Below are 63,780 nucleotides of genomic sequence, written 5' to 3' on the forward strand. Positions count from 1 at the left end.
GGTAGTGATTTGACAGCTTCCATGTCTGAAACCTTGGAGAGCAGCTGCCCATCCGAGTAGACACTACTGAGCTAGTATAACTAGGTATAAAGCAGCTGCCAGTGTTCCTATATTTCTATATTCCTAATTGCATCAAGAGAAGATTGTCCTGCCCCCACGGCTGGATGCAAATACTTTTTAATGACTTTCCTCTTTATTCTGACATTATCAAGCTGGTTTCCTTCCACTCCCCTTCTCTTGTGTGTCTTATCCGTTAGTTTGTACACCCAGGAGCAGAGCCTGCATCTCATTCCGATTTGCGCACAGTGCTTCCAACAACATTGCATATTGCATTTTAATTATCATTTGTATTGAGTTTTAATTGCTCACGGGCCATGTTGGGAAACAGTTTTGGTTTGGAAACTTGCATACCAAATATCAAATAAATAAAGAACTAAGTGTATCATATGCTCAGTGCCCCCCATCACAATTAGCGTAATAGTGTGCCACGTTCCCCCATTCAAAAGCACAGCTATTTCTCTAATGCAGACCTGAATTATTACTCGGCACAGCAGACACAATTGGGTTAATTGTGTATTATCTTGAACATCCAGTAGCATAGTGTGAAGGCTCCTAGCCCATGTGTCTTTTGAAGTGAATGGTGAAAAGAAGAAGCTCACAACTGGCCCTCCTTGAGGCTGCCACCACATCTTGCACCAGCAAATTCCCGAAGGGAATGCACTCAAGAAACGTGGAAGATGAAACTGGCAGAGTGGGAGGCAACCTACATCTTGAACATGATTGGCACCCATCTTTATTGCCCCAGTACATGCACTTGCTTGCTACTGAAAATGGTTTCTGGTTTTCCTCTGGTGGCTGCGACCTGGGATTAAGATTCAAAGAGGTGCTTCTTTACATGGTTCATAGCTTAACTATAGAATCCACTCCCACAAGGTGCAAGAACATAAGAAGAGTCTGCTGCATCCAGCCATTGGCTCATCTAGTCCAGAATCCTGTTCTCACAGTGGCCAACCAAGTTGGTAGCCACCATAGCCTCGTGTGAGTAGCTTAACTATAAGGATTGGATAAATTCATGGAGGACAAAGCTACGTATGACTGCTAACCAGGGCTTTTTTCTCAGCCAAAACATGCTGGAAAGGTGTTCTAGCACCTCTCAGTTGGGCCCTGGAAGTGTGGGGAGATACCTGACCAACATCTGCAAAGCCGCTGTCTCATGAGGAGACACTCCCCAGAACCTGAAGGGGACATCCTCTATAGGCTCCAGGGAGGATTTCCTCACAAGCTGGAGGCACAGCAGAGCTTTGCTGAGGTTCTTCAGCCTCCCAGCTAACAGCTGACATATGGGAAAGCTGCGCCTCAGCTGAGCAAGCCCCCTCCCCACTGCTCCAACTCACATGAGCCAGCGAGGCAGTGGGTGGGGAGCTTGTTAAGATGCTCAACTGAGGCAGCCTCAACAAGCCTTGTAAAGAGACACTTCACACCCCAAGAGACCCCCTTTGGCCTCTGGGGTAGGTCTTCTGAAGGAGGTACATTCTGCAACCTTTTTGTCTAGAAAAAGAGCATTGGTACTAGCAATCATGACTATGTTTTAGAGGTCTCAGGAACTGGACATCGGAGAGGAATGCTGGAGACTGCCTCCCTCTTTTCCTGAACCTTCCCGAGAAGAGGAGGGTAGTATAGATTTACAATGGTGACTTGCAGAGGGTCACAGCTCAGAGATAGAAGAGCGGCAAAGCTGGGAAATAATGGGTGAAGCAGAGCAGGAACAGCTGGCTGACACATTATCACTAGAGAGCATTCCAGACCCCTCTTCTTCCACAACCCGGTGAGCATTGAAAGTAGGAGAGCAAAGAGTTAAGAGGCAATTGGCCTTAAGCAACCACCGCAAAGGGTGTGTGTGTGCTGTTGATGACTGAGAAGGGAAAAGGGTAGAGTTTACTCAGAGCCATGCTATTACTCCAAGATGCAGCATTTCTAAGCCTCTCTCTGTGAATATTGAATAAAAGACTTGGTAAGAGTTTCTTACCAGTAGTGATGTATGGAAGTGAGAGCTGGACCATAAAGAAGGCTGATCGCCGAAGAATTGATGCTTTTTAATTATGGTGCTGGAGGAGACACTTGAGAGTCCCATGGACTGCAAGAAGATCAAATCTCTCCATTCTGAAGGAAATCAGCCCTGAGTGCTCACTGGAAGGACAGATCCTGAAGCTGAGGCTCCAATACTTTGGCCACCTCATGAGAAGAGAAGACTCCCTGGAAAAGACCCTGATGTTGGGAAAGATGGAGGGCACAAAGAGAAGGGGATGACAGAGGACGAGATGGTTGGGGAGTGTTCTCGAAGCTACGAACATGAGTCTGACTAAACTGCGGGAGGCAGTGGAAGACAGGAGTGCCTGGCGTGCTCTGGTCCATGGGGTCACGAAGAGTCGAACACGGCTAAACAACTAAACAACAACAAAAGAGTTTCTTGTCCATTACTGGTAGCCTGCCGTGGGGGAAGTTTGATTCCCTGAAGTCTGACAGTTGCCCAGAATCACAAGTGGGAAGATTGTGGTTACACTCAGGTTCTGCTTGTGAACTTCCCATAGGCATCTAGTTGACCACTGTGAGCAGGGTTCTGGACTAGATAGTCCAGTGACCTGATCGAGCAAGACAGTTCCTATGTTCTTAAACTTGTAGGCAATCTTGGATTCAGCATTTCGAGTGAAAGTGAAAGAATTTTTAATTATTTTGAAACATTTTGCATTTGATGTGTTCTTATATTCCTCACCTTCATGGTACATCAGGCTATAATGGCCAAATGTATTAGCAAACAACTGTGGGATGAGATTTCTGTCACACCACAAATTCTCCCACCCATCACCAACACTTGTACAGAGATTTTTATCCACACAGGGACAAGCAGCACTTGAAATCTTGTCTGGCTTGCCCAGGATTAACCTGGATCTTTCCAAAAGTCTGAGACAAACAACTGAGCTAAGAATTTGTGTGGCTTGAGAGTCTTGGAAAGCTGAAGCTCTGATCAACCTGGAGCCATATCTCAGAGAATTGGTGTATTGAGTATTCTGGGAGATACATCATTATATACCAGGGAGGAAGGGAACAGACAGCTTCACTGCACAAAATACGCTGAGAATAACTCTTGCTTGAATTGGGATGGGAAGAAATTAATTTCAATTCAATTTTAATATGGTCCTATTTAATTCACACTTCTCAAAACAATACACAGAGAAATCCACTCGTCTCTGAATTTTGTGGTGCAGTTCTCCAAAAAAAGAAAAGGAAAAAAGTGTCTGTTTGGGGGAATTGTGCATAGAAACGCATGTGTTAGTGAAAGCACAATAATGCATGTTGAGGAAAATCATTTGCAAAGATGCGCATATTGGGCAAGGTGGAATACAAAAATATGCATATTGGGAGAAAATTGCACTAAAATGCTGGTGGATATTCGGGAAGAAGAAACAGGACCTGTGAAATAAGTTCTTGTTGCACTGTTGCCAGTGGGAGATGTAGTTTCATGGCTCTCACCCCCAAAGGAGGCAGTCTACCCTGGGGAAAGAGGAAGGACAGGTCAGTTTACTACCCCAGTTGCAGATCCTTAAATAAAGAAGACATGGCTCTCAGTTCCATCCATATTGAGTCTTGTGGGTGGCACTTCCACTAGCCCAATGACTTTGGGCTGCACAACAGAACTACTCTCCCCAGGTGCATGCCCTAAACGTGTTCTGGGTTCGTCCTCCATCCTCTGGAGCAGATCTGGGAAGGGTATGTGGGGAGGAGGAAATAGAGGGAAGTTTCATTGCACAGAAATTCTTACACTAATGGAACTGCTTCATTTGGATACCACCCCGTGTCTTCATTCTGGGGTGTGTGAGTGAAGAACAGGTGCTCTCAATGATGGGTAATACAGTCTCCATATAAAGAAGCAGTATATCTCTGAATACCGAATACTAGGGACCAAGCACGGGGGAAGGTGCTTTCCCCCCCGCCAGCCAAATGCTTTCGAGAAAAATCTAAGAGAGAAAACAACTTTCAGAGGAAGAATATATGGGCTCCCTCTTTTGCCAACCTCAGCTTGGCCGATTTCTTTTCTCGAAATATATATTAGCTGAATGAAGCAGTTTGCAGGGCAGCTGGAGGGTGAAAGGGAGAAGAAGAAAAAATATCCCTACCCTTTTGGAATATTCACTGCTTAATTGGAATGCTTCCTCACTCTAAAAAGTGGCATAAATGTCATATTTCTTGTATTTAATGTTCCTATTTATTTGCTACGTGTGCACACACATAATTTTGCTAATAAATCTGATCTATCTGTGAGTGCAGAGTGTAACTATTTCTAATTAGTTTGATCAAAGATTCCTGTGGTTGCTGCTGAGTAATGGAAATTAGGCTAATAAAAAAATTCTATGTCTTCTGATAGGGCGGGGTGGAGGGAGAATCACTGAGCACTTCCAGTCTATCCTGCGGCAATTTGCATGGAATACAGATATTTTTCTAAGTCCATATTAATGTCAAAAGTGCTGTCTGCTCTCTGTGGGATTGCAGGAATAGTTATCTATCTGACTCCATCAGGCTTCTGCAAGGATGTCTTCCTGGCTTCAAACTGTAGGGAATTTTAGCTGACGACTAAGATGAACTTGTCCTGGCAACAGTTAGCAAATTCCTCCTTTCTCTAAAGCAGCCGTTCTCAACCTGTGGGTCCCCAGGTGTTGTTGAACTACAACACCCATCACCCCTAGCTAGCAAGACCAGAGCTCAGGGATGATGGGAGTTGTAGTCCAACAACATCTGGGGACCCACAGGTTAAGAACCAAGGAACTCCATCCAGGGTACAGAAACTTGTTCCTCCTGAGGGCCACATTCCCTCCTGGGCAGCTTTCGAGGGTCCATATGCTGGTGGTGGGTGGAGCCAGAAGCAAAAGTGGGCGAAGGAATTAATGTGAACTCTGTCTTTGTACAGGAAGCGGGTTTCTGCACACATTCACACATCTCCCTCCATCTTCCATCCAGATAGACAACAGGCATCATCAGAGAAGTCGAGTTCAAGCAGCCACGGATAGCTATAGGTCAGGTTGGATGACACAGAGTTCTTGGCTGTCAAGCAGCACAGCATTAGGCAGGAAAGAGAGATGGGTAGGGCAAGAAAACCCCATGAAAAAGCCAAAACCTACCCTATGATCCATATAGTTAAAGCTGTGGTTTTCACAGTGGTGAAATATGGAAGTGAGAGCTGGACCATAAAGAAGGCTGATCGCCAAAGAATTGATGCTTTTGAATTATGGTGCTGGAAGAGACTCTTGAGAGTCCCATGGAATGCAAGAAGATCAAACCTATCCATTCTGAAGGAAATCAGCCCTGAGTGCTCACTGGAAGGACAGATCCTGAAGCTGAGGCTCCAATACTTTGGCCACCTCATGAGAAGAGAAGACTCCCTGGAAAAGACCCTGATGTTGGGAAAGATTGAGGGCACAAGGAGAAGGGAACGACAGAGGATGAGATGGTTGGACAGTGTTCTCAAAGCTACCAACATGAGTTTAACCAAACTACGGGAGGCAGTGGAAGACAGGAGTGCCTGGCGTGCTTTGGTCCATGGGGTCACGAAGAGTTGGACACGACTAAACAACAACACCCTATGATCACCATCAGCATTGTCCTGCTTGGTATCTCTCCCTACTCAGAATTGCTTTGTCCCCTCAACAGCTGATGAGGGGAAGGAGCAATCTTGCAGTGCAGGCAACATTTGAAAGCTGCTTATGCAGCCTCACCCAGACCCAGGACTACTGTTCCTGCACCACAACTGTTGAGAGGAGGAAGCAATTAGCTTACCTTTAGGAAAACTTTTTGAGAAACATCACCAACACACCAAGGTGGACCTGTGGGGAGGCATTCCTGGTCTCAGTTGGGAGTGGGGCAAGGGGGATGCAAAGTCTTCTTCCCACACCTGTGTCGCAGTTGTGTGTCAATTAGGTATATAAAACTTGTGAAATAATTAGTTTTTTTTAAATAATAAAAAAAATCAGCATGTAAACCCTGGAATCACAATGGGGGAGAGATACAAATAGTCTGAAAATGGGAAATAGCATATTTCTTTCTGTTTAAATATTATTAATAAGGTAAAGCATCACCTGAAGTTTTCAATTTGGGAAGAGCTGATGGGACCTGGGACTCAGAAGCACACTTTGGAGCTTGGAAATTGCTTCTCTCTCGCTCAGTCCACAGACCACCTGGGAAAGGTTCCTGCTCCCCAGTACATTAATAGATATGTCAGGCACTCACACTGATTCACCCCCTCCATCAGGTTCATCTTCCTTTCCCCTGCCTGGCCCTTGACTATGACGAGGATACCTTGGGGAACAGACCTTTCTATATTTTATGAGTCAGAGTTTATCAGACTTCCAACTGGCCATGACCGAAAAATAAATGTGATTGCAAGCGGAGCTCTGGGAATGGATTGCAAGCCCTGTTTTATATACACAGAAGACTGAAATGAAAGCAATATGGAAGGAAGCTGGGATGACAGGCCCAGAGCACGGTGGAGATGTTCCTTATAAGACTTTCAGTGTCTTATAGGACACAACATTTCCATTAAAGGCAGGGTGGGCTTGATGTCCTGCTAATTCATTATACACCATGTTCCATAAATCTTGAAGTTGGAGCCTTGAAATAACGATGAGTAGAGAGCTTAGGTTCTATGAGCACCTAAGCAAGGTTCTTCACTTTCTTGGTTCTGTAGTCAATACCCTTTCCTGACTTCCTAGGGTCAACTGAGGTTTAATGAACCCATGCAGCAATATTTGTAAAACCATATGCTCTGGTGGATTGAGTGAACAAGACCAATAGCAGATCATATGGTCAAGAAGGTGGTTACAGCTGGTACTGTAGGGGGAAATGAGGGGCAGGTGAGGCTCATCAACCTGGGAAGATAGCCCATCTAGAAGAAGGAAAACTCAGGTCCTGAACCTCCTCATAAATGAGAAAGGCTTCAGGTTTAAACCCTAAGGAAATATCCTTACTCACTGCCTTGTCAGACATATTCCTCTCCAAATGTATTACTCTGCTTTCCTTTGGACCACATCAATGAGGCAGAAAGGAGAGTCTTGTCATCTGGGCAGCCCAGGAGTTCCCATACACACCGCCCAGGCTTGCTCCCCAGAGAGATTACTTTGGTGCTGCTAATGCAGCAAAAACATTGCAGGAGGCATCAGTTGTGAGTTATTGGTCTCTGCAGCCACAGCAGGTGCTGTGATTCTCCAGCAGTTTGACCTCAACCCCAGAGGCACACTCCATTGTCCCTCAAGACAGACAGATGCCAATGGTGTATTATCAACCTCTTTCCTATTGATCCTCAACACCGAAGTCACCCTTTCCCTCCATTCAACTATTGCACACTGTCTTGACATATTCATTGAGTTACCCACCACAACCCAAAGGTCTTGTTCCTCTTCAGTCACAGCTTTTTCCAGACCCCCAGCTACATAGGTTGACCAACCTAGGGGAATGAATTGCTCCCTACCTGGAATTTCATAAACAGGCAGGCTACAATACAAGGTGATGTGCAGGGGATATAGTTGAAGGATCGCACATTCTGCAGGCCTGATATGATAGTGAGGGAAACTATTGTTTTGAAACTTCATTTAATCTTTCTATTCCTCTGCATCTATCTTAAAATCCAATTCCTTTTCACAACACTTTGACTAAGTGCTGTTCTTGAGTGCATCGGGGCATTTCCACAAGGCTCCAGCTGAGATAAAAAAGCAAGAAGAAACACTGCAACAAAACCTTTCACCTCCGGTCTACTGATTACTATTAGCACCATCTAAGTTGGCTTTCCAAAAGTTTAAGTGCTCCACTGGCCTAGATTTTGCATGGCGGCCATTCCTATCACAGGAAAGTGTGCCTTCCATCTCTGAAAAGGCAGCAGTCGTATGGAAACTGGAAGGGAGTAAAGGTTAGCTCACTTCATTAATTCAACGGAGTGTAAGCCATAGACAAATGGAGAAGCTCTGGTCAAATGATGGGCTTCCATACATTGTGGACTACAGCTCATCACAGAAGTGTTACTGTCACAGTCTGGATTATGGGTGGTCGAAGTCCTGGTGGAGGACGTCGGGAGCGGGGGCAAGATGGTGGGGTGGGAGCAGGAACGGGAGTCTGGAAGCCAAGGGTAAAAGGGTCAGAGAGCCAGGAGTCAAGAAGCCAAGGTCCAAGGATCAGGAAGCAAGAAGCCAAACGCAGCAAGGCAGAAAACGAGTGCTATGGTAAAAAGCCGAAGAGAAATGCTGACCTTATATCCCTTCCTGGCTCTTGCTACCAGGTGCAGTGAGTTACCAAGCGGCCTCACCTGTGCGGCCATGCCTTGCCTCTCCAGAACAAACTTAGGAAGGCCCCAGTCCTGCGAAGCCCTACTGGTCACAGGGCCCGGCTCCTGCACACACTCCTGATAGTAACCCACCATAAAGCATAACATAAGGAGGAGTAGATCAGGCCAGTGGCCCACCAAGTCTGGCAGTCTGTTCTCACAGTGGCCAGTCAGATGCCCATGGGAACTGCACAAGCAGAACCTGAGACCTCTCCCCACTTGTGATATGCAGCAATGGCCTTTAAAGCTGGAAGCAGAACATAGCCATCATCTAAGCAGAACTTAGCACCATCTTTTGCTCCATGAATTTGTCTAATCTTTTTTTTAAAGTCATCTAAGTTGGTGGCCACCATGGCTTCTTGTGGCAGCACTGTTTGAAAAAGCACATTGGTACCTCAGGTTACAGATGCTTCAGGTTACAGACTCTGATAACCCAGAAATAGTACCTTGGGTTAAGAACTTTGCTTCAGGATGAGAACAGAAATCGTGCGGTGGTGGCGGAGTAGAGGCGGGAGGCCCCATTAGCTAAAGTGGTACCTCAGGTTAAGAACAGTTTCAGGTTAAGAACGTACCTCCAGAACGAATTAAGTTATTAACCTGAGGTACCACTGTACTCTATTTTAGTCTTGTCTGGATCTTCCAGCATTCAGCTCCATTAGGTGACTCCAAGTTCTAGATTATATGGTGGTGGTGGGGAGAGAGGGAGAGAGACTCTTCTCTATCTATGTTCTCTACACTATGCATAATCTTAAACACCTCTATCTAATTCCCTGTCCTGTTTTCACAGTGGAGAGCTTGATGCCTATGGGAATCCCACATACAACATATGAAGAAGAAGAAGAGTTTGGATTTGATATCCCGCTTTCTCACTACCCAAAGGAGTCTCAAAGCGGCTAACATTCTCCTTTCCCTTCCTCCCCCACAAGAAACACTCTGTAAGGTGAGTGGGGCTGAGAGACTTCAGAGAAGTGTGACTGGCCCAAGGTCACCCAGCAGATGCATGTGGAGGAGTGGAGACACGAACCCAGTTCCCCAGATTACGAGTCTATCACTCTTAACCACTACACCACACTGGCTCTCAACAGTATTCTTGCAGCATTTGATACTGGGGTATGAGAATTCCCATGCCTATTCTAACCACCCCGTGATGTTTTCAAACATCACAATAGCTTTGTGGTCACTTCCTTCCTAAACTGACTTGAATGCAAATGTATACAGCATTGGCACTGCCACATCAGTGTTGCGACATTAACTCAAGCAAACAGCAGGTGCATGAGAATAGCTTTATGTCTATACAGCTTTAGGACTACAAATCCTATAGTGCATTGGAACTGCAGCTGAACTCAGATGTTCAAAAAAATAAAATAAAATCCAATGACATGGCAAGCAACTGAAGAAGGGAATAATGAAGTCAGGACATGACCCACATGGTAACACATTTAGTTAATACATTGGCAAGGGGGCACAATTTGCATGGGTCAGCAAAGCTTCTCCAGTGGGTTTTATGCATCTAGTGCGGCATTTATTCCCTTTCCACTCATCCCAGCCCTGAAAACTATACCTTCCTTCTCTGTGATATTTCAGAAAGCAAAAATTGCACTCAGAAAGACGGCAGGAAAACATTGTGATGACTCTAGTTTGGCTTCATGGTGCCATCACATAGCCCAGGCTGTTCTGCTATGTGGCACCATTGTGTTATTGTACAGACACTATATGCTTCATAATCACTAGCCAGCTAAAATAGAAGAAAATGAGGAAGAGACAAAGTTTTGGAAAGCAGAGAAAGGGAGGGAGGGAAGGAAGCAAATTTAGAAGGGGATATTTGAGTTGGTTTTGGGGAGGTACAGTTCCCTGTTTGCACCCAAAAAATTAGTCCATGGAAATTCACTTCACCCCACTCTTGTTTTCATCTTCCATGTAACTTTATTCTGATTCATTTGACTTTGTGTCACCTCTGAATTTGGCCCCAGATGTCTCCTGCCTTAACTACTGCATGTGCAGCTGTTTATATTTTGCATTCACACAGAATAAACATCTGCTCTCAGCTTGAAAGGATTTGATTTTAGGTTAATTAAAGGATGCAAAGACGATCAAGCTCCCATACCAGCCCAGAGCATGCATGTTTCCTGAAAAAAGAGCTGGTGGTGCAGTGCAGGGTTGGGGAGCATGAGATCTCAGCTCCAAAACTGTGCTCAGAATAGAGATGCCATCACTTAGTGAAAGTCTTAATTCCAAGTTTGGCTTTTCAGGTAGAAATGGGAGCAAAAGAGATGACTAGGGAGGGGCAAATATCTCAATTCCAGTTCCTCCCAGTTTCTTCTTTTCCCAATCTTCAATTCAGTTCCTAATCAATTGAAGTGGACCATAAAGAAGGCTGATCACCGAAGAATTGACGCTTTTGAATTATGGTGCTAGAGGAGACTCTTGAGAGCCCCATGGACTGCAAGAAGATCAAACACATCCATTCTTAAGGAAATCAGCCCTGAGTGCTCACTGTAAGGACAGATTGTAAAGCTGAGGCTCCAGTACTTTGGCCACCTCATGAGAAGAGAAGACTCACTGGAAAAGACCCTGATGTTGGGAAAGATGGAGGGCACAAGGAGAAGGGGACGACAGAGGACGAGATGGATGGACAGTGTTCTCGAAGCTACCAGCATGAGTTTGGCCAAACTGCGGGAGGCAGTGGAAGACAGGAGTGCCTGGCGTGCTCTGGTCCATGGGGTCACGAAGAGTCGGACACGACTGAATGACTAAACAACAACAATCAATTGAAGACTGAATCTGAGGTGGTGCTGATGGCACCCAGATGGGCCTTGGGCAGGTCAGTCTCATTGCCTCCCCATCCCCAGATCACAGCCATGGGGCAGATGTGGGGGCAGCAGCCATGCACAGCCAAAGCAAATATATCATTTTTTATTTCCCTTGGTTTCTTCCCCCCACCCCACTCTTAAGTTCAGCTCTCCACATTCCCACATCAGTTTGTGGTTATTATTATTTTAATTCCTGATAGTGGACCCAGCAGTCAAGAAGGTGGTTTCTGCACAAGCCATAGAGTGAGGGGCAGATGGGGCTCACCCCCCCTGGGAAGGTAGCCTATCGAGGAGAAGGAAAACTCTAATCCTAAAACTCTGCTGCCTTGTGTGATATCTTCAGGAGAAGAAAGGGCTAAGTAAACCCTACACAAATCCAGAGTGAAGTCCCCTAAGACAGCTGGGTGGCAAGTCCTTTTGGTAACTCCTGCAGCTAAGCTAGTGACTAACATACTGATGGAGCTTTATCACATTTGGCAGAGGACAACAGAACTAAGCTGTCTGCTGGTTGCACACAAACCCACATAGACTTAAGCTCACTGAAATCCATGAGTTTAAGCTCTTGCGAGTCTGCTCCAGTGGCCATTCTTTAACTCAGCAGAAAGAAATTATAATAATCATAATAAATCACTTTGTGTCTTAAATCTGGCTCATAAAAAGTCATCCTAAATCCCAGTTTAAAATCAGAATGAGAACTGCACACATCAGAGCATTATCAGCAAAAGACCCCAAAAAACAAACAAGCAAAACAAAACAAAACTATTACCAAGCAAGCACAAAAATGGGAAAATAAATGCACACTGTGAATGTCAAAACCAAGGTCTTCCAGCAGCAGTGCAAACTTTCCCCCCAAGTTCATGCTGCCGTCATCTTTAAATCACCCGGCCATCGCATTCACTAATAAAGCATTTCAGGCCAAAGTTACCACAAGAAAACATAATAAAATAAAATGTATGGGGTAGGGAGAGGACCGAATAGCTGGCGGGCTGTCTGGAGTCAACAGCCTTGAAATCGGGCTTGAAATATATTTCAAACACGAAACATGTATTGATTAGGAGCGATGCTGTATCTTTAAATTTCAAACACACAAAAGAGATTGGGTGTCCTCCAAGCTGGATTGATTTTTTTTTTTTTTTAAGCAACAGTCATTCTGCATGAGATATCTTCCCCCTCTGAAGGCAATGTCTGGGCTAGACTCCCTCTCTCTGTCTGTCTCTCTCTCTCTCTCTGAACACACTCACACGGTATGTGTGCCCTGAACCTTTTAAGACATAGATGGGGAACATGTTGGACTCCACAAGAAGGTGCCTTAAACTGAAGCAGATCCAATGGTCCATATTGCTCAGTATTGCCTACACTGACCAACAGCAGCTCTACAATGTTTCAGGTCCTGCTTGAAGATTCTGGGGACTGAACATGGTATCTTCTACAAACAAAGCAAGTGCGCTGTCACTGAGCTATGGAGCTTCCATGTAACATTGGTAGCCACCTTCTCCAAATGATGTCAGGCTGCAACTCCCATCATTCTTGGTCATTGGCCATTCGAGCTGAGAGCTGATGGGAGTCAGAGCCCACCCACATCCAGAGGGCTAGAGGTTTCCCATTCCTAAGAGTCATCTAGTCTAACCCCCTGCAATGCAGGAATCTTAAATAATGCCCCTGTTTACAAATCCTGGCCACAAGCTTCCAGAGGCTGCAACCAGCTAAACCACCGTTTCCCAAACTTGGGTCTCCAGCAGTTTTTGAACTACAATTCCTATCATCCCTGATAGCTAGGGATGATGGGAGCTGTGGTCCAAAAAACTGCTGGAGATCCAGGTTTGGGAAACACTGAGAACAGCTGCTGGCTGCTAACTCATCCCCCATCTCACTTTCTCATTCAGCCTGGCTTCCTCTCAGCAGTAGCCCATCTCCTTGGTCTAGCAGAGCACAGAGCCACACCCCCAAACAAACTCACAATCAAGCTTCCAAACAGCTCCAGACAACCAACCAGCCTTAATCCAAAAGGCACACACAGACTCTCCTCAATCTCCTCCACCAATCCCTCTCCAATGCCCCTATTTACAAGTCCTGGTCATTAGTTCCCAGAGGCTGCCATCAGCCAAAGAGAACTGCTGCTGGCTGCTAACTCCTCCCACCTGACCAGCTGACACGGCAGCACCGCCTAGCTGGCCCCCGCCACACGCCCTGTTGCTTTTACGTTCTCTTTCGCCAGCATATACTGTATTAATGTAGCAACTCCTTTAATTCTGTCACCTTTGCAGTGAGCGAGCAGCAGCAAAGGCGTTTTCCTCTCAATTTCACAAACAAGGCAGCTGCTAGCGCTGATTAGAAGGCACTTTTCCCAGAAGGCCTGAGACTGCATGGATTTGGAGAGGAAAGGCATAGGTGAGAAAATCTTTTCTGTTATCAAGGGTGGGGAGCCTCAGCTCTGGGGGCCCCTTCCTATGCAGCCCTCAGGATTGTCACAGACCATGGCCCTCCTCTGGCGTTAGGGCTGGTTCAGCTGTTGTTCAGCACAGAAACTCAGAGATGAGCAGTAAGGTTGATTCTTTAGTCAGAGAACCAAAATCTGACAGAGTACTCCACGGGCAGGACTAGCCCTGGTGAGGCAGTTGCCAGGACAGGATCTGAGCCTCCTACTTTCTCCTAAGGCTCCTCCCCAGCCAGCTGCCTTCCCAACAGCAGCATGCTCCATTGAGGAGGGGTTCTCTGTGTCTTTTGTTCTGCTACATGTAACGCCTTCCTTGTTCTTGGGGAAAGAGGAGGAGGGGAGAAGGAAACAGTGGAACTGGCAGGTGGCTTGGGATCTGTGACTTCAGCCTCTTCCTCAGCAGCCTCAGTCTCACTTAGTCCTGCTGCTTGCTCAGTTTCCAACCCATTCACACCCTCTTCTTCCTCTGTCTCCTGCATCCCACCACCATTGTCCTGGCTCAGAGCCTTCCTGTTCTGATGCTTCCCCCGGCTATAGCATCCCACCATCCCTCCTCATCTAGCCAGTCCCTGACATCAGGGACAATGTGACTTGCTTCTCAGATGTGGGTGGGTGAATATAAAAACCTCTGGGTTTTGAATGGGTGGGATCCACACTACTGTGCAAAGGTAACATTCGCCTGCATTGATCAATCAATCCACTTTGGCCTTTGGCACTTCCTAGTTTAACCTCTGGCAGCAGCCACAACTGGCACTGGACCACAGAAGGTCTTCCACGAGGAAAGGAAGCTTTCAGGTTGAAAAGTGGGACTTCACTCTAGCCTGGGGGTGAAAGATAAAACTGGATTCAGCGTGCATCACAAGGCAAGCTTTCTGAAACAAGGAGTGACCCAAAGCACTTGTGTGTGGACACACGTGCAGCTGATTTGTGGCCACACTTTGTAAATCCAGATTGATCCGAATTGAACAGCGGTGAGTGAGGAGGAAATAAAAACATTATTTAATATTAATAATATCAACTGTGGTTAGGAGGAGGAGACTTTTTTTGCACATAACAAATGTCTCTTCTACTTGTGGTACCTGCTCTGTAGGAAATTTAGCTTCAAGGTTAATCTACCTGTATTTAGAGCCAAACAGCAACTGCATGCCACATCTCCCCTTCTGCAAAAGCTCCCAGCTCATATTCGTGTACCTCATCAAGGTTACATTTTTGGTCTAATTTGCTTGGCTCCGTATACAGCATCTGGTGGTCCCATTTTCACAGCTCCACATGTGGCATGATTAAGAGAGAGGAGCCCATTCAAGACTTCTGTCCTCCTGGTATGACTGTTGCACTGGAAGACCTATCAGTGTAGATGAACACTTTAACACTTTCCCATTCCAATGTGGTTGACTCGCAAGAGAAAGGAAAATTAATGTTGGCGGAAGGCGAGGACTCCCACATCGACTCTTAAATCTCACATTACTTGCTATGCCGCTTCTGATTCTCCGAGCCGCTTAGATTCATTTTCTTCCCACCAGATGAGCAGTAACATCTGTCTATCAGCTGCACCCAAATTACACCCTTGTTTTTCAGGTATCGTTTTTTATTGGCTCAGTGTCCCGAGTTAATATGACAAGTGTATTATCGCTCCGAGTGCTGTAATGAATTGTATGAGGCCGGCTGCATTAGTTTGCAAACACTTTTTAAAAAAAAACTTTTTTTTTTTATGCCCAGCTTGCTCTCGCGTCATTTGCAAGTCAATAGGAAAAGAAATGTAGCAAGGAAACTAATGTGCTGTATGCTGTATGACTCCCTTTCATTAATGTCAGAAATTAATTGCAACATGAGCAAACGCAGCACAAGAAAGGGCCATTTAATCCATAAAGCTAGGAAATAATGGGATGCAATGCCTCTTGGCACATTATGTCTCTTGAGCAATCTAGGTCAGGCCAAGTGAAACTATGATCCCACCAAGCCACACTCACATTCAGGGTTGGGTTTACTATTTGGTGCATTAATGAGGTCAAAGGATAGGACCTCAAGAGGCTTGCTGCACCCACACTACTATGGAGAGTATCTCATCGTGGTGTTTTATTTATTCATTTCATTTGTATCACACTGTTCCTTCCAAAACGTTCAAGTTGGTGTACATGGTTCTCTGCCTCGTTGTTTTATCCTCACAACAACCCTGTGGAGTAGGTTTAGGCTGAAAGGCTGGCTGAGTTAAGATTTGAACCTTGCTCTCTCATGGTTCGAGTGCAGTGTTCTAACCACTAAGGTAAAAAGGCAGTGCTTTTTTTTCTGGGGGGACGCAGGAGTACGCATACCTCTAAACATTTTGTGAATCTTTGTACTTTTGTCAATTTACTGTATTTTATTTTTCCCAATTTGAACTCATTTTGATTTTCTTGAGTCAAATTGAGAGTACCCCTAAATATATATATATATATATATATATATATATATATATATATATATTTGGAGGGGGGAACACTGTAAAAAGATAAAGGACCCCTGGACGGTTAAGTCTAGTCAAAGGTGACTATAGGGTTGTAGCACACATCTCGCTTTCGGGCAGAAAGAGACGCCATTTGTCCACAGACAGCTTTCCGGGTCATGTGGTCAGCATGACTAAACTGCTTCTGGTGCAATGGAACACCATGACGAAAACCAGAGTGCACGGAAATGCCGTTTACCTTCCCGCTGCAGTGGTACTTATTTATCTACTTGCACTGGCGTGCTTTCGAACTGCTAGGTTGGCAGGAGCTGGACAAAGCAATGGGAGCTCAGCCCATTGCGGGGATTCAAATCACTGACCTTCAGATCAATAAGCCCAAGAGGTTCAGTGGTTTAGACCACAGTGCCACCCATGTCCCTGTCCTAACCACTACACAACACCAACTATCACACTGATTTTACTTATCTCAATGATTCAATAAAGCGTTGGAAAGTTAGTTGCAAATACAGTGGTACATCGGGTTACAGACACTTCAAGTTACAGACTCTGCTAACCCAGAAATAGTACCTCGGGTTAAGAACTTTGCTTCAGGATGAGAACAGAAATCATGTGGTGGCAGCGCAGCGGCAGCAGAAGGCCCCATTAGCTGAAGTGGTACCTCAGGTTAAGAACAGACCTCCAGAACAAATTAAGTTCTTAACCCGAGGAACCACTGTACTTTGTCAATTAAAGTTAGAAGGAAGTAGATTTCCCTGTTCTGTACCTTTATTGATCTATGAATTCATTCTGTGCTTTGCTGCACTGCATTGCGTGATTTTGCCAGCATACAGATATTTTGTTTTTTGTCTGGGTCTTCCTTTGGGTTAGTACCTATGAACATTTGAGAGAGCGCTGTTGTCTTGCTCGCTCGCTTCTTTTGAGATATCTGATTGGTCATTGTGAGAAGCAGGATGCAAGAAGAGAATGGCCTGATTCTGCAGAGAATTCCAATTTAAATGATACCAATCATTTCTAAAGTTGCACCTATACATGTGCATTAACATATGCAAACTGAATGCAAACTGGTATCCTTCTCAGATTATATGTAAGTGCTAACTCCATCCAGAGCTACTATTTGCCCTGTGAGGCAAAACATACAGGTACCACATGGGTATCTGTAAATTGTGCCCCATGGGGCCAAAACCAGCTCCAGGGACCTGGAAATACACATCCTTTTTGTTACTTTTTCTTGCAGATCTACAAAAAATGGGAGGGGGGTGCTAAAGTCTGTTTCTTTCCAGGCATCCCTTCTGGACCGGATGACAAACTAACCTCATATGGCAAGAGCAAGACACCGCTAATGAAGATCAGAACATTAAAATGCTTGGTAATTGTTATGGGTGCATTGAGCTTTCATAGACTTAGCTGTGATGGAAATGTGAAGCAATCAGGAAACATACTGTTAATAAAATCACAACAGTGTCCTAATGACCCTCAAACATCTGTCCTTTTGCCATGAATGCATATAAAATCCTCTGAGGGCTCCCTGTCTTTCTCTTTTTTCTTTCTCCCCCCCTTTTAGTGGTGTTTCTAAAAAATAACAGAGACGAAAGGCAGCCCATGCTGATATATTCACCTTCGTACTCACTAATACAATAACTTCAGAATTGTCATAGATTAATCTACAGTTATAGTTAGGTCACCTGTCTTGTTTCATTTCCTCTTAGACTGTGTTCACTAGACATCTCTTTATGTGCAAGCGGTTAAGATCTAGATCTAGATTTCATTATAGCAGCAAGAGTTCCTCTTATTGCAAGCCCTGGTTGATGGACAAAGGAGTTTGGCCACACTATATGCTTCTACACACTATGGCACTTGCAAAACAATGCACTTCTTACAAACATACCTATGTCTCCATGGAGGCCTAAGTCCCCAGTGACCCTCATTTACCTCATGACTTTCATTAAGGGCATGGGTACAATGACATCAATGTTTTCCAGGAAGGAGATAGGCTGAAAACATGATACACATGATAAATGAGGATAATTTCATGTGACTGAGAACAAGAGAACAAGGTTTCCTGTATTGCATACAGCAGGGGCGTAGTATGGGGGGTGCCAGGGGGCTTGGCCCCGGGTGCACATTTTTTGAGGGGGTGTGAACCATGCACCCCAGTGGGTCCTGGCCCAGTGCTCTCCTTCACTCGCCAAAGGCCATGATGGCCAACCTGGCTTCCCCCTGCATGGGCGGGTAGGCAGCTCAGTGTGGCCCCGCTTTGCTCCTGTGGGGGCATTCCAGTGGTTTGGACAGTGAGGATGGGCTGGTGCCCCCTGTCCGACATGCACACACATGCCCCGAGAGCCGACAACCAATGCTACACCACTGGCATACAGTGCCCTCATTGCAATTTCTCATACACTTCCAGACCCTTTTGTGCTGCCTGCTGCAAGTCAGTGGAAATATTCATGAAAATAAGGTTGTTTTTGCACAATACTAATAGAGTTCAAAGACTTCCAAATTACGTTTTGGCCGCTGACTCATTGTCTGGGGGGAAATGTCTTTGGCCATACGTATAACACAATGTAACATTTACCTCTGCATGGAGTGGAGCTGTGTCAGGTGATCAATTCTTATTTGTCTCCCAAGGGTGAGCCAAAGGTGTGCAACTGAGCCAAGTGTCATGGAGAAAAATGATTGCAATCACTGCTGCTTCACCTATGGAGCCACGAAGTGTGGGCAACAGTTAAAGTGTCCAGCTCCCATTGCTATTATTGTCATTCCCTGTATCGGAACCAATGTGACAATTGCAATTTTGCCCCTCTTGGTGATCATGGCTGTTATGCTCTCTCTTTGCACACTTAGGAGGATAAAATTATGACTTTCCAGACAGAAGATGGTCTAGGTGACACTCAACCTCTCTCCTTCCAAACCTGTATGTTTATGTAACCCAGCTCTGATAAAAAGTAGTGGGAGGTTTCCCAGTGTTCTTCTCATCCATAGTCCCACAGGCCAATCAATCTGCTTGTCCACCTTAGGCTTGCCATACGTCTGGAAAATTCTGGACAAATCTGGAAATTGGATGCTTAAAATGGTGTCTGGGAGGAATTTTTGAATTTTAAGAGATGTCCAGAGGTTCAGAGCTGACTGAGCGCGCATGGACGGGTGAGAGCGGCTGCATCCGGGGAAGGAAGTGAAGAATGCTCTCTGTCAGCTGGGGGGTGGCAGTCGCCGCTTTCTCTGAGCACTCTCTGCCCCTTTTCTCTTTCTTCCCTGGCCATGAAGTCAGGAGTTTCAATAGACTTTGTGTGTGTGTTGCGGGGGCGGGGAGGTTTTGACTCAACAGAGACCTCAACACATGAAAAATGTCGCTGCTGGTCTGTAGAGAACAGTCTACTGGTCTGCTGCTATCAGAGAATCAACGAAAGGTAGAGTTGGAAGAGTCATCTAGTCCATCCCTCTGCAATGCAAGAATCTCAGCCGAAGAATCCTTGACAGATGGCCATTCAACTCAAAAATCTCCAGAGAAGGAGAGGCCATCTAAATCTAGATCTAAATCTAAATCATAGTAGCCCATCTGTGCAGAATTGAAATATGCCTGCCGCCTGGCCACCTAAATGCCTTTGGGAAGTCTGCAAGGAGGACCTCAGTGCTACAACACTCTATCTGTGTGTGATTCCCAGCAAACTACTGTTCAGAGGCATACTCTTTCCACAATGCTGGTGGAAAATAGCCATTGCAGGAAATAGTCACCGGTAGTCTTATCCTCCATGCATTTATCTAATCCTCTTCTGAAGCCCTCTAAGTTGGTGGACATGTCTACATCTTGTGGAGGCAAAGTCTATAGTTTAATTATGCACTATGTGAAGCTGTACTTTTCTTTTGTCTGTCCCGAATCTCCCAACATTCAGCTTCACAGGGTGGTCCTATATTCCAGTATTCTAAAAGAGGAAGAAATTATTATTATTATTATTATTATTATTATTATTATTATTATTATATTCTGGGTGGCTTCCAACAAAATATTAAAATACAGTAATGCATCAGACATTAAAAGCTTCCCTAAAAAGGGCTGCCTTCAGATGTCTTCTAAAAGTCTGGTAGTTGTTTATTTCCTTGACATCTGGTGGGAGGGCGTTCCACAGGGCAGGTGCCACTACCAAAAAGGCCCTCTGCCTGGTTCCCTGTAACTTGACTTCTCGCAGTGAGGGAACCACCAGAAGGCCCTCAGAGCTGGACCTCAGTGTCCGGGCAGAACAATGGGGGTGGAGACGCTCCTTCAGGTATACAGGACCGAGGCTGTTTAGGGCTTTAAAGGTCAGCACCAACACTTTGAATTGTGCTCGGAAACGTACTGGGAGCCAATGTAGGTCTTTCAACATCTTCCTATCCATTTTCTCTAATCTATGCCTAACTTGATACACCTCTATCATGCCCCACCCAACCTGCTCAAGTTTTCCCTAATCTAAAAAGCCACAAATGTTTCTCATGGGGGAGTTGTTGCAAGCCCTTGATCATTTCAGTTGCCCTTTTAAGAAAATAGTAGCTAATAGCCCATGTCAGCCAGCATCCTTTTCGCACATTGGCCATCCAGATACATGTGGGAAAGAGGTAAGCAGGAGCTAAGCACCAGAACTCTCTCCTCTCCAGTGATTTCCAGCAACTGCTATTCAGAGGCATTATTGCCTTTCAGCATGGCAGTTTCCAAAAGAGCTTTGATCCCCTAGTGTTCAACACCTGCCATACTCAGAGTAGACTTGTGAACTTCCAATGGGTGCATAACTTTGGATAATACTATACATAAATATATTTCCATAGTATGGCCAAAAGTAAGCAATGTGGTTATTTCACCCATGTGCCCACCATTCGCTGGGCATTTCACTAATGACTCCTAATTAGGCTAAAACGTCGTGTTTTTCAATTTCAAAAGGCTTTGCAAACATTGATTAATTACCCTTAAGCAAGGCAGGTTGGTGATGTTTGCAATATTTATTTAAAGGATTATGCTGCTTTGCCTCCCACCCACTCCTTATGAGCTCCAACCCCCCCCCCAAAAAAAAACAGTCTAGCAATTAAAATAAAGTTTCCAATGCACTTTAATGATATAAAGAAAGAGAATAAATATTTTCCCAGCAATATGATTTAAGCAAGCATTTAATTAAGCCTTATTAAGGCACACCATATGCTCTGCATAGGAGAGATGCTTAAGTATGCACCTCCTCCTCCTCCAGAAGGAATGACTTGGGGAGAAAATTACACAACGTGAAATGGACAGCACAGTGTGCCGCTGATTCAAAATTACAGACGCAAGAAGTAATTATTATTAGAAAGATATTAACATTCTAATAAGTGTTTGGACAATTTAATGATGCTTAATGGCACACTGTAGCTGCTAGGTTGGGTAGCAGTTCCTCCTGATACGGGCAATACATTTAATGTCCACTGATTATACACCGGATGAGTTCCATATCTGCTGAAGAGTTCCCTTAAGCTCTGAGAATTGGAGCTGGATTTGTTTCCTTCTGCTTGGACCCAATGCTGTATCTGTTCTTGGGGTGCCAAGGGCGATCTGGGAGGGTGTGGAGTTTCAGGGTGGAACCAGTGTTGGATTGGCTAAATCTGTTGTCTCCCTGAATGAGGGGTTGGATCAGCTTCTTCCGTCCCTTAATTCCATTTTCAGTTTCACAGTAAAGCTTCTGGTGGAATATACACCTGCACACACAGTTCGCACAAGTGGAATACCAATATTTACAATGGTGAAAACCTAATGAAGTATGGTGGTTGTCTTTGGGGGGGGGGGTCCCCAGTTCAGAGGGCTCCAGCTCAAGGGGTGCCAGGAGCTTGTCCTACTCTCGAGTAGGACCCTGGCAGAGACACCTGCCCAACTGGCATGTTATCCCCTCCTGGTTGATCTTTCAGAAGCTTCAAAAGCTTTCTTCTGCCCAAACATCACAGCGACCGATGCCAACAGACATAGGCACACTTAGGGATCCTCAGATTCTTCGCAGCTTGCGTGACAGACCTCAGCAACTCAGCATTTTGGCTAATCTATGTTTATTTACATACAAACACACGCGGAGCACTGCAACATGGCTCCCTCTCTCTCTAGCATCAGACAGCAAAGAGAAAAAAAAGAACAAAGGACAATAGTCCCACTTCACGGAACACAGTAACACAAACATCCTGTCTCCATCACTTCCCACTCTGTGAAGTCAAAACATACACCGTCGTGTGATAGACAACAATCCCATGACTGCAATCATGGAGCAGGAATTCTAACAAGGGGATGCTAGCTGTGAGATTTCTGTTCAGGCTCTGGTTCAGACTCTCAGTTTCATTTCAGCAGTTCCACAGCTTGTACTACTACCCTTTCTGAGTCAATTGGCTCCTTCTCTATGTCAGAGTCCTGGTTGCTTCTTTGAGTTGGGGTGAAGTCTAGCAGAGCAATAGGTTTGCACACACGCACACACGAAGAAAGCAGTGGGCCAAGATGACAGAAAGCAGTGCAGAAAGAGGGAAACCGAAGACAGAATCCAAAACCTTGCTGTGGATTGATCAGAAGAAAAAACAGAAAGTTTATACATAAGTTTATACTTGTATGATCAGATGGGTATGTACAAAACCTTGCCATAACCATTTGATCAGAGGAAAAAGTGCGACAAAGATAAGGTAAAGGTAAAGGTACCACTGCCCGTACGGGCCAGTCTTGACAGACTCTAGGGTTGTGCGCCCATCTCACTCAAAGAGGGCAAGGGCCAGCGCTGTCCGAAGACACTTCCGGGTCACGTGGCCAGTGTGACATCGCTGCTCTGGCGAGCCAGAGCTGCACACGGAAACGCCGTTTACCTTCCTGCTAGTAAGCGGTCCCTATTTATCTACTTGCACCCAGGGGTGCTTTCGAACTGCTAGGTTGGCAGGCGCTGGGACCGAACAACGGGAGCGCACCCCGCCGCGGGGATTCGAACCGCCAACCTTTCGATCAGCAAGCCCTAGGCACTGAGGCTTTAACCCACAGCGCCACCCACGTCCTGCGACAAAGATACATTATCATATATCACCAGCCTAGTTCCAGCTTGGAGAACATCTTCCATCTAAATAATTATGATTCATTTAAAAATAAGAGTCTGAATCATTTTAAACTAGGAGTTTAACTAGGCTGTCAGTCGTGAAGCTTCTCTCCCTTTCTCTCCCTTCCCCTGCACATTTCTTTGGAAAAAAAGAGTTTAAATGCCTCAAAGTTTGTGCAGCTTGTGAGTAGTTAAGTTACTGCTGTCTGGGGAGCTTTTCCTGGTGTTGCTGAGTGATTCTCTCCCCCACTCAAGTTACTGTACGCAGAAGGGGAATGGGGACTAATGAGACCTAATGAATCACAGAAAAACACACTTTGCTCCGAACAAAAGGCTGATCTGACAGTTTGAGAAGAGGAAAAAATAAATACCTGCTGAGCATGTGCAAATAGGCTGTAAATTACCCAGAATTCTGCTAAATGAGACAGCTACTAGAGCATGAGATCTAAAGAAATCATTAGCTGAATTACTGCCCCTTCTAGGTGTTCATGTTTCTCTAATCCCTTTCCCATCAGGGCCCTCTTTTGAATGAGCATCCTTAAAACAAAACAAACAAACAAAATAAACCCACCCCATAATTAGTTCTCACTTGAGCCTCATATCCCTGATCATGTTTTTTATTCTACCATTTGGTCTTCCCATTTGCAGGATTCTGTCTATGAACGTAAGCACAGCCTTCTGGGTCAAACCAAAGACCTATCTAGTCCAAGCTTTGGGAATGGGAGAGGAGTTCAGGTTATCTGCATTTGAAGACAAATCTACCTAATTGGCACTTTCCCAGCACAACACATGAACCAAAAAGCTGGAATCTTTTGGAATTCATGCATCTCTGAATTTTGCAATTCAGTTCTGCAGCCAAGTACTGTGTACAAAAATGCATACATCAGGGTAAAGTGTGCATATATTCGTGAAAATAACATTTAAAAATGTGTTCTAGTAGGGAAAGTTCCCTTTGCAAAAATACATGTATTATGCAGAATTACATACAAAATTGTATAGACTGGGAAAAAATTGTATTAAACTGCTGATGAAGTTTAGGATAAAAAATAAGGTAAAGGACCCCTGACAGTTAAGTCCAGTCGCAAAAGACTCTGGGGTTGCGGCGCTCATCTTGTTTTACTGGCCGAGGGAGCCAACGTTTGTCTACAGGCAGTTTTTCCAGGTCATGTGGCCAGCATGACTAAGCAACTTCTGGTGAAACCAGAGCAGCGCATGGGAATGCCATTTACCTTCCCGCTGGAGTGGTACCTATTTATCTACTTGCACTTTGATGTGCTTTCAGACTGCTAGCTTGGCAGGACAAAGCAACGGGAGCTCACCCTGTTGTGGGGATTCAAACCGCCAACCTTCTGATCGGCAAGCCCTACGTTCTGTGGTTTAGACCACAGTGCCACCTGCGTCCCTTCACAAGGATACATACTGTGTTTTTCCATCTATAAGATGCCCCCATGTATAAGCCACCCCCTATTTTGGGGGACTCCGATTTAAGAAAATGGGTGGAGATGGTCTCCGTGTATAAGACGCCCCCACATTTGTAAGGAAAACAACCTAGTCTTGTACATGGAAAAATACGGTATATATCCACAAACTGATGTGGAAATTTGGAGAACTGAACTTGGGACAGGAAAAAGGGGAAACTGAGAGAAACTGAATGTCATGGGCCAGGAATCAGCTTCACCTGCTGAGCAGCAGCCTGAAGGAGCAGAAGGAGAAATGACTCCAACTGCTGCTGATCAGCCTTCTTGCTCCTGTTGAGAACCAGCCAGCTCCAGCTTTCTTAAGCAGGGTTTCCGGCCTCAAGTCAGTTGCTGCAAACAGCATTCATTGTTCCTGGCCAGACCTTGCGTCTTGTGACCCTGCACCCTCGGCTTTCTTGAACCCCAGATCGTCTGACTATGTGAACTGAGATATTTCTGGCCTTAGAACTGGACTGAATCTTGCATGTGGACTCTGTCTCCAGGCAAGTATCCTCTACGACTCAACTGGTTGATTGGCTGGCTGGCTTCTTCCTCCACTGAGCACTACCGTTGATCTTCACTGGGTATGGGTGTACCAGTTTTAAGCAATAACAGAGATGAGCTATTAAAACCGACAATGTTTGCTTATATGCATTCAAATTTGGGAAGGGCTGTAGCTCAGTGGTAGGCAATGCTATTTTTCTAGAAAAAAATAGGTGCCAGAGCTCACCATGAACTTTTCCATTGTTATCTTAGAATGGCAATGGTGCCCATCTGAGAGGTGCCAAAGTTGAGCTCCAGTAAGCTCCAGCTGAAAAACAAATCCCCGGTGATAGGTATCTGTTTTGCATATAGAAAGTTCCAAGTTCAATTCTTGGTATCTTCAAGTAGTGCTGGGGTGGTAAACCTTTTCAAAACCTATGCCAGTCTGTGTGGGCAATATGAACCCTGATGGACCATTGGTCTGACTTGGTATAAGGCAGCTTCTTTTGTCCCTCTATTCCATTCCCTGCAGTCTTTGTATCAGTCTCCTGTGGTCAACTCCCCTCGCCATTCTTATGTCATTAGTTGTGGCTGAAGTAGAAATAAATCTAAGTGAAAGCCCTCACATCAGCAGTATAGGAACTTTTAGGACAAATCACACAGCTGTCTGTTGCTCACATGGCTTAGCTCTTGTGCACAGTGTACATATTTAATGGATAAAATAAGAACTTCAATCAAAGGGTGTTATTCAACCAGACGCATACTGGCTCAGGGAGAGGTCCAGGGTGCCTATTTATGGGGCGATTATGGCCTTGCATTGAATAGGCTGTGATGAAAATGACCCATTTGGCCTTCCAAGCCTGGGCATGAAGGGCCAATTAACGCTGCTCCAGAGTTTCTGTTTTCATTGAGCAGAAATAGCCCTTGGTTACAATGTTCCTGGAACTCAAATGGCCGGGTGCCTTTGCAGTGCTTGAAACCATAGCAATCACACTTAATATATGTGTATGGTGAGACCATTTGCAGTTGTTGCTGCAGAGGAGTGGCTTTCAAACTGTGTTCCCGGGAACAGTGGGGTTCTTTGATGAGAAGATCAAAGATGGTGGTCCAACTGCTAGAGAAACTGATGGGACCTACCTCCTAGCTCTCCCCCTTTCATGGGCAGTGATAGGAGAACATAACTTCCAGTGTCTCATCAGCAACTGGGCATTCTGTGGTGCAATCACTGGGCTCATGAGGCTTGGGCACCACCTAAACAGAGAACACAGCTTAAGAACCTAAGGCAAACTCTGATGGACCAGGCTAATGGAGTGATCTAGTTCTCGCAGTGGCCAACTGGATGTCTATTCCACCAGAGTGGAATAGCACTCTCCCTGCTGGTGAATTTCAGCAACATGTGTGCTTTACTTCTCATGACCCTTAATCTTTTCTGGCGTATGTGAAGATGTTTCATGACTCCTTGTTTGCTGTGTTTGAACTACTATATAAGCTTTTGTTCTGAAGTGCCTCGGGGCAGATCTTCTCAACTGGCACGTTGAATTGAGCGAGCTCTGTCCTGTTGCAATAGCTACAATAAATACTGGGTCCCTTAATCTGGTTGCTGGACTTGGAAATAGTTTCCTTGGTTCTGTGGTTTACTCAAAAGGTGGTTGTTCATCACTTGGGTGATGAACCTCTACAACAGTGGTTCTCAACCTGTGGGTCCCCAGATGTTGTTGGACTACAACCCCCATCATCCCTGAACTCTGGCCTTTCTAGCTAGGGGGTGATGGGAGTTGTAGTTCAACAACATCTGGGGACCCACAGGTTGAGAAAGGCTGCTCTACAAAGTGGCGTAGAGGTGAGTTCTTACCACACTAGGGATCAAACTGGGACCTTCTGCATGCAATGTATCTTCTCTACTGCTGAGCTATCAATCTGCACAGCAGCCTGTCAGGCAAATAAATCTTGAGGCTAATGTTTTTAATGGCCACCACTTTAAAGTTAGTGTTGGAAGGGCCCTAACTCAGTGGTGGAGCATCTATTTTGCATGTGGGTTCTATCCCTGATACGTCTGGGCAGAGTCGGGAAAAACCTCTAGTTAACCACTCATTTATTTAAGAGCATTTCTCAAATCCTTAATATTTAATTTCTCAAATTTGCAGATGACACCAAACTGGGAGGGGTGGCTAACACCCCAGAGGACAGGATCACACTTCAAAATGACCTTGACAGATTAGAGAACTGGGCCAAAACAAACAAGATGAATTTTAACAGGGAGAAATGTAAAGTATTGCACTTGGGCAAAAAAAAAAAAACGAGAGGCACAAATACAAGATGGGTGACACCTGGCTTGAGAGCAGTACATGTGAAAAGGATCTAGGAGTCTTGGTTGACCACAAACTTGACATGAGCCAACAGTGTGACGCAGCAGCTAAAAAAGCTAATGCAATTCTGGGCTGCATCAATAGGAGTATAGCATCTAGGTCAAGGGAAGTAATAGTGCCACTGTATTCTGCTCTGGTCAGACCTCACCTGGAGTACTGTGTCCAGTTCTGGGCACCACAGTTCAAGAAGGACACTGACAAACTGGAACGTGCCCAGAGGAGGCCAACCAAAATGGTCAAAGGCCTGGAAACGATGCCTTATGAGGAACGGCTAAGGGAGCTGGGCATGTTTAGCCTGGAGAAAAGGAGGTTAAGGGGTGATATGATAGCCATGTTCAAATATATAAAAGGATGTCACATAGAGGAGGGAGAAAGGTTGTTTTCTGCTGCTCCAGAGAAGAGGACACGGAGCAATGGGTCCAAACTACAAGAAAGAAGATCCCACCTAAACATTAGGAAGAACTTCCTGACAGTAAGAGCTGTTCGACAGTGGAATTTGCTGCCAAGGAGTGTGGTGGAGTCTCCTTCTTTGGAGGTCTTTAAGCAGAGGCTTGACAGCCATATGTCAGGAGTGCTCTGATGGTGTTTCCTGCTTGGCAGGGGGTTGGACTCGATGGTCCTTGTGGTCTCTTCCAACTCTATGATTCTATGATTAAGCAACCCCCAAGTGGTATACAAAAATACGGCCTGAAAAAAAAAGAAGACAGCATTGTTAAAAGCAGATCTGGAACATACAAAGCAGCACTGTAGAAAGAGGAATTCAGTAATAAAATGGTGTGGTTTCAGGGGTGAGGGAAAATCTGGGCAAGAAGATCAGATGTCTGAAGCAACTGATGGGATGATTATTCCCAAATGGCAGAGGGAAGGGCATTCTAGAGTGAATGGCAGAAAATGCCCGTTTTCAATGCACAGCCCTGTGATATTTTGAAGTGAATGGCAAGTGTAAAATTTGCCCAGGTGATCTAAGCGATCTTATAGGTCCTTATATGAGCAGGTAGCCATCAAAACAGAAGCAGCCCTCTCCCCCAGATTGCCCCTAGCATTCATTTAAAGGTATATTGCACCTGCACATCGAGGCTCGCATTGATGATGTGCAAGTTTTCCAATCCAGCTGGAAGGCTCCAGTTTTCATCCCTCGCTTTGTTTTCATGCCGCTGGAAATATTTTAAGAGACAGCGACATGCCGTTGATTTAAATTATTTAGCAGCCAATAATTTAAATATCAATTATTTACCACTGTATTCTGCTCTGTTGTTGATACTTGACTGTGCACCATGACTGAGAGTGGCGTGCAGATAAATAGGGGAGGACACCAAGTCATCTCTCTTTGTATCTCAAGAGCTTTTTCACATACCGAAGACTTAATTGGCATTGACAAAGCTCTTTCCGAAGAGAAGCACAGGAATGTAGTGAACCAATGCATTGGAAAATTACAATGCTGAGCAGAAACTAGCTACTGGTTTTGCAAAGGGTTGGGCAGCTTCTTTGTCTTCTTGCAAAAGGGAAAAAAAAGTTTATGTATTTACTCAACTTATTATTTCAAACTTTTAATGGTGCATCCTACTCTTCCTCCAAGGAGCTCAAGGAAGCATTCATGGTCTTTTCCCCTGACCCATTTATTCTCACAGTGAGGATGGGGGAGAAACTGCTAAGTTCACATTTAAAGGCAAACTTATCTAATAAGCACTTTCTGAAACAAAATGTGAACCAAAACACAGCCATCCTTCAAAACGCATACTTCTCTAAATTTTGCAGTGCAGTTCTCCAGCCATGTTATTGGGGGGGGGGGGATGCATATACTAGGGCAAAGTGTGCATAAAAATGCATATATATTTTAAAAATAATATTTATTAGACGTTTAATAGTTACAGAAGGGGAAAAAAAGAAAAGAAAAAAGAACAATAAAAGATTTAACAAACAATACATCAAAAATAAAAAGAAAAACAAAAAATCATTACATCAAAACAACAAGAAAAACAAAGACATTTAAAAACACATCTAATATTTCCATACATTTATCTTTAATTTACTTGTTTCATCGACCTCCTCACATCTCCCTTTTTTGTATTCTAGTTCAATTAACTATTTCAGCAAATCCTTTCCATCTTTCTCAATTTTTGTTCTATACTTTATCTTAACACAATCTAACTTTATATATTCCACTTTGGCCCATTAACAATCAGTTTTTGCTTAATTCTTTATAACATTTCTGCTAAAACCATATAACTTCATTCCAGCATTCTACTAACATTCATTAATTTTGCAGTATTTCTGTTAATATACTTTAAACATAAAAATGCATATATTAGGAAAATTAACATACAAAAATATATTCTCTTAGGGAAACTGGGAAATAAATTTATTCCAAGTCAGGGCAAGGCTTACAGTTTCCCTTCTCATGCAATGGAGGGGAGGCTACTCCACATGACCCCTTTGAGCATGTGATGAGAGGATTACCTGAAGCCTCATTGGCTCCTGGGTTGTATGTGCTAAAGCTGAGAGTACAGACATAGACAAAAGTCCAACTACTGATAGGAACTCACCAAAAATGAATCTCTCCCTCCCTCTCCCTCCCTCCCTCCAGATCAGTTATTTCAGATACTCATTTTCCTCCATAGCAGCAACCTTGAACTTTGACATTTAAGTCCATTGTCCCTTCTACACAATCTGTTTTCTGTCCCTGCTGAAAGGGATCATTAATGATCTTGGCCCTCCACCTGGAGTTGATAAGTGCAGAAGGCTGTGGAAATAAGATAGCATCCCAGCACCTTGAAAAGAGGCCACTTGTATGTCTGTTATTGGAAAATCATTGGGCTCACTTGGATTACCAAACGAAAACACCAGCCAGGAATATAGGAGCAAAACAGCAGCCAGTAGGCCTGGTCTTTATTCAAACAACTGCTGCAACAGGACTTCCACCCACCACACGGAAGAAGCCAGAAGAAGCCCAGAACAAAGGGTGGCTCCCACTTTTGTCAGTTTTACAAAGATACCCACAACACCCCTAAAATTACATGATGGATACATCACAAATACATCACACGTTAGGAGGGTCTGGCGACAGAAACCTGAGCATCAGGGCTCCCCCCCCCCTTCTATTGCACTCCACCATACACCCATCAAGTGATGCAAAAGAGATATTTACATGTCCCTGTTTCCCAGCCAAGTTCATCACACCGTTTTGTCTTGAGCTGGGTTTTCTATTGTCTCTGGAATGGCTACCTGTCTGGCACTCGGGTATCAGGATCCCGGAGATTATCACTCAGGCAGAGGGGCTGCTGAGTAACTAGGCTCACACTTTAGGGATTATGGCTGCCCTCACTCATGTCCCATGCTCCCCACTTGGTAGCCATTTCCTTCCCGAACAGAACAATGTTGGAAATTGTGTGGTGTCAGCGTGTTATGTGGTGCTTTGAGAAGACATTGTGTGTGTGTGAACAAAGAGAGGGGTGCACACTGCGTGCTAGAAGGGCAACCCCCCAATCATTATTTTAAAAATCCTGTAACAATGTCCCAACAGTTCTTCAAAAGGGAAGCACATGAACAAGACTAGTCCAACACTCCTCTCCTCCTTCTCTTGTCCAGCAACAGATAGGATCAGATGCTCCGCAATCAACCAACCAGGTTGGTTTGTCTCCACCCATCTACTCCATTGGTGATGGAGTGCTTTCCATGCAGACCAAAAACTTGAAAAATAAGAGCAACCATCCAATTGCAGCTGCCTCTCCCAGCTCCACAGAACCAGAAGAGGCAAGTGCCATTAGTGTGGCCATTCATTTGTTCTCTAGGGTGACTTTATTTAAAGTTGCTAAGGCAGTGGAGATTTATCCCCTCACTTGCATTCCCTACACCAGGCTTCCTCAACCTCCAGATGTTTTTGGCCTATACCAGCGTGGTGTAAGAGCGGTGGACTCCTAATCTGGTGAACCGGGTTTAATTCCTCACTCCTCCACATGCAGCTGCTGGGTGGCCTTGGGCTAGTCACACTTCTCTGAAGTCTCTCAGCCCCACTCACCTCAGAGTGTTTGTTGTGGGGAAGGAAGGGAAAGGAGATCGTTAGCCGCTTTGAGACTCCTTAAGGGGAGTGAAAGGCAGGATATCAAATCCAAACTCTCCTTCTCTTCTTCTTCATGATCGCTAGCTAGCAGGACCAGTGGTCAGGGATGTTGGGAATTGTAGTCTCAAAACATCTGGAGGGCCGAGGTTGAGGAAGCCTGCCCTACACCATAAGAACACGCAAAGAGCCCTGTAGGATCAGGGCCAAAAGCCCAACTGGTCTGACCTCCTCTCCTCACAGTACCCAACCAGATTTCTCTGGCAAGTTCATAAACAGGACCTGAGTGCAACTCTCCCCATTTGTGATTCCCAACAACTGGTTTTCAGAGGCACATTGACTCTGGAAGGGGAGATCAGACATGGCCCTTGTTGCCTGTGGCCATAGACAGCTTGATCCTCTTTTAAAACCATCCAAGTGGGTGGTCATTGCTACATCTTTGGGGAAATGAATTCCATAGTTGATGCAGCATGTGAAGTAGTACTTTCTTTTGTCCATTCCAAGTCTTCCAGCTCCCAGCTTCATTGTGTGTCCCTGATTTCTACTATAATGAGAGGTTGGGGGGGGGGAATCTATTTTCTTTCTTCACACCACGCATAATACTATACACCTCCATCCCGTCCCCTCTCGCTCGGCTTTACTCCACACTAAAAAGCCCCAGATATTGTAACCTTTCCTCATAGGGGAGTTGCTCCAACTCATTGATCATCTTGGTTGCCCTTTTCCTGAATCTTTTCAGAAAGGTTCCTTTCACTGCCGGCTTTTGAGGTGAGGCAAAGCAAAACTGTGCAGAGTATTCCAAGGGTACAGGTTTGTCTAAGGGCATGATGATACCTGTTCTTAAACTAAGGGCACCACCCTCGCTTCCCCACTCTTGCAGGGACACCCCAGTCCCTCCTATGCAAGGAAATCCCTTTCCTGGGAATGTGAAACTTTCCATCCTTTCTGCATCCCTGGGGTGCAGAGGCAGCAAGTCAAACTCAAAACTGAGGGTTCCCAGGGCACAGCGCACACATGTGATGTAGGCAGCTCAACCCCCTAGAGTTGGCACACCTGCTGCAGTGTTAGTTACTGAAACTTGCTCACATGGCAATGAATTATGCCCCATTGATCCTATACAATGTCGTATAGTTGTTAGAGTGCTGGACTAGGACCTGGCAGACCAGGGACTCAGCTATACAGCTGCAAATAAAACGTTTTAAGTATGTTGTGAAGTGCATTATAGGATGCAGGTGGCACTGTGGGTTAAACCACAGAGCCTAAGACTTGCCGATCAGAAGGTCGGCGGTTCGAATCCCCGTGACGGGGTGAGCTCCCGTTGCTTGGTCCCTGCTCCTGCCAACCTAGCAGTTTGAAAGCACATCAAAGTGCAAGTAGATAAATAGGTACTGCTCCAGCAGGAAGGTAAACGGCGTTTCCATGTGCTGCTCTGGTTCGCCAGAAGCGGCTTAGTGATGCTGGCCACATGACCCGGAAGCTGTACACCGGCTCCCTCGGCCAATAAAGCGAGATGAGTGCCCCAACCCCAGAGTCGGCCACGACTGGACCTAATGGTCAGGGGTCCCTTTACCTTTACTAAAGTGCATTATACAAATGTGACACTAGATGGTGGTGGTGAGTTATGGCAAATTCAATATATTTTTCAAAACTTTTTATTATTATTTAAAAAAGCATATTCACAGGGTTGTTGTTTTTTAATATGTGTCTAGATTCCACCCAGGATTCAAATTCCCACTCAGCTACGAATGTCACTGGGTGACCTTGGACTAATTATTTACTCTCAGCCTAACCTACCTCAGAGGGTTGTTGTTCTGAAGATAATATGGAGATTGCCAGAGGCATCCTCACCACCTTGAAATCCTTGGAGGAACATTGGGATATATATGCCACACACAAAAATTAGAATGAAATAAAATCTTGAGACCTGAAGCAGGACCTGTCTTTATTATTGTCATTATGTTCCTCTGAAAAGTGGTGATGCAATATAAATGATAGGTTTTGGTTTTCCCTGGAGAAATAAAAGCGAGTGTCTAATTGTCCCTTGTCTGAATTCTCCCCCCCCCCCTGCCCTCGCTTCCTGAGTGACCCACACAAGCTGCGACGGCAGACACCAGCTTTAATTTATGCCACTGTTTCTCTTCTCCTCCTGTTGGCATTCTGATGTTAGACCTAATAAGTCATCCAGGAGCTGCATTATAACGGTTTCTCGTCAGAAAAAAGCTCTAGGGAGTAATAAGCATTCCACCAGTGGTTATGAACAGAACTTCACAGCATAGCAACACACTACAGAGGGGATTCTGTATATTTTGCTAACAACCTCTGATTTTTTAAACAAAGGTTCATTAAATGTCAAATCTACAAAAAAGCCTCTAGCGTTCCTTTCATTAGAGATTTGGGGACAGGGAGGAAATAGTTCTTTGCTGCTGCTTCTTTTTTTCCCTCCAAGCTGCACAGCATCTGCATAGTTTTATGTAGTCCTAGTGTTTTAATTCTTAATAAATCAGGTTTTTTTTTGCGCAGGCAATTTCTTTCAGCAATTGGCCAGTGAGCAGAAAACACTTCCCTGGAGATGGGGCAGAATGGAGGGAGGACAAGTATTAGCAAGTCATATTTCTCTCACAATTTAGGAACATTGTTTAGACAGAGAGTGAGGAACTTTTTCCAGCCCCGAGGGCCACATCGCATCATAGGCAAATCCTCTGGGGGCCACATGCCAATGGTGGGGGGGAGAGGCAAAAGTGGGCAGAGCACTGGATGTGGCCCTTATCTTTGTACAGCGTGCTCTATTCCAGGCACACAAACAGCCACAAACACTGAACATTGCTCCATCATCTGTCCATGCAAGCTATCGTAGTTCAAAGACACATTCCATCCAGGCAAAAGCACTTCCAAATCACACAGAGCAGAACTACTGATAGGGGTAGCCTGGGGAGAATTCTAAGGGCCAGATAGGGAGACCCAGAGGAATGCATCTGGCCCCCAAGCTCGAGATTGCCCACCCCTTCTTTACACTTAAGAGCACTATCACATTTTTAATAAACAAAGCACAGCAAAGAAAGCAAGGAGGAGCAGGGATGCTCTGCTATGCCATGTTCTCTCTGGCACATTATTTCTTATGCACAGTGTCGTAGCAAAGTCAGGTGGTACCCGGTGCAGAAAATTTATTGTCACCCCACCACACACACATTGAAATCCAGTCGGACTCCCAAGAGACTGTGTTCTACTCACAGTATAAGAAGACTGGCTGACTGTGATCTACCCATTGTCATTGCCAGGAGTTGTTGAGCATTTTTTAGGGAAGGATTGACCAAAGTTGTTGAGTTTTTTGGGGGGGTTACAGGGTTTGAGTCCTGAGTTGAAGGAGCTTCTCTTCTTCTCTCCACCCTCTGCTTGTTTGCTCACCTGCCTCCTTCCCTCCTCTCCCTGCATGCCACCTACAGCAGCCCGGAAGCACAGGGCTGTCAAAATGAAGGGGGAAGGGAGCCGGCAAACCCGAGAAGCTCCCACTATCCCCCAATGGCTTGGGGTAGGTGGGAGTTGCGGGCGGGCAGCACACCGAATGTCACCCCCCTTGGAGATGACAACCCGCCGCCACCACCACCACCTTGCTCCGCCCCTGCTTATGCAGATTTCTGGCCTGCAGACTGATACTTCTTCTTCACCCCTTGACCTCATGCCTTTCCATTGGTTCAGTGTGGTGGGTTGGGAGTCACTGAGCTCCTCAGGCCTAGCAGAGGTTGCCTGCCAGGGTTCTAGCTCCATGAACACTGGTGCTGTGTGTCTGATCCTGCCCACTGGTCCCCAATTTAGCACCTCCTCAATCACCAGCATCAGGCTCAGCATTAGGTCTGGCTCCTTAGCCAGCAACTCTTCAACCTCAGACTCTGTGTTTTAATTGCAGTTGGAGGTCATGACAAACACTAACCCTTTTCACCTGGTTGGAACCACCTCCTCTGAATAACATTGTCTCATTCCCCCCAAATCCATGCATTTATTAAGCCTGTACGCATGGTGTTCTCCATTTAGGTGTTAGTGAGTCATGTTTGTGAAGATCTACTGACTATAACAGCACAGTCCGCTTCATGTACTCCCTGTCCTGGTTTAGCAGGGACAAGTCCTGTTCCTGGGAAATATTTGTTCCTTTTCTCCCCTGTTTTCTTTGGGGAAATTTGGAGAAAGCATTATCTCTTGTTGTAGACACATCTGATGTTTTCCTCCCTTGTGGCTGGGCAAGAACTACCTATCCAGAAGACAGACAATGCGGAAAGCACATGAGTCATAACTCTCCCAAAATAAGGATAACCAGGTCCATTGTTGGATTAAAATTATATTATGCATTACATTTTTTAAAAGAAAGCTTTTATGCTCAGTTGATGCAAGTCAGTTCAGGACAAGCTCTTGCAAATAAAATGAACACAGAGTTGTACAGCGGGGAATGTGGGTGGGAAAGCAGTGACCATTTCTGTTCATCAAGTAGGAGAGGTTGTCTCTGAACTTCTGGGAAGAAATAAAATTACATTAAAAATTCTGCTGTCCCTATGTGAAAACTTTTTCTTTCTTTTTTTGGTATTCTGAGCTGGAGAAGAGCTGTGAAGTCTGTAATACTTATTTTATCTCTGAGGTGTGCATTGTGAGCTGCATATTTAAAACTCAGCAACATGATTAGCTAGAATGTTTGTGAACATTCTGTGACATCAGAGCAACTCGACCAATGGGAGCATAACAACCAAATGGTCAGTTTTTCATAACATGCACCTATCTATACCATGGACTAAGCATAGCTAGGAGCTGAATTTAAGACAAATAAGCAAGTTCATTATTTTCAACCAGCCCTGCAAATAGAGACTGCCAGTAGCAATTGGGATCTACTCAATACATCCCAGCAGTTAACCAGTGTTGTTTTTCTGCTACTATGAAAGTTGGGTGCAATAATTTAATCCACCCACCTAAAAAAAAAAGAAGAAGAAGAAGATGAAAGAAATACCTCTTGCCATTGTACACTCCAATGAAATAAAATGTCCCTGGCCAGAGAGAGTCAAATCGGCCCTTTCATGAATTTTGATTGGTTGCCATGGCAACAGTGACACACTCCATTTAGCACTGGAACTCTCGCCACAACAGAAGGTGAGATAGAGTAGAGTGGAAGTGGTTCCCGTGGGCTGTCTCTATGCACACCAAGCTAGGCCACTCACAAAACAATGTGGTCGGATCCTCAGATGCTTCCCCCTCCCACTTTCAAAACGAGAAGGTCCTTGTAATCAGCTCAGTCATACTATAACCTGAGAGACCAGGGTTCAAATTCCCACTGGGCCACATGAAACCCTCTGAGTGACCTTGGGCCCATCAGTGTCTCTCTCAGGCTAACCTGCCTCACAGGATTGTTGCAGGAATTAACTGAAGAAGCGTGAAGACCATGCACACCACTTGCGTGAAGAAACTGAAGACCATGCACACCACTTGCATCCACTACGGAGGGAAAAGCAGGATATAAATGCAATAAACAAGCAAGTAGACATTTATGGCTGAATTAACCACTGTGATAAGTACTGTTGTACGGACTCCAATCTCTGAGTGGCAAGAGACTCCATGGCTACCTAGGCTCACTCAGGGTTCAGTTTCCATGGAATGAAGGTCAATGGAAACTATGGTTTCTTTGGTATGTATGGCTTCATTTACACACATATACAACCTGAGCATAAGATGGAGGGGTTCACAGCATCGACACCCCAATAGATCTTGCCTCTCTGTTAGTTTTCCAGAACATAACCAAGCTCAGCTTTGGGTCCAGCACAGAGCACAACTTGCCTCTGTTTCTCCAGCTTCTAACATCAGCCAAACACTCAAACATAAGACTCTGGCTATTGCTCTTCTGCTTCACAAGGTGATGTTAGGTGAAGTGGGGGGGTACCTGTGATTGTCTCTATGGCAACAGGGAAACTTCTTTGGACATGTAAATGGAAGTACTTAACTGGCTGGCTGAAGTCATTGCTTTAACAAAAGAACTGCTTGAGTTGCTTTTCTCATGTATATTCTAGCCCAACATATACAGATTTGGAGAGGTGTCATTGACAGGTGTCATTCACACTTTCTCCCCTCCCAACATAGAGCAGTATGGTACAGAGCAGGGGCTCAACAAAATACCAAAGCATTCTCCCCTCCTGTGGTCTCCAACAAGTGGTATTCAGAAGCACCACTGTCTTCACCTGTGAAGGCAGAGAAAAGAATAGCCACAATGGCTAGTAGCCATCAATAGCCTTTTCCTCCATGAATTTGTCTAATCCTCGAGCAATGACAAACCTAGACAGCATCTTAAAAAGCAGAGACATCACCTTGACAACAAAGGTCCATATAGTTAAAGCTATGGTTTTCCCATTAGTGATGTATGGAAGTGAGAGCTGGACCATAAAGAAGGCTGATCGCCGAAGAATTGACGCTTTTGAATTATGGTGCTGGAGGAGACTCTTGAGAGTCCCATGGACTGCAAGAAGATCAAACCTATCCATTCTTAAGGAAATCAGCCCTGAGTGCTACTGGGAGGACAGATCCTGAAGCTGAGGCTCCAATACTTTGGCCACCTCATGAGAAGAGAAGACTCCCTGGAAAAGACCCTGATGTTGGGGAAGATGGAGGGCACAAGGAGAAGGGGATGACAGAGGACGAGATGGTTGGACAGTGTTCTGGAAGCTACCAGCATGAGTTTGACCAAACTGTGGGAGGCAGTGGAAGACAGGAGTGCCTGGCGTGCTCTGGTCCATGGGGTCAGGAAGAGTCAGACATGACTAAACAACAACAAATGGTGGTTATCACTACCTTCTGTGGGAGTGAGTTCCATAGTTTAACTATGCGCTGAGCTAAGAAGTATTTTCTTTCATCTGTCCCAAATCTTCCAAGAGCTCCATTGGATGTGCATGAGTTCTATAATTATCAGAGGGGTGGGAGGACCTTTCTCCACCCAATTTCTTCATGCCAGATATATGTAATTTTATAAACGTCTACCATGTCACTCATCATGTTCCGACCACCCAATTGCTTTTGGACCTCCCAGATCTCCACTGATACCATGAACTTTTATCTCAGATAGTTTTGTCAATGAGTTCTAGTGTTAAGAGACTTTCAGCCTTTGCTGGAAATTTTTGGAAGATACAAGGCTGATTGTAAGTGGGGTGCTAGTGTTAGGATTCCTGCTCTGTGTTTGCAGTCATGGGATTGTTTTCTATCACATGACGGTGTATGTTTTCATTCCACAGTGTGGGAAGTGATGGGGACAGGATGTTTTGGAATTACTGTGTTCCGTGAGATAGGACTATTGAACTTTGTTCTTTCTCTCTTTGCTGCCTGATGAGAAAGAGAAAGGAGCTAAGTCAGAATGTTCCGAGTGTATTATATGTAAATAAAGTAGATTAGCCAAAATGCTGAGCTTTTGAGTCTGTTACACGAACTGCCAATACTCTGCAGATCCGTAAGTGTGCTGATGTTTCTTGGTATCAGTCGTTGTGATGTTCGAGCTGAAGAAAGCTTTTGAAGCTCCCAAACGATCGACCAGGAGAGAGAGAACATGCCAGTTGGGCATGTGTCTCTACCAGGGTCCTACATGAGAGTAGGATGATCCTAACAGCTAGATCTCTGTAGCCAGTAGGTGGTCGCTCCTCTGGCCTTGCAACATCATTAAACACTGAGGAAGAGGGGACATTTGTTGGAGCAAGTTGCTCACTTGGAAGTATTTGTGGACCTGAAGATCCTGATCTGTCTGCTGCCTTCTCCATAGAATCCAGAATTGGACCAGAAAAAGACAAGCCTAGAGCAGAGAAAGTCAGCTGGGGTGTAATACATAATACTAGTGGGAAGTCAGATGTAATATACCACCCCCACCCCAAATTGGGATGACTTCTTTAAGTGACTTTCCTTGAAGTTTTCAAGCAATGAGGTATCCAAGGGGGATGTTTTACTCTGTTTTCTATTTATATATATACTCCCTTTCTGTACTTCCAAAAATACCTTGCATGGTCACATGGTCCTGGAAGGAAGCACACCTGGGAGGCTGCAGATACAGCTGTTCAATGAGCATCCAAGGTATTTTTGAAAGTGTAGAATCAAAGAAAGAAAAACAAAGTCTCATTTGGTTCTTTTCTACAGCTTTCCTGCATTTCTTCTGGGAAAGCATTTCCCTCTGCTCCTCCAAAAAAGAATAAACTAGGAAAAGTCACTCCCTTTCCTCATCCAAATTGGGTTTCCAATTATTGTCCCCTCCCCCTGCAAATGGTCAAAAAAACTTAAAGCAAGATGTTCCTACCAGCATTAATGAGAACCAATAATCTCCTAAAGTGGAAGTCCTAACCCTATCTACTTAGAATTAAGTCCTATTGGACTCAATGGCCAGATAAATGGATTGGGATGGCAGTCTCTCTGCAAACCTTGGGAGTAAGTCCCATTGAACTGAATGAGACTTACTTCTGAGTACATGTGGTTACGATTGCATTGCAACTATTTCTTTGGTCATTATTCCTTCAAGTCTTACTCATCTAATTATTATTTTCATTTCAAAGAAATGTTGAAAAGCAACTGATGTGCAGTCGCAAATTTAAAAACACATATCGGTAAACATTTCTTCAGTGCTGTTTATCAACCACATCAAAATTTTAGTCTTAAATCATTGACATGAGTTGCAAGACACTAGCAAGTGAAAGGGGGTTTCAAATCAATTTGCTTTCTTTTCTCCTTAGCCTCTCTAGCATATAAGCCTGTATTCTGATGAGCTGTGGTTAATATACAAACTAAAATGCGGTAGACAAACGTCTCCACCTAGAGCCCACTAAGGGAAAATAAACCCTATAATTGCTTTACTGAAAGGCAGCTGAGCTTTGCAAGCCAAGGGGCTTTCACTGGGCATCCGGACTGAAATTCTTCCGTGGTACCTCGGGTTAAGAACTTAATTTGTTCTGAAGGTCTGTTCTTAACCTGAAGCTGTTCTTAACCTGATGCACCACTTTAGCTAATGGGGCCTCTCACTGCCACCGCACCACTGCCATGTGATTTCTGTTCTCATCCTGAAACAAAGTTCTTAACCCGAGGTACTATTTCTGGGTTAGCGGAGTCTGTAAACTGAAGCGTCTGTAACCTGAAGTGACTGTAACCCGAGGTACCACTATATTGAGAACAATTTCAGTGGAGTTGAAATCTGCACTGATTGCTTGTCTTGCAGGATGAAAGACAAGGAAGTTCCACAGAGAGTAAACAACAACAACAATGAGCTGCCTCTTATTTACTATATATTGTGGAAAGTTCTTTGTCTGTCTGTCCATCTGCCTGTTCTCTGTAGGTTTGACCACCTCTTGGAAAGCAAGATGGTGGACCAAAATGTAATTTTGGTGTGTCTTTGCCCATTTTGGGCCATAGGTTCAGCTGCCTCTTGAGATATTGCCACCAAATTCAACTCAAGGGTTCCCAAAATGGAGCTGTGGGGAAGGAAGCCAACCCTGGGCCAGGTCTTTGGGGCCTGGCTACAGTGTGCAAGGGAGCTACAGAAGCCCAATACCACCAGCCAGCTGCAATCCCGCTCCTGGGAAATCTCAAAATTCCAGAGAGAAATAATAGAATGCAGTAACAAAGTATAATCAATAATGTACAATTTGTTGTTGACATGGGAAACTAAGGATGAAGAGGTCAAATGTGTCATGATAAAGTGGGCAAAAGACATGGGACATAACATCCAAATTTCAGAATGGGATTTTTTATTTTTATTTTGGAAAAAATGATTTGAAATTTACTACTTGTACATTGATAAAAGGAAATTACCGTATTTTTCGCCCTATAGGACGCACCGGCCCATAGGACGCACCTAGTTTTTTGGGGGGGAAATCAAGGAAAAAAAATTTATTTCCCCCCCAGGTTTGCGCAAGCATACCCAAGCTAGAAGAGGGAGATGGAGCAGTCCGTCTCCCTCTTCTGCCTTCAGGGACAGCCTCTCTAGCCTCCGTGGGGCAGCGGCTTGCCCCGCTGTCCCCCGAGGTTGTGGGGCTGGCGGGGGGGGGGGGAGAAGCAAGCTTGCTTCTCTCCCCCCCCCCCCCGCCAGCCTCCAGATCAGGTTGGGGAATAGCGGGGTGGCGGTGCTTCGCCTCCCCGCTATCCCCCGAGGTTGTGGGGCTGGCAGGGGGGAGAAGCAAGCCTGCTTCTCTCCCCTGCCAGCCTCCAGATCAGGTTGGGGAATAGCGGGGTGGCGGTGCTCCGCCTCCCCGCTATCCCCCGAGGTTGTGGGGCTGGCAGGGGGGAGAAGCAAGCCTGCTTCTCTCCCCTGCCAGCCTCCAGATCAGGTTGGGGAATAGCGGGGTGGCGGTGCTCCGCCTCCCCGCTATCCCCCGAGGTTGTGGGGCAGGCAGGGGGGAAAAGCAAGCCTGCTTCTCCCCCCCCCCAGCCTCCAGATCAGGTTGGGGAATAGCGGGGTGGCGGTGCTCCGCCTCCCCGCTATCCCCCGAGGTTGTGGGGCTGGCAGGGGGGAAAAGCAAGCCTGCTTCTCCCCCCAGCCAGCCTCCAGATCAGGTCGGGGAACAGCTGGGTGGCGGTGCTCCGCCTCCCCGCTATCCCCCGAGGTTGTGGGGCTGGCAGGGGGGAGAAGCAAGCCTGCATCTCCCCCCTGCCAGCCTCCAGATCAGGTTGGGGAATAGCGGGGTGGCGATGCTCCGCCTCCCCGCTATCCCCCGAGGTTGTGGGGCTGGCAGGGGGGAGAAGCAAGCCTGCTTCTCCCCCCCCCCCCAGCCTCCAGATCAGGATGGGGAATAGCGAGGTGGCGGTGCTCCGCCTCCCCGCTATCCCCCGAGGTTGTGGGGCTGGCAGGGGGGAGAAGCAAGCCTGCTTCTCTCCTCTGCCAGCCTCCAGATCAGGTTGGGGAATAGCGAGGTGGCGGTGCTCCGCCTCCCCGCTATCCCCCGCGGTTGTGGGGCTGGCAGGGGGGAAAAGCAAGCCTGCTTATCTCCCCCCCCCCCCAGCCTCCAGATCAGGTTGGGGAATAGCGGGGTGGCGGTGCTCCGCCTCCCCGCTATCCCCCGAGGTTGTGGGGCTGACAGGGGGGAGAAGCAAGCCTGCTTCTCCCCCCGCCAGCCTCCAGATCAGGTTGGGGAATAGCGGGGTGGCGGTGCTCCGCCTCCCCGCTATCCCCCGAGGTTGTGGGGCTGACAGGGGGGAGAAGCAAGCCTGCTTCTCCCCCCCCCGCCAGCCTCCAGATCAGGTCGGGGAATAGCGGGGTGGCGGCGCTGCGCCTCCCCGCTGTCCCCCGAGCATGTGGGCTGCAGGCTGCTGCCCGCAAGCCTTGGTAGCCCGCGGGACCTCCCACCGGGTTTGCAAGGCTTGCGGATAGCTTCCTGAAGCCTGGAGAGCGAGAGGGGTCGGTGCGCACCAACCCCTCTCGCTCTCCTGGCTTCAGCGACAGCCTGCATTCGCCCCATAGGACGCACACAGATTTCCCCTTCATTTTTGGAGGGGAAAAAGTGCGTCCTATAGGGCGAAAAATACGGTATATGAAAATGATGCATGGGTGGTACTTAACACCAGTTAAATCACCACAAATGTATAAATCAAGAGAGAGAAAATGCTGGAAATGGAAAGAAGTAGAAGGTACATTTTATCATATGTGGTGGCGTGGCAATGTAAAGTTATAAAAAAAAAAACTTTGGGGAAATGACATATAATGAACTGGAAAAAATGTTTAAAGTAACTTGTTTAAAAGTCTGAAGACTTTTTATTAGGAATTATAGGAAAGGAGATCATATATATCTTCATGTATGTGATGACAGCCACACGAATATTGATATCCAAATGCTAGAAAGAGGATAGGATTCCCATGAAAAAAAGATTGGCAAATTAAGTTAATGGAATATGTGGAAATGGCTAAATTAACAGAGAAACTCGGAAATCAGGACAATAACAAATTTAAAAACAAATGGGAAGTTTTTTTATTGCATATATATCAAAGCATTGTATACACCAGCAGGATTCTAGGAAACATTTGCATTATTATGATAAAAGGAAGAATTGGGTACAATTAGATGGATAATATAACTTGGACATGCATGAAGTAATCATGAAATAACAGAACCATAGGAGGGGATAGAGGGAAGTCAAGGGATTGGAGAAATCCCACATTTTGATATTTTATTGAAACAGTATTATGAAGTTTTTATTATTTCCTTTTTTAAACTTTTCTTTTCCATGTTTATCTATATGTGATATTTGTTACAATGAAAATTAATAAAAAATATTATAAAAAAGAAAAAGAAATGGATGCTGGGCTAGATAGACCTATACAGTGGTACCTCAGGTTACATACGCTTCATGTTACAGACTCCACTAACCCAGAGATAGTGCTTCAGGTTAAGAACTTTGCTTCAGGATGAGAACAGAAATTGGGCTCTGGCGGTGCGGCAGCAGCAGGAGGCCCCATTAGCTAAAGCGGTGCTTCAGGTTAAGAACAGTTTCAGGTTAAGAACGGACCTCCAGAACAAATTGAGTACTTAACCCAAGGTACCACTGTAATCTGATCCAGCAAAACTCTTCTTATGTGGTGAAAAAGGCTTTCCCAATTCTGTGGCCTACAAAGAGGATGCCAAAAGTGGGTAAACATTCTTGGTTCAGTGAGAATTAAAATGCAGAAACCACTGACCCAAGCACACAACCTCCATTGCTGCCTTCCTTCTGAATAATCCCAAATTTCAGCATCACTTTTCTTCTCGGTGCTATATCCCTTGCAGCCACGCAATGTTGACAAATGGCTCCGTCGCTGAGCTCCACCACGGAATACCATAAAATACCCATTTCACCTCGAGACATGTTTTAAAGCTTGTGCTATAAAAATGTACAGTAATTGTAAGTTGTTTTAAATAGTAAACAGTTCAGGATTACATTAATAGCAGCTCGGGAACAGCAATTCCTCCCGGTTTTGACAAAGACTGTTTTCAACTCTCAAGGTAATTGCAAAGATTGTTCATTTTAAGAGAATGAATAGCAAAGAGAAATATTGCCTCCAGGTATAAATTTGGTTTTTAAATAGCTAATTTTGCACAGTACTCTTACAACACTGAGCATACTCTTCATGCTTTAACAGCCACACTGTTAAGACTTCTAAACAAAGCCATTGAAACCATTTTATAGGAGAGTGCATACAACTCTAAAATTATACAAAATTCGTTGTGATTTTCAGCTCTATTGCATATACAGTTACATACAGAAAGAAAGTCAGATTATGTAAATTATGTAAGCTTTTGAGTTTTACAGAAGTCTTCATCAGATTAAGCAAAAAAACCCCAAACATATACCAAGCTAAATAGTGCTATTTACTTTTGCATCAATGTTGTGCTTTTAAGGGTACAGGAGCTGGAGTCCTCGAGTCAATTACAGTTTGGGGGTGGGGAGGGGGAGTGCTAGTTGGCCCTTGAGTTGTCCCATTTGATCACTCAATTCTCAACTGCGAAGTAAGTCCCACTTACTGCTAGCAGTGTTTATATTCCCTGCTGATGTTGAGTGCCAATTTCTTCAAAGGATCCTACCAGAGTGAGGACAAGGAGCACTGCTTGTGTTCCCTCCCTCCCTCTGACATGGCTTGGTGATAGCGTTCTGTAGATGCATTCCCCCTTCCCTCACTCTGATTTGGCTTCATGATGATGTCACATACATGATCATGTTTACACTGGCCAGACTAAATATGTTACCCTCAGCTGTTCTCGAAGGTAGATATCAAAAAATTCCATTTGAGAACCAGCTCTTGCTCCCTATATAAAGATCTCAGGGACGAGACCATTACGCCGCTCCTATCTGCCATCCCGGGCCACTCTTGTGAAGCCAAATTGTTCTCACTCCTAGCCAACCAGAACAGCTCGACAACAGAGAAGGTTGCCAAATTTATCGAGAGAGCAATGAACTGAGAGCTGTTATCTGAATGACACCAGTGTTGTCACCCGGATTCCTCGCCTAGGATCTTATGATTATTATCATTATCATTATGTTTTATTATTATTATTTTATTACCTCTGCCAAGTTTTAAGTACTGAGATTATTAATTTACCTAGGGTTTTAATAGGTCACAAGATTTTATGGTAACAATATTTGTAATGTATTTTTGTTGGTGTTTATCCTTTGATGCTATGGCCTGTTGGCTACGCAAATAAAGTCTACTACTACTACTACATGATCATGAAGCCAAATCTGAGTGAAAGCAGGAGGACGTGTTCCCCCAAGCCTGCTTCTATCTCCCTCTTTTGCATGAGCAGTGCCATTTCGCCTGCATAAAGAATAGTGCTCAGAGACCACGTTCACTAGCAATATGTAGGATGATGATTATGAAGACCAGCTTGTTGGGGAAAGGGATGGCTAACTTGTGGTTCTCCAGATGCTCTTGCTGTCCAGCTCCCATTGACCCAGCTATTATGGCCAATGGGCAGGGAAGAAGGGAGTGTGAATAGTTCCACAACATCTGGAAGACCACAGTATCCCCTCACCTGCTTTTGGCTTCTCAATGCATCTCAGGCACTTTGCCATGCACTGTCATACATTATCAAGTCTCCTTATATTCCATATTGAATATGGGGAGGAGCTTGAAGCCTGTGGAAAAAGTAGGTGCCCTACCACTGAGCTATGGCTCTTCCCTAAATTGAAATTCCATTTCCACAATGGACCAGATAGATGCTTATGAAGTTCACAATGGTAGTTGTATAGTGAGCAGCTGCTTTGCATGCAGAAGGTACTGGGTCCAATTGCTGGCATCTCCGGGAAGAGCTGGGGGAGAACCACATCTAAAATCCTGGAGAGCCACTGTGGTCAACGTAGACAATACTCATGTAGAGGGACCAAACAATCTGACTCTGTATAAGGCAGCTTGCTATGTCTGAAACCCAGACATCTGCTTTATCTCTTAGCTGCTTCACTGCACTAGCTCTTCCCTTTAAGGTATGGGTGGGGGGGTCTTTTTTAGCCTGAGGGCCTTCTGAGGGCAGATGTCAGTGGCAGGAAGGAAAAGCCAGAGGGAAAGGCAGGCAGATCAACAGGTGTAAATTTTACCTTTATACAGTAGGCAAACATCTACACCAACCCAGTAAAGTATAATTGTTCAATTGTACAGTGGTACCTCCAGTTACTGGGACGTGGGTGGCGCTCTGGGTAAAACCTCAGCACCTAGGACTTGCCGATTGCATGGTCGGCAGTTCAAATCCCCGCGGGGGGTGCACTCCCATCATTCGGTCCCAGCGCCTGCCAACCTAGCAGTTCGAAAGCACGTCCAGGTGCAAGTAGATAAATAGGGACCGCTTACTAGCAGGAAGGTAAACGGCATTTCCGTGTGCGATTCTGGCTCGCCAGAGCAGCGATGTCACGCTGTCCACGTGACCCGGAAGTGTCTCCAGACAGCGCTAGCCCCCGGCCTCTTGAGTGAGATGGGCACACAACCCTAGAGTCTGTCAAGACTAGCCCATATGGGCAGGGGTACCTTTACCTTTTTACCTCCAGTTACAAATGCCTCAGGTTACAAACGATTCAGGTTACAAACACTGCTAACCTGGAAGAGTTACATCGAGTTGAGAACTTTACCCCAGGATGAGAATAGAAATTGTGTGCCAGTGGCGCAGCGGCAGCAAGAGGCTCCATTAGCGAAAGCACGCCTCTAGTTAGGAACAGTTTCAGGTAAAGAACAGATCTCCGGAATGAATTTAGTTCATAACTAGAGGTACCACTGTACATTGAAAAGGAAAATAATTCTGTATGTGTATTGCTAAATGCATGGAAGCCTCCATTGTAGCTAAACAAAGGAATTGCAGAGAGCCTAACAGGTTGATAATTAACTATCTCTGCTACTCTGTCATGAGGTGTTTAACTTTAGATCACATGAGAAGTATTCAGTTGCAAATCATCATTTTGTGGAAGTTAGTCTTTTCCTCAAGCACCACAGAAGAAAGGACATGTGCTAATGATCTCTCTCAAGGAGAACACAGCCTCAGACAGTAAAGGAGGCTGTGGGAGAGACAAAGTGTTGTTTTCAGCTCTGTTTGAAGTAATGTCATAATTCTAAGATGCTGTACCTGTGCTTGGACAAGCATAAGATGTTATGCAACTATTTGGGCGTAACATTATTTTATTGAGTGTTTTGCAGCAAGTTTTGTTAGTAAAGTTTTGGAGCCACATTTTTGGACTAGACAATTTTTATTTCAAGAGGTGTCCATTTTTAGTCATCCTATTGCTTCAATGTGCACAATATAACCACAATAAACCCTTCTCTATCCTTCATCCAGGGAAGCAAGAGGCATGATCAGAGTTCAAAGATACATTCCAGCTAGTTGTTGTAGCCCTGTCTAGTCCTGTTGTTGAGCAAGCAGGGGCTAGGTGTATCAGAAAAACACCTCCTGAGAGAAGAAACCACATATGAAGTCAGACAGCCCAGAAGTCAGAGAATCCAGATGATCACAAAACCAAGGAGCCAGTCCAGAGGACAGAGAATCTAGATAGTCACAGAGTCAAGGGTCCAGCTGGAGAGCAGGAAGCAGCAAGGCAGGGCCAGGAACTACAGGCATTATTTCCAGCCCCTGACTGCTGCTGAGAGCTCTGTTTAAGAAGGCCAGAGACAGCTGGTTCTCACCAAGGCCTTCTTCTCTGTGAAGGCTGATTAGCTGCAGGTGGAGTCACTCCTTCATCTCCCCCTTCAGACTGCTGTTCCACAGGCCAAGCTGACTCCTGGCCCATGACACCAGGCAAAAACAGGGGGGTGGGGGTGGGACACCAGGGCTATTGAGGGGTGTGGTCTGAGGAGAGTCCTGGGGCCCTAACAGAGCCAAGATGGGACGTCAAGGCTTCTCTAGGTGTTATGAAGTGAAACTTTTTGAATGTGCTTTACCTACACGTTGGAATAGTGTTAAGTACAAGATGTTCAAACTATTACCAGCCATGAGCTCAATAAGTTAGGCATAATAAGGTTCTGCTTATAAAGAAACGATCCCTCTCTCTGCTAAAATAAGATGCCTGAAGTACACGAGGAAATGTTATCAGTGAGTCGTGACTTCTTAAGGCAAGGGTTTTTTTTGGTGTGTGTTTAAGATGCATGTAAGGATGACCTTTGTAGTCACAAACCTTATTAGCACTACACAAGCTGCTTCAGAAACCAAAGCTCGACAAAATCGTAAGCCCGTTATGCCATCTGATGAGGTTAATGAGATTTCTGGTCTCTAAAACTAACTAAAGGACAATTTGATTACACCGTAAGTTCCCATAAAGAGAGAGAGAACACTGAATATACTGTGATACAGGGTTGTGCTTCCATAGGTAGTGGGGCAGGTCAGAAGACCCTGTGTCCCTTCCCCCAGCCAGCCCTTATCTCCCTTTGCACAAATAGCTGCAACCACTGGATTGCTCAGCTCACAGTTGTTTCTTATAAAAAAACAGTGGTATAGCATCTGCCTTGCACGTATGAGGTCCCAGGTTCATTGCCTGGCACCTCCAGATAAAGCTGGGAATGTTTCCATTCAGAAACCCCAGAGAATCTCTGACAGTCTGGGTCTACAATACTGAGCTAGATAGACCAATAGTCTGACTCAGTATAAGACGACTTCCTATGTTCCTGTTAGGGACAGGGTGTTACATCAATTTCTCATCCCCCACTAAATGCACTCTGGCAATTTTTTGTTGAGAAACTGCAGCCTTAAGCTCCTCCCCAGCACATTCTCCCTGCCAGGGTTTGGCTCCACTGGAATTTCCATCAGGTCCTCTCTGCCTCACCTCTCCCCTTCTTCCTCAGTTATCAGAAGCTCTGAAGTCTGTCAAGAGCTGTGTCTCTGCCCAGCTATTCCTTATCTGCCTTATCAGACCCCAACAAAGGGATGTGCACATATGGACACAAACATTTGCAGCTATTAAGAGCTCTGTAAGCCTGAGGCTCTTAGGTCCAAGAGTAGGAAGCAAGAGCAGCTCTAAGCCCCATCCTCTGACATAAAAAGGCTTGTGGGCTTGTGGAGAAGAACACCACCTTTGATTAGATGACCTTTTCCTGTTGCAGCTGAAGACTTAGTTGCTTTACAAGATCATAAAGGTGGAGAAGAGATTCATAATATTATCTGGGACTTGGCAATGAGAAGTTGCCTTAATCAGATTACATAATTTTATGAAAATGTGTTATGCAACCCCATTAGCTACCCATGGAGTGAGGTGTGTGTCCAGATATATGTGGGAGGGACATAACTGTCTTTCTGAAACAGAAAGCTTTGATCATCGTATCCTCTCATTGTACTTCTTTGTTGAGTGGTATTAACCGTCTTAATGCCCTTTTCTAAGCAGAGAACAATTGAGTTCCATTTCACACATAATAGTGATGTTCACTGTATCACTAAATCTGGTAGAATTCTAACAACTATAATAATTTTTACATGGAATACTTAAAAAGCTTTGAGTCTGCAGCTCACAATTCATTTGCTCTCAACTAGTGTTCTCCCAAAGGATCCTGTTAGAGGAATCAATAAAGTTTGGCTAGGGATTAAGGATATTGAACTTTCGTCTGGTCAAGAACATGGATTAGGGGTGATGGTGACATCTGACGATTCATGTACTGCTTAACCACAAAGACAAAGTTGTGTAACAATGTTCTAACATGTTTAACCACAGATTGCCAGTAAAACAAACTAACCACTATGCACGCTGAATCTAAAAGGTAAAGAAGTATTTCAGAACATGTTGAAATATTGCTTTGAACTTTCCCTTTTATATTTGAAAAAGTAAGTCTCTGTAACATGTTCAGAGGATTCTCTGACTCACATGAGAACAGGGATCACACTCCAGGTACCTGAAATAAAGAGGAGCTCAAGGCAAATCAAGTGTTGTGCTGTTTTATTTCTACAACATTCACTCTCATCTTCCTGTTCTTTGGTTTTAGTTTGTAAGCTCCTTGGGGCAAGGACTTGTCAGGTTGTTTAAATTTGATTGAGTGGCATGTATGGTGACAATCAAAAATGTTAGATTTTGGGTTGATAGGCTCATTACATCATCATAATAATTCTTAGCACTTTCATTGTACTTGTTGGTTTATCTAGCACCATAATGGGCATGGAGTTTTACAAAGCATAAAAAGGACAGGTCCCTGCCCAAGAACCTTAGAAGGAAACACAGGGTACACAGCACAATAAGGAAGACAGGGATAAACTGGGGGAGTTGTATGTGATTTCCTCAATTACCCATACCCTGGGGCTTAGTTATAGCATGTGCTGCCCATTTAGAAATCCCTTCCCATTGGAATGACTCCTAGAGATCATCTTAGGCTGTATCTAGACATGTCAAAGAAGCGATTCAGTTAAACATGTTGTAAACTCATACAGGGAAATCCAGTACGGAAAGACAGGACTCCACAGCACCATCTGGTGTCACGGTGTTATATTGCATATACAACACACATAAGACGCTTTTTCTTTACCAATCTAGCTAAGTCCTTAGATTACAAAAGGTGGTTAATGTTTCTCTATTACTTCTATAGAAACACAAAGATGGCTTTCTAAAGCCACATGGTCTAAGCTTGGAGCATTCAGCTTAAACATGTTCAAATGGTGGAAGGAAAAAGAAACAAAGAGTTTGGTAACCCTTTCTCCCAAAGGAAAGGGTGTGTGACCCAGCTAAGCCTGGCAGGAAAACTTATTCTATGGTCTTAACCCCTTCATGCACGAATTAGAGTTAAGCATGTTGGATACATCTATCATCTATCTAACTATCATCTATCTATGATGTGTTCATATATATGCAGGATTACAGTTGGCTCTTGAACTTATTCATTGCAGCTTAAGCCATTTATATATATATATATTTCTCTTGGTCTTCTCCCCATCTTCCTTATTCACTCAGCTTCTGACATTCTTTTTCACCAATTCATTGCAGACCACAAACTTGAGTCTTGACTTGCCTGACCTTGGTTTGACTTACGTGCAGTGAATAACATGTGGGTGCTTGGCATACACAAACATTACCAAGCCATTGCCATGCTCAGAACAATGGGGAAATAAAAAAAACTTGTTCAGAAAATAATTGCACTTTGCAAAAATAGATTTTTCAAAAACCCATCAAGTACATATTAATCTCTGTTCCAATTTGAAACAATGCAATGCACATTTTGCAGTCAGCTGAAGTCTCCCTTGTTGTCTGTGGGATTCCTTCTTTTTCTTTTCAATTAGCAAACATTTTTTTTCAAAAAAAAGCGCATGCTCCTATTATTTGAAATCAGGCAGAGGAAGATGTAAGATAACAGATGAAGGAAGCTATTTACTGTCTTGAGTTTTGAGTTCCCTGCAATTAATTAACATAAAACTGACCTGCTATGTGCCACGGAAGGTGTTTTATGGAAACAAGACACAGCAGACAAACCTCAACAAATTGTCTTGCTTTTGTTTGCTGCTCAGGGTTAATTAAAAGCAACAGATCCTTTGATGCCTGCCTCAATACTGCTTTTCCTTCAGTCTTGTCAATCAAGGTCCCCCCCCACCTCAATTATGATAAAATACAAGAGAAAGGAAAAGCTTGCTGTCAAAGGAAACAAAGATCTCATACTGCAGAGAGAGAATAGCTTGTGACAGATGCACTCCTCCTAGCTTGATTCAGAATGGCCTCATCATCCCACCTGAGCTAATTTTGGTCCAAAATAACTTAGGGTTGAATTACATTGTTTGAGTCTGACCCCCTTGTGAGCCAAGCCTGTATTCCATTATTGGAAGATGTTATCAATGGTAGAGAGGGAGTTTGAGGCCTCCCCCTATGAACCCGTACCATCAGTGGCAGAGGAAGCCGATCGGGCACCTGGGGCAGTGCGCATGCCATGGGGCAGGGCCAGCCGCGTGGGGGGGGGGGTTGCCAGCCAGGTCAGGACACTCCACAGGGCCTCCGAGGAGTCTGCCTGCCTCCTTCCACTTAGCCGCCCTACAGTTGAGAGGGAGGCGGCAGGCGGAGAGGCATGGCTCAGGTGAGCTGCAGTCCCCACGGTGAGTGCTGCCTGGCATTTTGTCACACACACACACCCCGTGGTGACACCCGGGCTGGGATGTAGACATTTCCATTCCACCTTAAGGAGCAGACATGCAGAACTGTTGCGTGTCACATGTCTGTTTACATTCCAGGACAGCTTGCTGGGAATTTCCATTGTGTATAGCTTTTGCTTTTCCCGTTCTATCTGAGAAGACGAGAGAGAGAGACATGTTTCTTTGTCCTGATTTATGATTAATAAATCTGTAGTTGTAGTATGCTTCCACAAGCCTCACACCTATTCTGTCTGCGCAGTTCGCTCTGCTGATAGTGTGCCCTGGCTTTGAAGCCTGGGTCGCTGATTTACGTCGGAGCAGATGTCGATGTTCTTCAAAGTGGGAAGACTGGAAGGAGAGGGCCCAGCTGGGGCTAGCCAGCTGGCCTCCCGGCCCTCTGTATGCCAACACAGACCACCCCCACCACACCCCATTGCTCCGCCCCTGCCTACCACTTCTTCCCCAAAGTTCCTGTACCATGGGATGTCTTTCACTTACAAAGATTCAAGCTGTGCTTGTATCACAACCTCTGCATCATGAACACGTTCTTCTCTACCACAGCAAAACACTGGGTGTTCTCAAGATATCCAAGGTTAGGCCTCTCGATTGTCACCCGGCGATCAGCACTGAACTGTGTTCATGTCACACAAAGCTACCACCCTGCTGACTGCGACACAGATCACTCCTTTGGTAGCGAACAAGATCCATCTCCAGCCAAGAGAGCCCATAGTACAAAGCAGAAAGTGTGACCTCAAACCAACACTGTCAGAACAGCCGTATCTGAACTTTGTGAACACTTCTCTGATTCTGTCAAGCTCTACTGAACTGCTGCAGAGAGAGCACAGGAACAAGGTGGAACCACATCAAAGAGGAAATCTGCAACACAGCTATGTCCTCCTTTGGCAGAAGAGAACAACAGATCCCCCCGCATAAAGGACATGGAGCGTGCTATTGTTGCAAAGCATGAGAATCTTGTGAACTGCAAGTGTGAGCCCTTCGAAAAGTCATTTGCTACACCCAGAAAGGCAAGGAATGGTGCCCAGTACATTGCCAGACAATGTGCCATTGACGACTGGCTAAAGCTGTGTCAGAGCATTCAACTTGCTGCTGGCAGCACTTGCAAAATGTACGAAGGCATAAAGAAAGGCTTTGGAGTAACAGCCAGGAAAACTGCATCACTGAAGACCTTATTGGGAGAGATCTTTCCAGCCTGGGCAAGTAGATGAAGCAATGGGCAGAGCTAACATAGGCCTAGAGTTAGGGTTGAGTGACTCTATAAATTTCAGTTTCTCATTATTTCCAGTCTTAAATTCAGACCTCTTACTTTCTTAATCAATTTACATTTTAATTAAAAAAAAGTCCTCAGGAATATTCATAACTGTTCTCATAATCTGATTTTCACTAATACAAGCATCTGCATGCACATTTTTAATAATATACACTGTGGACAGGGGTGTCAGAGAACTGCACTGAAAAATTCAGAGAAGTGGAAATTTTGAACGATGTTGAATTAGATAGCTTTGCACGGAAACACCAATTCAACCCCATGCTTCCCACATCCCCAGGTAGCTTTCACTTTCTTGCAGCTGCCCCTCATATGCATAAGCCTGGCCCTGGTGCCTCTACACGCTGAATCCTAGCTTCCTAAGAAGTCACCTAAAATCCAGGTGGTTGCAAAAGAATGGCTACCAATCGCTGCTAGGCACAATGGTTATGATGTACCTCCACTATATGAAGCACTGGGCCTCTCAAAGCCCATTGCTGGGATTTGTACGAAAGAAGAGTGATCTTGAGATTGGATGGCTATCTGTCATGGATGCTTTAGCTGAGATTCCTGCATTGCAAGGGGTTAGATTAGATTGCCCTTGGGAAGACACAGGAGTTACCCACGCTGGAAGAATGGCAGATGAAAGTCATCGACTACATGGAATTGGCAGAAATGACTGGCAGAATCAGAGACCAGGGAGAAGAGATGGTGAAGGAAGACTGGAGGAAGTTTAAAGACTACCTACAGAAACATTACAAGACAATGAATGTTTGTTGACACCAGATTGAACCTAAAAGACTATTAGCATTAAAACTTAAAGATTAAGAAAGACTAATATTTTAAAGTATATGGGAATGTAACTATATTATGGCAGTAAGATTATCTTGAATTAAAGTTAAGACAGAGGGAATGAATTTACTGTCAGAATATAAGATCTGGAATACAGAGTGGGAAGGTCTGGGGAAGTCGCAGAACCAAGTAAATGTAAAAAATATAAGGACACAATGATTGATTTTAACTTTCTCTTTATTTCTTATATTTTCTTTTTTATATCTGTTGCCGTATTGTATACATGTTGTTGTGTTGTTCTTGTTTTTGTATCTGTTTGTTTGTATTGCGTGTTTATTGATTGTAAAATTTAATAAAATATCATTTAAAAAAATAGATTAGATTGCCCTTGGGGTCCCTTCCAATTCTATGATTGGAAGGTCCTGCTTGCAGGCTTTGCAGAGGCATCTGTTTGGTCACTGTGTGAACAGGATGCAGGACTAGATGGGCCATTGGGCAACTCCAGCAAGTTTGTCTTATGTTCTTAAATCTAGAGAGGGAGGGAGGGAGGGAGGGAAAGAAACCCAACTCTGCTATGTATTTCATGAATTATTTCTCTAAACCAGTGTTGGAGAGAAGCAATCTAAATCCACCATGTAGGCATAAGCTTTAAGAATTTTTGTTTTGTTTTTGTTTTAATATCCTCCAACACAATCTGCAACTGGGTAACTTTAGCTATTCAAGTGTGAATCACTGCCACTTTTAAAAGTGTAATGTCCCCGTTGGGAGCTGTGATCACCAAGCTGCCATTTTGGAGTCACTCCCCAAATTAAGTGCCCTTCTGGCCACTTCCAGCATTTAAAAGCCTCATTATTGATTCGAGCAAGCGAGCCGCGAGGCTCTGCCCATATTTGCCAGACACACTAAACCAAAATCCCCCCCCCCCTTTTTGTCTCCTCCAGGAAACTTAAATAAGTCACATTTACGGCACTCACCAACTGTTCCCCTGCTTTTAATATCACAAGGTTCATCGTCAGGAGGGGGGGGGGAGTAATCAGAGACACTTTATGGCTATTTGGTGGAGAGAGAAAACAGGGAATGTTGTGACCTTTCATTTGCTGCAAAGTCAGGAACGAATCCTTGCCCATGATGTTGGGCGACTCTTATGTTACGGACAACTCCTAGCTTCTTGTGTGTACAAAATAAAATATGTCATAGTAAGAGCAGCATCGGTGGTAAAGCCATCTATCCCAGATGGAGGAATGGATAAAATATGTGAGCTGCTTGCAGGGCCGTCTTAAGCATATCCGGCGCTGTGGTGCAAAGATCCCTCCGGCACCCACCCCCCATTTCCCAGAGTGGTCAACCTTTTCCCAAGCCTCTGTGCAGATCACTCTCCTCCTGCGGGGGCTTGGGAAGGAAGCTGCACGCCCGTCAGCCATATGGTTGACGGGACACAGCTGGTAGGCATGCAGGAGGGAAAGGGGAGGCTGCCAGCAAAGCTGCACAGCTCCCCCACTCACTGGGGTGCCCCTGAGAGGCCGGCGCCCTGGCACAAAATGCCAGTAAGCCCAATGGGAAAGATGGCTCTGGCTGCTTGCCTCCTTAATATATTCATTTTCACTTTAGTTTCACAAAGGGGAGGATGCTGCAGGGTTCTGTATTGGGCCCATTGTTGTTCAACGTACAGTGGTGCCTCGCAAGACGAAAAGAATCCATTCCGCGAGTCTCTTCGTCTTGCATTTTTTTTCGTCTTGCGAAGCAAGCCCATTAGCGGCTTAGCGGCTTAGCGCTATTAGTGGCTTAGCGGATCAGCTGATAAGCGGCTTAGCGGATCAGCTGTTAAGCGGCTTAGCGGCTTGGGAAAAAGGGGGGGAGGAAAAAACCCCCACAGGAACTCACAAGACATTTTCGTCTTGCGAAGCAAGCCCATAGCAAATTCGTTTTGCGAAGCACCTCCAAAACGGAAAACCCTTTCGTCTAGTGGGTTTTCCATCTTGTGAGGCATTTGTTTTGCGGGGCACCACTGTATTTATAAATGATGAAGGAATCGAGGGGATGCAAATCAAATTGCAGGTGACTCCAAACTGGGAGGGGTAGCTAATGCTGCAGAAGACAGAATCGGGATTCAATATGACCTTAACAGATTGGAGAACTGGGCCAAAAGTAACAAAATAGGGGGCAAATATAATGTTCTGTACTTAGGCAGGAAGAACTAGCTGGACAAATGTAAGATGGGGAACACATTCCCATCTCCTCCAACCGTTCCTTATCAGCCTTGGTTTCCAGACCCTGGCCACCCTCCTCTGCACACCTTTCAGCTGGTCAATAACCTTCTTAAATTGTGGCACCCAGAACTGGGTATGTTTAGCCTGGAAAAGAGGAGACTGAGGAGAGAGATGATAGCCATCTTCAAATATCTGAAGGCTGTCACATGGAAGATGGAGCAAGCTTATTTTCTCCTGCTCTGGAGGTTAGGGCACAAGAAAGCTGATTCTGACAAAACTTCAGGAAAAACCTTCTGACCATAAGAGCTGGTTGACAGTGGAATAGTCTCCATCAGGAGGTTGTGGACTCTCCTTCACTTGAGGCTTTTAAGCAGAGGTTGGATGGCCATCTGTCAGGGATGCTTTAGCTGAGATTCCTGCGTTGCAGGGAGTTACACTAGATTAGGGATGTCCTGCTTCCAAGAGAATGCAATCTACTCCCACTATAAAAACACTGGCAGTGATCTACCCAATGGGTTGAGCTGTTGTTGAGCTTTTTTGGGGTAGGAATACCCACGGTTGTTGAGCTTCTTCTGGGGAGGCTTCATCAGAGTTGTTCAGCTTTGGGGGGGGGCATCTATCAGGATTACTCAATCAACCAGGATTGACCAGCAACACCCCGAGATCGACTGGTAGATCAATCTTGGGGTTTCTTCCAACTCCGCAAATCTATGATTCTATGATTCTCCTATTTTATTTTCACTGTCCACAGTATATGCTGTTATCATTTTTGCTTGTTGTTTTTCACGTATGTGAAAAATTGGTTTAAATCATTATGATTTAAAAGGTGTTTAAAACAAAAGCAGAAGTCTGTGGAACAGGCTGCTGAAATTCAGTGCTAGATCTCTAGAGCTGAACTGGTGGGGATTTCTATGTAGATTATTTATTTTTTAAAAAAAGAAATCATTATTTACTATAGTGGGAATCTATGCTTGATGGCTGCATTCCCTTCTGAACAGCCTTTCAGGAACCACATGCCAGGAGTGGGCAGGGCCAAATTCCAAAGGGGTGGAGCTATGAATATACATGTTTACACATACACTCACGCATCCCTCTCTGTTCTCCATTCAGACAAAGGTCATTATGAGAATACAAGGAAACACTCCAGCCAGGCAGTAACCCTCAAGGAGTTTGGAAAGCAGGGCTAGTGGGGGGTTGTGATCTAGGGAGAGTTATGAGGGCCGGACTGAGAGCCTGGAGGGCCACAGTCAGTCCCTGGGCCAGAATTTTCCCACCACCTGTACTCCAGCAACAGACCAATTCGTAAGCTGGCACATTTCCTGGCATCACTGCTGCCTCGTCCACCCACCTCGAAGGAGTCACAAACTCCACAGTCCAGCTGAAACAGGATTGTGTTGGGGACAAGATGTGTTCTGGTGAACCAGAGAGGATTTCATACATTTTCTGCCCTTTCATCATACCTTCCTCTGCCTTCTATTCTCACGCCACCCGACACTCTGGCAGCTTTGAAAACTACCCACACAACCTTCAAATCGAACGCCGGTCTCCTAGCCATCCAGGGAGTTTTGGATTTATCATTGGCTTTGATATGAATTTTCTTCAAAAGATCAGCTCGCTTCAGATCCCATCGATGACCCGTTTAGAAATAATATATCAATGAAAAGGGAGGGTTGGAATGCAAAATGCCCCCTCCCATTCCCTAATGCTTCTCACGAACAGATGCTTAAAAGGGCATACAAAGAGCTTGGGGGTGGGTGGGCGAATGTGTCGGTTACCAAAGGGAGTGCAAGTGTCTTTGGAAAGCAGAGGGCTGTTTGCTTGCTTTTAAAATATTTTAAAATATGTTGCGAATCTTTAACTATCTTAGTGGATATTCAGCGTAGCTTGAAGCCCAACTGGTCTGCAGCTGAAAGTTGCAGCTGAAAGTTGCTGCAGTAACTGCAGAGAGGAGATGGATGCTGAAGCTCGCCTCCCAACCCAGGTTGGGATGCTAGGTTGGCAGGAGCAGGGACCGAGCAATGGGAGCTTACCCTGTCGCGGGGATCTGAACCGCCAACCTTCTGATCGGCAAGCCTGTGGTTCAGACCACAGCGCCACCCAGATAGATAGATAGATAGATAGATGGATAGATAGATAGAATAGCTATTACAGGTTGGTGACAGAGGCTGCATACGCATCATGCATTTAAAGCATATTTCAAGCAAGAATCCAGGGAATTGTACCTAACCCACGACTGGTATGGAGCTCAGAAGGGAATTCGGTCTTCAGGCTGAAAAATGTTCCCCAACCCTGCCTTATAAGTTATCAGATGCAGCAAACGCTCAGCGGAACATTTTCAGTTTGAAAAGCAGCAACTGTCTTGGTCTGGCCAAGTGTGTTTTCAACCAAGTACAAGGGCCTGGGAGCTGGGATTTGCTGTGCTTCCCTGCCACATGGTGTCAGAGGGGGAGGAGAGGCAGCAGAACTGGGACTGTCCTGCTGCTGGTAACCTCTGAGTCTGTGCTCACATTGTCCTGGTAGGGCCTCCTCACCCATTTTGATCACTCAACCTCACTGCTTCTAGCACCTTCCAACTCATCCCTTCCCCCGGACTGGTCCTCAATGTCCCACCACCATGACCCAAGGTCTAAGTTGTCATCTTTTGTGTCCTCCCTGGGTGGGGTTCTTGGGCAGGAGGCTCCCGTCACTCTTCCTCATCCAGCCAGTCCCTGACACTGTGTAAGTGGGAGGATTGTCAGAGAACTGCAAACACAGCTAAGTTTTCTGATTCTTGTTTCATATTTCATAGCCATCCCTCACTGGAAGGGTGATTCATGCACTCTAGAACTCTTGTGCTCATGCCATGTAGCACGTGATCCAAAGGTCTGAATGGCTCAATAAGAGCATGCAATAAGAAGAGTCATACTGGATCAGGCCAAAGGTCCATCTAGTCTGATATCTTGTTTTCAGAGTGGCCAACCAGATACCTATTTGGGATACCCAGATACGTATTTGGGATGATCAGCACACACATCATCATCATCATCACCATCATTATTATTTGCTGTGCCTCTCTGTACCAGACTGAAAGTTTACTAAAATAAAATTCAGACCAATTGAAGCCTAACCTTGCATGCAACACTCTGTAACAGCAGTTGGCTAAGTGCACCAGGATTTCCCCAGGCATAAAATTTTCAAAACTAGGCTTTCAGAAATATAAAGCCTACCGTTTTATCTCCTAATAAAAGGTGCAACTGCATGGTTACCCAAACATGGATTTTGTTAAAGGCGCCACTTATTGTTTCTTATGGACTGAAAAACAGCTTGTTATGTGATAAGCAGAAACAACAACACCATGAAGAATACACCTTGAAAGGGGATTAAGCAATTGTGTTCATGGTCCCCAGGAAAGTTACAGCTATTTCAGAGATTTGCAAATCACTCTTTGTCTGGAGAAGAAGTGGGGGATTGCCTGCCTTTTCACTTAAGCAATTTAGGGGGCTGGGGAGGGTTGGGGGAAGGATTAGGGGCAGAGCCTGTCAGCTTCTAGTCATGCTGATTTGGGATGGTGGGAGTTGTAGTTGAAAACATCTGAAAGGCACCAGGTTGGGACAGGCATTCTGTGGAGCTCAAATGAGCCTGCACAATTTGTGACAATTTGTGATCTGAATCTTCCAACATCCAGCTTCACTGGAGGTCCACGGTGGGAAGGGTTGTTAAGCACAAGAAAAGGAAGGCTTATGGTTGGTGGTTTCTCAAGAACTGTTAGCTTGTTATCCTTAACTACTTTACCACTCCACACAGAACAGGTAGCTGACTGGACCAGGTAGTTTTTAAAAAAAAGAAAAAAGAAAAAAAGAAAATGGTTAAAGGTTAAAGGGCAACTTAATGGAGATAGTCAGAGACAGGGGCAGTTATTGAAATTGAAATTGAAATACTTGATTGTCATTTGTACAACTTGTATACAGTGAGGCACAGAGGAAGCGTGCCGGATGCCAGCATGACACAACAGAGATTACATGAGCACTCCCCCACTCAGCTCTCTTAGTCTTAATTCCTCTCATTTACTGACGCACACCCACCAAACCCGAAAGTCAGTTGCCCTGTTGTTATCTTTTCATTCAGCAGCCTAACAGCCCACAGATAGAAGCTGTTCTTTACCCTGTTGGTGCGACTAATCATGCTTCTATATTTTCTGCCTGAGGGCAGGAGATCTAGAAAGTGCCGGCCAGGGTGTGTATCATCCCTGAGAATTTTCCTCACTCTCCTGAGGCAACGTTCTTCTGCGATGTCATCCAGTGGATTCACAGGACAGTCCATAATATCTTGTGCTGTATTCACCACCCTCTGTAGGCACTTCCTATCAGTTGATGTCAAACCAGCGTACCACACCGTGATGCAGTATGAAAGGACACTTTATATTGTGGACCTGTAGAAGATCATCAAATGTTGATTGACATCATTCTTCCGCAATACTCTGAGGAGATCGAGTCTCTGTTGGGCTTTCTTAACCACCTGGGTTGTATTGATTTTGCAAGTAAGTTCTTCACTGAGATAAACTCCTAGGAATTTAAAGAAAGAGACTCTCTCCACACAGCCCTCCCCGATGTACAGTGGGGCTAGTTCTTCTCTCTTCCTCTGAAAGTCCAACACCATCTCCTTTGTCTTGCTGATATTAAGGTGCAAGTTGGCACCATGTAGATATTTTTTGGACCTCCCTTCTATATGCTGATCCATCTCTACCTGTTATTAGACCCATTATGGTGGTGTCATCTGCAAACTTAATAATTGCAGTAGACAGGTCAGATGATACACAATTGTATGTATACAATGAATACAGGTAGGGACTTATCCACCTGGGTTAGCTGCTTTGATTGCCACCCATGCCTACCACAGTGCAGACTTCTGAGGGAGAGATCATGCTGGTGTATGGAGGCCTAGTTCTGTCAGTCCCCCTAAGCTTGCTTCAGTGAGGAAATGCCAGAGCTCAGTAGCAAAGCATCTCCTTTTCATGCAGAAGGTCCCAGGTTCTATCACCCATCACCTCCAGGTGAGGCTGGGAGAGACCCTTGCAGGAAACCTTGGTGATCCATTGCTAGTAGATGGACCAGTCATCTGGTACAATTAACTTGCTGTTGTTCCTAAGAAGACAGTTGTCATTCAGGCAAAGAAATTCAATCCATATAACATGCCTTTTATAGCCTTTCCTGTCTAGGAAGGACCAATGGCTAGCTAGGGTGGGCAAGGACAGTCCAGAGCCAGGAAATACTTCACTTTCAGGAAGAAAGGGCCCTAGCTCAGTTGCTGGGAATGCAACACTGGAGAGCCTCTGCCAGTCAGTGTAGACAATGCTAAGCTAGACGGACCAATGTTTTGTTGTTTAGTCGTTCAGTCGTGTCCGACTCTTCGTAACCCCATGGACCAGAGCACGCCAGGCACTCCTGTCTTCCACTGCCACCCGCAGTTTGGTCAGATTCATGTTTGTAGCTTCGAGAACACTGTCTAACCATCTCGTTCTCTGTTGTCCTCTTCTCCTTGTGCCCTCCATCTTTCCCAACATCAGGGTCTTTTCCAGTGAGTCTTCTCTTCTCATGAGGTGGCCAAAGTATTGGAGCCTCAGCTTCACGATCTGTCCTTCCAGTGAGCACTCAGGGCTGATTTCCTTAAGAATGGATGTGTTTGATCTTCTTGCAGTCCATGGGACTCTCAAGAGTCTCCTCCAGCACCATAATTCAAAAGCGTCAATTCTTCGGCGATCAGCCTTCTTTATGGTCCAGCTCTCACTTCTGGGTCAATCTAAGCAGCTTCCAAGGTTCCTAACATTTTCATCTTCCAGAAGGTCTGTGATAACAGACTGAACTCCCTGGAAATCTAAATTTGTTTTTCCCAATATCAACTATTTTCTGTACAGATTCTGCCTCTCATTTGTTTCTTGTCTGGAGCCTGAGCTGTGTTTGTTTTTAAATATAGAAATAGAAAGTGTTTCAAAGAAGCATGGTTTGAATCGCAAATATTTTCTGCTTCCATTAACCAGCAAGGATCTAATAAAGCTATACTATATTCTAATTATCATTATCTGTTAAATGAACAAGGATGTTTTTCAGACTTGACTCTCGCAGAGAGAGTATTTCTGATTTGTTTCTTTGACCTTTTGCTGTCTGGGCCAATAGACTTTTAAAACCTCTTTTCTCTGAGCCTTCAGAACAGATGCTGATGTGTATGATTCCTGGATCAATCAGCGTGAATAAAACATGCCTTTACTTTCTTTGCAGCTCGAATACACATTTCCGATGAGGAATTCAACAACTGGGGGCTTTTAGGGCCATTCCATCTTCCTGTAGCTTTTCAGCCGGAAATAAAAAGCAAGTTTAGGATTTGTATTTGTGACTGAATGTAAAACAAACATGAAAAGGGTCTTGCTTCATCACGTCAAAGGTGCATCTTCTCCAGAATTAGGAACATAGAAACCTGTTTTCATAAAGTCAAACTATTGATTCATCTAGCTCAGTGCTGAGTACACCAGGGATGGGGAACCAGATGCTCTCCAGATGCTTTTGGACTCCCATCAGCCCCAGGGTTCATGGTCAGTAGTCAATAATTATGGGAGTCCACAACATCTGGGTGGCCACTCCTGATCTCCTGACCATGGTTCTCCAAGATTTCACATGAGGGACATTCACAGCCCTACCGAGAGATGCCTAGGATTGAACCTGAGATCTTCTACATGCAAAGCAGGTGCTATACCACAAAGCTATGGCCATTTCCTAAAGGGAGATTCCTTTCCCACAATGGACCAGCTCCAAACCTCTGAACTTCACTGTGGTAGCTCAGTGGAAGGACCTCCATACAGAAGGTCCCAAATTCAATCCTGGGCATCTCCAGTTAGAGCTGGGAAAGTACGTGCCTGAATTTCTGGAGTGTCCCTGCCAGCCAGTATGTAGATAATACTGAGTTAGATAGATCATTGGCAGCTTCCTATGTTTCCATGACATGGATGATAGGAGCTGCAGACCAACAAAACCTCATTGGGTCAGAGGTTCCCCATCCCTGTTTTAATGTTTGCAGCCTCCATTTTGACTTGGTCCTG

The 63,780-nt window shown here is 45.1% G+C and overlaps 1 long non-coding RNA gene across 2 annotated transcripts; it reads right to left on the reverse strand.

Moving 5' to 3' along the window:
- Positions 1 to 35,409: 35,409 nt before the first annotated feature.
- LOC310685139 lies at positions 35,410 to 36,529 on the reverse strand. Of its 2 annotated transcripts, none has more exons than XR_014515094.1 (2): positions 36,431 to 36,529; positions 35,410 to 35,686 (listed from the first exon to the last, which is right to left on the reverse strand). It is a non-coding gene; the product is annotated as an uncharacterized lncRNA (long non-coding RNA). The 2 variants fall into 2 exon arrangements; XR_014515095.1 differs by lacking the exon at positions 35,410 to 35,686 and adding an exon at positions 35,758 to 35,943 and having other exon boundaries at positions 36,431 to 36,517.
- Between the last annotated feature and the right edge of the window lie 27,251 nt (positions 36,530 to 63,780).

This window comes from Podarcis tiliguerta, assembly GCF_965153285.1.
Source record: "Podarcis tiliguerta genome assembly, chromosome: 9".
NCBI classification, from domain to species: Eukaryota; Metazoa; Chordata; class Lepidosauria; order Squamata; family Lacertidae; genus Podarcis; species Podarcis tiliguerta.